The sequence below is a fragment of the Camellia sinensis genome, chromosome 14 (genome assembly GCF_055761805.1).
Source record: "Camellia sinensis isolate YWXY chromosome 14, ASM5576180v1, whole genome shotgun sequence".
In the NCBI taxonomy this organism is placed as follows: domain Eukaryota; kingdom Viridiplantae; phylum Streptophyta; class Magnoliopsida; order Ericales; family Theaceae; genus Camellia; species Camellia sinensis.
The window spans coordinates 50943950-51016038 of NC_138974.1; the positions used below are offsets into that span (position 1 = coordinate 50943950).

Consider the following 72089-nt stretch of genomic DNA (forward strand, 5'->3'; position numbering starts at 1 on the left):
AAGGTTTCTTTGGAGTAAAGCATTTATCAGGGCCTGGTTTTGTTCGGCCATGCGGTTAATGCTGTTGGTAAGCTCAATGATATACTGTGGTGGGTTGTTTGGATTGGGAGGGTCGGTTTGATGGTCGGCAGCATTATGGTGAGAAGCCATGGATCTAGTCGTGACCATACACTTGGATGGGTAGGAGGAAAAGGTTGTTAGGACAGGGTCTCCGGCGACAATGAGCACAACTGGTGTCCGGATAAGAACCACTTCCCACAAACGGCGCCAACTGATGATACAGTTTGTTCCAGTGAATGGATCAGACTGGTCCAAGCTCCTCAAGCCCGGGTCCAAATGATCAAGCCCACCGAATAACCTGCAAACAAGTTCAACAGGGAACGGGGTAGTCCCCCAATGAACCCTCCAATGAGCAAGTCAAGAAGAGAAGGAGAGTGTAGAGGGAGAGATTAGAGATAGAAAAGCTTAACCTTCTTTTTGTCTTCAACGTTTGCTTATATCCTTTGGTAATCATTTCGCTGTCCCTTCCGACCTGACTTTCTCGCCGAAAGTCTATGCTGTGGCTTACCTTGTTCAGGGTAAGGGGGTCCTGTTCCGACGGAGATGTGTTGTCGTAATAAATGCTGTGATGGGCTGCATTAATGGTGATGTGCAGTAGCAATAACTTTGCAGATCTTTGTCTGCTGATGTGGCTCGTCCTTCACCTGCCATGTGTCTGAATGTCATTGGCTTTTTCTGCCATGTTGGATTCCAACTGTCATGGACCGCACCAGTTGGGTTATGTATTGGGCTCCAAGTGATGGGCTTGGGTTGTTCATAGTGATTCATGGCCTTTATGGGCTTATACACATCACCACCATAGATAAAATTATGTTAAATTGATAAATCTTTTAGATATTTATTTATTTTATTAAATTAATTTTTATTATATGTTTGGATGATGATCCTGCAATGTGTAGTTGTTAAGCTTTTAATGTGTAATCAATATATTTAATACATGAAATATTTTTAGTTTTGGATTTTTTGATTTAATGGATTAGTTTAATAATGATATCAAAGTTGTCGCCATATTTGAATTTTGAAAAAAATAGAAACTAATTTAATGAAAAATAACCACCCATTACATGATTATTATCCAAACACATAATAAAAATTACTTTAGTAAAAAAAATAAATGTCTAACAGATTTATCAATTTTACATAATTTTATCTTTAGTGGGTATAAATAATTTTTAAAAATTTAAAAATATTTTTTTGACATTTATTTTTTATCAAATTAGTTTATACTTTATCAAATTGACGATTTTGCCCTTGAAAAATCCAATGGTATCTTCAATTATCCTTATTTGAAACAAGATTCAAAATTTAGGGTCAAATGTGTCATAATTAAAAAGTTAAGAATTAAAATGACGCAAGTGCTAAACTATAGAAATCGTTAATATAATTCACCCTATTTTTTATTGTGAAACAAAGTGTGGGTAAAACAACCTTTCAATACATTTTTTTTTTTACTTCAATAAGATAGTATGTTTCTTGAGAAAAAAACTAATGGGAATCGCTTTTGTTTAGTTCTTAATCGGATTGGACCGTACTGTTAGACTCGTGGAGGCCCACCACAGGTCCTGTTTTGATAATCTGAACCGTTAATATGTAAAACTCGTCGAGTACTATATGCTTGTAAAAAATCACGTTGATTGGATATCGATAACTATGTGATCAAAACAGATTTTTGTCGACCGTTAAATTATTCACCGTCCATTTTTTTTATACAAAACTGATTTGATCACATAGATATCGATATCCAATTAACGTGATTTTTTACAGACATATAATACTCGACGAGTTCTACACATTAGACGGTTCAGATTATCAAAACGGAACCCGTGGTGACCCCTCACAGACCCAACAATACGGTCCAATCCTTAATTGGACTAGACAGAAGCCATGCCCAAAACTAATATATATTGCCTTTTATTTTTCTTTTAAGTAAGTCGTTGTTAAACAAACTTACTGTTTTTTTTAAAAAAAAAAAACAAAAACTTTAAATAAGCTATTAACAATCAAAGTTTTTAAGTTACAAATAGTTCAATGAAAAATACAATTTTGCTATGTACCCCTATAAAACTACAGAATATTTTAAAGTAAAGCTAGAGGCCCTAAATAATCTATTAAATATTTTACTAAATCTCTCATATGGGTATAGAACTTACACACATTATATAGATTTGTGTGGATTCCACACGAGATTTGATAAAATATTTAGTAGATTATTTAGAACCTCTAACATTTTACAATATTTTAAGCACTGGTGTTGACTCCTAGTGTGTAAAATATTAGGTAGTTTCTGTAGGAATAGCTATGTTTTTTTGCCTGAAAAATATGGGCCAAATATTGGGGCTATTAGTTGGGCCGACTTGGTGTAACTCTTTTAGATGAGATGAGTTGGCCCATTTATTTGATTTCCTTGTCCCAGTTCGAGATGACACAAGTCACTCCCAAGCTTAATGATTGTTTAAAATAGGGGTTTAACTTGGGCGGGTTCAACCCAAGCAACTTAAATTTAGTTTGATTTTTTTTAGGGTTTTGACAAGATATTTTCAAATTAGGTACGGGCTTGGGTAAGAATTTAGAAGTCCAAATTAAATTTGGATGGGCTTGGGCAAAGACATCAAATAACCCGAGTAACCCGAAATCCGAATTATACATATATAGATATATAAAAATATTGAATATATATATATATATATAAAAATTATTAGCTATTATATGATATTAAAGTAATTTAGATTATTATATATATTATATATACAAATAACATAAAATCTTACTCTTTTTTTTTATTTTCACTCATAAATTGTAAAGACTATTATAGCGGCATCTCTTTTACATTATATAAATTATTTGTGTTTGATGGTATTAATGATTTTCTATATATATATATATATATATAATATAAATAGAGACAAATTTTAATAATTTAATAATATAGATGAAAAAAAAAATACAATTCGGACAACTCAGATTTAATTCGGGTCGGATTTGGACAAGCAATCTCGGGTTACAAATCGAGCTTGGGCGGGCCTAGGCAGATCTCAGCACAACTTAAGCTGAGTTTAGACAACCTTCTAACCCGACTAAATCCGCCCAAGTTACACCCTTAGTTTAAAATGAAGCTAGCCCAACATTTTGATTGACCTTCAAGAACTGAGCATGTTTGTATTAAGGGCTGGACCTGATAAATGTGATTAATCCAGGCTTGTACCCCTGGTCTATACCCACGGTTGGTTTGTATTGATGAGAAAAATAGTGAGGATCATTAGTGGAGTGATTGGGGAGCATTTTACAAATCCTATTTTGGTAATTCTTTTAGAAAAAAATAATTATTAAATATGTTTGACAAATGTTAAGAAAATAATTTTGTGTTCTTGATAAAAGTTGAGTGAGAGTTATATTTTCATTTTGTAAACTAAAATAAGTTATTACCATGCAGATAAAAAAAAACCCAAATAATAGCTGTTTGAATTTGAATTCCAAAATCCCTTTCTTCTATTCCATGGCCCTCCCTAAAGCCATAAAAAAAAAAAAATAAATAAATACATTGGAAAAAAAATAAAAATAAATTTGGATAATTCCCATAAAGAACTAAACTATTAACAAATTAAAAAGCCTTTTAACTGCATTGCTAAAAAGGAAAAACATCAATCTGAGAGTGATTTCACAATTTTCCTATGACACAATGCCAGCCGTGAGTGACTGAAAATTTTTAACCCATCTATCCCAAAATTTACAAGTTGATCGAGTATTTTGACAATATTAAACCAGTGTCTTAAGTAAGTTAAAAGTATAAAATGAAAAAGAATATTGGTGACATATCATTTTAGATTTTTAATTATTATTTAAATTTTTTTATCTCAACATAAAACTTACAAATTAATCAATTAAACTTATTTAATTACAAGTCCTGACTGATAAATTTATCACTATAAATTTATTTATATAAATAAGAGGAACTGATTAATTTATTACTGAATAAAAATGTGTTTGGTTTCAATTTTCTGAAAATTGAGTTTTTTGTTTTTCGTATTTTTTTGTTTTTAGTAAATATTTTAAAAATTTTAACCAATTTTTTTACTTTTTTGGATGTCATTTATTTAGATGTATCTAGATAGTAAAATATTTGTGAAAAAATATTTTAAAAAATTAATAAATATACAAAAATATGAAAAATATATTGAATTTTCGTATTTTTGGTATTTAATGAATTTTTTAAAGATTTATTTTTACTAATATTATACTTTTTAAGTGTATTTATGTTAGATGCGTTTAAAAATAACTTAAAATATTAAAAAAATTATTGAAAATAAAAAAAAAATCAAAAAATAAAAAAAGTAAAATTTTTTAAAAACTAAAACCAAACAATAGTATTATAATTATTATTTAAAATCAACATATAAAACAATTAAAAAATATATACAATCACAATATGTGGTGCAGAAAAATTATATATATATATATATATATATAAAATTTAGGTGGGCTCAAGTTTGACCAATTTTTTTTTTGGGTGCACTCTGGTGCCAGTATTATGATTACGATCCTTTAGCATATGCTTACCTTGTAAAAGCCCGATTCGGTTCGTTCCTCTTCGAACATTAATCGCGTATCATAAACACAAACACGCAATCATAAACCGCCAACGAACTTCTATCACGCTACTCTCTCTCTCTCTCTCTCTCTCTCTCTCATTCGATCGAATTGGATTTTAGGGTTTCGCACTGAATGTGATGGACGATGGAGTCTCTGCAACAGAGAGTGGAGACATGGATCAAAGACCAAAGCACGAAGATCTTGAAGGTCACTTGGCCTCCTCAATGGCGTATGGTGGTGAAGTGGCCATGGACAAACGGAAGGCAACAGAGGAAGCGAATTCATGAGGAGTATGAGAGAAGGAAGAAGCAGCTTCACGATCTTTGTTGCGCAGTCAAGGCTGAGTCTGTCTCTGATTTGCAAGACATTCTCTGTTGCATGGTGCTCTCTGAATGTGTTTACAAGGTTTGTGCTTTTTCGCAGCCTTTGTGTATTCAATTCTTCACCTGAATTGAAATATTTTTCATTGCATTTTGGTTTACATGATTTGTCTTGATGAAAACAAATTTCTGGAAATTCCACAGCAATGTAATAATGAATATTCGACAGTTTGATTATTTAGTTCAAGTTTGGAACTTTTGAAGTGAGATTGGTGGCAATGGCACTATGGTATGTTTGAGAATATTCTAGGTAAAATGAGGAAATAGGGTCATGGACTTGTGGTGGTGCACTTAATTTGATTAGCTTTTATGTGAAATTTTCATGGGTGATTGATTGAGCTGGCAGCACTGATCAAATAAAGGCTTTGAAGCTAGAGTGTTGCTGTTAGATCAGTAGGAGAATGTGAATCGTTTTTAAACAACAATGATGCAAATCTTTTTTCATCGAGAAGAAGAAAGTTTTCCATTAACAAATTAATACATTGACATCTATATGTACAGATTACACGGAAATTTATTGACCCCTTGATTAAAAAACTACCCAAATAATTGAAGGTATATTTGAAGTTTGTGATTATATTTGTGTACAAGCGTAATGACCATTGAACACCCATTTGAATGGCTCATGGTGACATGCATTACTGATGCATGATCCTCATCTTTCTTTTTTGGGACTTCAGTAACATTATTTAAACTTCGTGGCTGTGGAGAATTACTAGTGTTTTATCAGAACTTCTAAAATCTATATCTTGTGGAATCACTGCTAAATTTTAACAATGTGGCAGAGAAATGACTGACCAAATTACATATAGATAAGTACCCATTAAATATTGAACTCAACAAAGTGTTTGTCTTACTTATGTTGTCTTACTTATGTGGGATCACCTAGTGGAATGTTGTTCTTTATTTGGGCAAAAGAATAATGTCCATGAAAATCGGGCTGCATGTTTTATGTGCTATTAGCTACTTAAGACATAAACTCATGTTGTTATCCTGCTTCATCATGGCTGTGTGAAGATATAATTGTATTTCAATTAACGGAATTTAAATACCTTTTTTTTGGTAAAGAGTGGCAAACTGGTAGAATCACCTTTGTTGAGTAGGATATTGGTTGGTTTCATTATAATAGCAAAACTGTGTGTTAGCCTTGTGATGGTGGTGTTTCTTTAAAATGGCAACTCAAGAAGCTGAAAATGGAATATAACCATGGCTATCTGATATCTTTTCCAGATACATTCTTTCAAGGTAACTGATCTGTTAAATGTTTTAAATTAGTTCCTTGCTATGTATTTTATACTTCTTTTCTGGTCATGATTGCAATGCTGAGTGCCTCTTAAAATGTTAGCAATCGCAAGATTTGGCATTTTGTTACAATATGTGTTATTCCTTGCATGATAGAGACCTGCTGCTGAGATGCTTAGAGCAGTGAACAAATTTAAGGCAGACTTTGGGGGACAAGTTGTTTCTATAGAGCGGGTTCAGCCTTCTTCAGATCATGTTCCTCACAGGTGGATAATTTATGATCTTCAGTATAGTCATTTTTATTTTTTAGTTAAATTTTTTTTAAAACCATTTTACCTCTGATATCTGCCTAATAGTTTGTTTTCTGTTTGTTTCGAATATCAGTTTATCTGAAAATTTTATTGTGGAGTACAAGGGCTTTTTTGTTTCTTTAGGATTTAGGATTGTTTCAGTTCAAAATTTTCAACCCGACTTTATCCCATGGTGGGTTTGTTTTTATGTTTTGGGTAGCTTGACTCAAACTACGAGCTCCATGTATACTTTCTCAGAGATTATTGGTTGGCCATAAGTTGGACAAAATAGATGTGAAGCTCAGTGTCAAACCTGCCTATAAGATACAACTTGACCAAGAATATCTTATCTTATTCATCCAAAAAGGGAAGTCAAAGTGATAGCTGCTTCTTATTGTCGTTTTTTCCCCCTTCTCCATACATAAGACTTGAGTAGATCAAACTAGTAGCACTGCAGCTTATGTCTCATTATGTTGCCTTTCCTTCTTCAGACAAGAGATCAATTTGCCTCCTTTAGTTGAAACTTATTAGACTACAGGGTGCAAAGTTTTTAGCCATTCTAAGATGTGCTGTAATCACATTGCTACACATATGGATGTTTTTTTATTCTTATTGTTTGGTTATGTTTTTTTTTTTGGTCTTCCCCCCCTGTTCTGTTGGTTGTAGTTGATCATTTCAAGGATTTTCTTATTTCTAGTTTCTCCCCAACTGTTAATTTGTCATCATTATATTTAAGAATGTGATTTGTTGGAAAAATTGTGGCAAGCGGAAGACATAGCTTGACACATTTTTTTTTTTATTCTTTAAATAGCATCCTATTCTATCTAGCTTGAATGAGCTGATGCCGCCCATTTTCAATCTGAGCTAAAAAATTGAACAATGAATGAACTTCACACTGGTAGATTTAATTGTAGTTTGGGTTTGGTTTGGTGTTTGCTGTTCTGCACTTCAGGAGGAGCTTGGGTGGGTATTTAATTCATCAAAAATTATCCAAGATGTAGCCTCACAACTCAAGTTGACTTTTGCGGTTTTGCCTGTGCCTGAAACAAAATCACTCCTAACTTGGTTGTCACTGTTCTATGTTGCGTGGATGCTGATAGATTTTGATGTAATATCAAGATGCTGGCATAAGATTTTGGAATTATGGGCTAGCATGCGAGTAATGTTGTACTTTTTGTGAAATTAATAATCGATATTCTTTTCATATTTAGAATTATGTCTTCTTCCTGCAAAAATCTCACATTATCTCACTTCTTGAATTTTCAGAAGTCAGCAATGTTTAGCGCTTTTCTGCTATACTCAGACTATGCCTGGTTAAAAAATATATCTCTTTCAACATTCACTGTGTGCTCAACTGACTTCTGTCACTCATGCAAAATTCTCTTTGCTACTTGGCATTTTTCTGAACTGTTTGTTTTCTTCTCGTTTTCTGCTTTTTCCATCTTGTCAATAATTGGTTCTTCTATCACATCTACCCTAGCTACTCATGTATGCCAATGTTCTATTGCTTTCCCTCGATTGATGCTACCTATATTTTACTAATGGTTACTAAGCCTCACTCATCTATTCAACATCCTTAGTTCAATTTTGCTCATATTATGGATAATAATGCCCAGCAAGGAAGCTCTAAGCATGTGATTTCTTTGAGATTTTGTATTTTAATGCACCTTAACTGCTTTGGTTTCTCATGTACCTTTGTGTTTTACTTTTACGTAGGTATCTATTAGCAGAAGCAGGGGACACATTATTTGCTTCCTTCATTGGGACCAAGCAGTACAAGTAAGCATGATAATAATCCTTTGTTCAGTTGTCTATTCTGTAGTCTTTTTAACATAATAGTTTTTTTTTGCCTATTGTAAAGGGACGTCATGGCTGATGCAAACATACTTCAAGGTGCTATATTTCATGAGGATGCTGTAGAAGATAATTATGAGACTGCAACTACTGAATCTGCTCAAGTCGATAGTCAAAAGATAAATGTAGCAAATCTTTCAAAATCTCTTGAAGCAAAGCCTAAGCAACCAAAACCTACACCTAAACCTGCTGTCCATCGAGTAAGGGAGCAATTCATCAATTTTAGGCTTGGTTTGGGAAGAACTAAAAAAGTCAGAAAGTCATTAAAAAGTAAAAAAATCAAACAACTATACAAAAAAGTCAATGACTCCATTTTTTCTCTACTTTTTGCACTTTTTTTCATAAAAAGCCAAAAAAATCCCAAACTTATGATTTTTTTTACCTCATATTTTGACCAAAAAGCCAAAACGTTACTAAAATAGTCTATTCCTGAACCAATCCTAATTTTCATTTGAACATAGTTCGTTGCGTGTTCAATACCTTTACGATATTCTTTGCTATCTGTTTCTAAAGAATACCCCACCCCCACCCCAAAATGAGAGGGGACATATATTTGTTTTCTTTATTTTAGTAATTTTTTCTTTCAAATTCTTATCTCTAGGGATTCATGGCTCGTGCTAAAGGGATACCAGCATTGGAGTTGTACAGGCTTGCTCAAAAAAAGAAACGGAAACTTGTGCTATGTGGGCATTCACTTGGTGGAGCAGTAAGTTCAATTTATGTATTTTGCTTACATTTCGGACAGTGATTTGTTCAGTCTATAATATCTTTTTTAGTGCTCCCTCTTTCTACTGTCTAGGTAGCAGTCTTGGCTACCCTTGCCATTTTGAGGGTTATTGCTGCTTCCTCGTCATCAAAAGACAATGAAAAAGTTCAAGTCAAGTGTATCACATTCTCTCAGCCTCCAGTTGGGAATGCTGCTTTAAGAGAGTAGGTTTATCGCCATCTTGTATATTCTTATAATAGTAAAAGTATTATATATATATATATATATTAAATTTGACATATTTTTTCTTTCAGTTATGTTAACGGAAAAGGTTGGCATCATTATTTTAAGACTTACTGTATTCCAGAAGATCTAGTGCCTCGTATCCTGTCTCCTGCTTATTTTCATCATTATAATGCCCAAACGCTGCCAATCCCTGTTGATACCAAGACTAGCGATTCGTTGATGTCAAAACGTGAGGAAGGTGTGAAGAAGCAAAAAGCAGAAAAACTAAAAGAGATAGAAGGGGAGCAGCTGGTTCTCGGTTTAGGCCCTGTCCAGACTTCCTTTTGGAGACTTTCAAAGCTTGTCCCTTTAGAGGGTGTCAAAAGACAATTCAACAAATACAAAGGGAAACAAGTTGACCCTGTTGAGACATCTTCTGCTTCTGATTCTGCTGTAACATCTTCATTTGATGACGAAGCAGCTGCACCACTGTCTCTTGAAATTCAGGAAGGTTCTGATGGCATTTCTCTCAAACCATTTCCTGAGACAGAAACCAGGCCCCAAGGTGAAGCAAGAGATGCAAAGTTGTCTGGAAAAATGAACACCAGTGACACGGATAATAATAGGGCATGGCGTAGAGTGCCTTATTTACCTTCTTATGTACCGTTTGGTCAGGTAGTCACTATGAACTGATACTGTTGTTTTCTATGTTGTTTATTTAAACCCATTTGCATATATGACATAAGAAAATTTGTGGCAACCCTGGAAGTTGTGATGTTAATTTTATATTCATCATTAGATATTTATTTTCCATTTTTTAAACCAAGATTTTATGCAACTGCTTAATTTGTTTTAGTTGCTGTCAGCGCCCTCAATTAGGAGGAGGGACCGACCCTGGCTAATGTCCATTCGTTTTGTTAGAAGTTTGGAGGCATCTAACCCAAATCAGTTGTCCTTAGGTGGAGAGGCCTTTATACTATATTAACCAAACTTGAGTCGCTTAGAGAAGCAATGTGGGTTAAGTCTCTATGGCCAATTGGTTTTGCATCTTGGGTGTTTCGTGGACCAAGTTTCTGCCCGGGTCTATCTTTCTCGTTTCTCTATAACCTCCACATGCAACCAGGCCACAACTTAGGGAAGTCTTAGAGAATTGTCTGGCATCACTACTTTAAGCCACCCAAGTTTGGTTAATATATTCTAAGGGCCTGTCCAACCAAGGCCGGCCCTGAGGTAAGGCGGGGAAGGCCGCCGCCTCAGGCCCCCAAATTCTGTCTAAGAAATAGAGCCCTGAAATAATTTCGATCTTATGTTATGTTTGGTTAATTATTTTGGTCTTAAGTTATGTTTGGTTGATTAAAATAAATTTGAATAGATTAATCATTTCATCATAATGGCCATTTTCACATTTGATTTAATAAAATTACAAACAAAATCATCATTTTTCATTGTGAGGAAATAGTAATTTTATAAAGAGACTAAGAAATGGCCATTCCATTCAATTTAATTTCATTTCAGTGAACCAAACACTACATTATAATATTAGTAGTTTAAAAATGAAGATTTAAACAAACAATTTAATTGGTGAATTATTTAAAAATAATGGATGGTTGCTTGCCAATGTATGAATTATTTATAGAATATTGTTTGACTATACAATAATTTTTTTAGATTGAAGTAAATTAAATTTTACAATTTAATTTTTGTCAATAATTATGTGTACCATATGCAACAAATTTATAGAAGGTACAAGCAAAAAATAAAAATAAATTGAAGATTGTTATTATTTTACCAATATATACATACATATATATATATATATATATATTTTTAAATATGTATGAGAGCCGGGGCCCCATCTTCTGAGTTTGCCTTAGGCCCCGAAAAAGTCAGGGCTGACCTTGTCTCCAACGAAGACCAATTGGTTTTGGGTTGGATGGTCCCAAAATTCTAACATGTTTCTCATTGATCAGTCATTGAGCTTAAATGAGGAGTCTTATCCTTGTTTATATTGTTGATGACTACTCTAAACCATCAGTCCTTAAGTAGGTCCTTTGTAACGATTGTGGAAATCTTTATGCTTGTCATCCAACCTTGCTGGACTTAAAAAAAATCATTTCCTATACTTTCTGTTTTAATTTCTTTTTGGGGATTTTTTTTTTCTTTTTGTTTTGTTAATGGGATGGATGAACTAATGATGTGTAAAGGACATTACTTTGTGCTCATTAAAATTCCTTTAGAACATTTTTTTAAATTTCATTTGCGACATCATTATACGTTTTCACTTCTCATAAAGGAACAAGGCATGTGATCCTCTCAGTTCATTTAAGCTTATGTAACTTATGTCTCTATTATTTTAAGTTCTTCATGTAGCCAACCTGATTGATTGGGTTACAAGGCTTGGTTTGATTTGGTTTTTGGCAGTGAGTTCAACATTTTATATTTCATATGTAACAGCTCTATCTTTTGGGGAATTCATCGGTGGAGTCACTATCGGGTGCAGAGTACTCAAAGTTGACATCGGTATAAGTTTTGTTTACTTTTTGACCCTCAAATAATGGTTCAATATTCTGTTACTGTTAGGAATAAGCATTCTACCCTGGATGAACTGTATATTTTATTTACATATATTTATATGTAATATATTGCGGTAGTTAAAGGTTGCAAAATAGCCAATAACTTTGCACATAGTTTATGTTTACATACCAGCTTCTAGCACCTCTCATGTTGTTGCTTTCATTTGGCAAAGGCATTTTCAGGTCAGATCCGTGATTGCTGAAGTAAGGGAACGATTTCAGTCACACTCAATGAAGTCATACAGGTTTAGATTTCAAAGGTAATATCTATTCTTTTGAAAGCTGTCTTTCTTTTGTGGTCATTTGACTGTCAGTAGAACTTTTGTTGTTGTGTCCGAAGAGCAAGATCTATTCATAGATCTTGTTTTTCTGGAATTTTTTGGGGGTATATTTCACCCATCATTATAGTATATATGGTTATTTGTATTCTACATGTGTGCACACATTTAAGTTGTGTTAATTTTTTGAAGGAGAATATGTACATGGGGCTGCTTTTAACCCTTTTGGCATTGAATACATCTGCATATTAGTGTTGATTGTGTTTTTTTTTTTTTTTTTTTTTTTCTTTTTTTAATAGTAAGTTCCTTTTAGCATTATTGGTTTTGGATTCCAGGCATCTTGGGTTACCAGGACTAGTATGTCTTCTTTTCCTTGCAGAATATATGAGCTGTGCATGACTGACGATGCTTCATTCTTGGGAGTCGAGCAACTGCAGCAATTTCCTCATTTACAAAAGTGGCTAGGCCTTTCGGTCGCTGGTACTGTTGATTTTGGGCATATAGTAGAGTCTCCAGTTATTCGTGCAGCCACTTCTGTTGTTCCTCTGGGATGGAGTGGTATTCCTGGTGAGAAGAATGAGGAACCTCTGAAAGTAGATATTACTGGTTTTGGATTACATCTTTGTACGCTGGTTCAGGCTCGTGTTAATGGTAGCTGGTATTGTTTTTTATCCTATCAGTTATTCATCTTTTTGTTAATTTAAGGTTTGGTTGTAAAGAGCCATTTGAGCATCTATACAATTTTTTAGTTTCGAATCACTTGCATAAGCATATTTGGGGGTGTTTGGGCTAAAATAGCCTCAAACACTACAAAAAGCCAAAAAGTCTCAAAAATTCTAAATCAATGATTTATATATTTTTTTTTTTAAAAAAAAAAGGAAGCAAAGCCGGCAGCAGTGGGCAGCCCTACACTGTCATGACAGTGTGTAGGCACAAAATTGTGACAGCCTAGTCTTTGAGGCTGAAATGACGATTTTGCCCCTGTAGATTAATTTTGAAAAATGTGAGGTTAGGGACAAAGTTGTCATTTTAACTTCAAACATCATTTCAACACATTTTTCAATACAACAATTCAAATAAAAATCCATCCCATCTTCCCAAACACAAAAACTAAAATAGCCTATTAAAATAGCTAAAAAGCCAAGAAGTCTCTAAAATAGCCACTTCCCAAACACCCACTTTACTAGGAGATGATAAATCTATTTTATTGTATAAAGACAATAAATGACAAGTGTCTGACAGGCAATTCTGGTGTGGGAGCAGTTACAGCCTCTCAAGGAAAGAAAACACAATGCCACTTGGCACAATTGTAGGAGAATTAAATAACTAATTGATAAATTTAGAAAATACCAAGATTAGGGAATGATTAGGATATCATTCCCTATTTATATTAATGAAGATCAATAATTATAAGGAAGCCCTAAGGTATAGAATAATTATTAAATAATAACCTAAATAATAATATATTATTCTAACACTCCCCCTCAAGCTGGTGCAAAGATATTTCTCATGCCCAGCTTGCTTAAGATGCCATGAAAGGGCTTACTCCCAACTCCCTTGGTGAGGATGTCAGTAAGTTGTTCATCAGACTGCACAAAGAGAGCACATATTGTGCCACTAGTGAGTTTCTTCTTAATGAAGTGGCGATCAATCTCAACATGCTTTGTCCTGTCATGTTAAACCGGATTGTGAGCAATGTTGATAGCGGCCTTATTATCACAATATAACCGCATGGAGTCCGTTTGATTAATACCTAGATCACTCAACAATAACTTGATCAATAAGAGCTCACACACCCCTTGTGCCATAGCTCTAAACTCAGCTTCTGCACTTGACTTCGCAACCACATTCTGTTTCTTACTCCTCCAAGTAACTAGGTTGCCTCCAACAAGGTGCAATACCCTGAAATCGATCTCCTATTAGTTACTGATTCAGCCCAGTCAGCATCTGTATAGGCTTCCACACGAAGATGATCATACTTTGAAAAATAAAGACCCTTACCAGGAGCAGACTTTAAGTACCTCAAATTTTTCATGACAGCCTCGAAGTGAATCTGATGAGCAGCATGCATAAAACCACACTGACAGTAACAGCAATATCAGGACGGGAGTAAGATAGGTAAATGAGCTTACCCACTAATCACTAATAGCTCCCCTTATCAACAGCTGCCCCTCCTTTATCATCCCCTAGTTTCTGATTGGATTCCAGTGGAGTGTCACAAGCCTTGCAGCCAAGCATCCCAGTTTCCTTCAACAGGTCAAGCACGTACTTCCTCTGCGAGATAAATATCCCATCCTTGAAGCGAGCAACTTCATTTTTCAAAATTCAAGCTCATTGGCTAAATATTTCTTCAACAGAAGCGTTTTCTCACTATCATCGCCTGTAAGAACTATGTCATCTATATAAACAATGAGTGTTGTAGTCTTGCCACGTTAAGAATGTTTCACAAATAAGGTGTGATCTGCCTAACTCTGTTTGAAGCCATATTTAAGCATAGCCTGAGTAAATCTCTCAAACCAAGCCCTTGGAGACTGTTTGAGACCATATAATGACTTTCGAAGCCTGCATACTTTGCCTTCTGTCCGATGATTCTCAAAATCAGGAGGAATGTCCATATATACCTCTTCTTCGAGGTCACCATGAAGAAATGCATTCTTTACATCAAACTGATAAAGTGGCCAGTCTAGATTAGCTGCTAGAGAGAGAAGTACGCAGACCGAATTTATCTGAGCCACTGGTGCAAAGGTCTCCTAATAGTCACCGCCATATGTCTGAGTGAACTTTTTTGCCACAAGTCTAGCCTTATAACGCTCAATAGACCCATCCGCTTTGTGTTTCACAGTATATACCCATTTGCATCCCACAGGTCATTTGCCCTTAGGTAACTTAGTCAATTCCCAAGTGTCATTCTTCCTAAGTGCTTTCATTTCCTCAATCATGGCAAGTTTTCACTCAGAGATGGCAAGAGCATCCTGAAAATGGTTAAGAATGCTAACAGAGGAAATATTTGACACAAATGCTCTATATGAGGACGAGAAATGAGATTAGGACACAAAATTTGAGATAAGATGTTGAGTACAACATCTCATACCCTTTCTCTTAGCAATAGGAACATCAAGATCAATGGACTGGAGATTCAAAGTTACTTGGACTCTCATCAGAAGCAGGAGATGGCAGTGAAAGAGCAGAAGTGGTCTCTTGTATCCAGTTAACTTTTTGTTTTTCTTTGTCCCTGACATAAACTTGCCCTTCCCTATGTTTGGTAACATTGGGTTCTGTAGTCCTAGTAGGAGGTGGTGGTGCAAGAACAACTGGTTCCACTATAGAAATCATAGGAATCACTTCACACCAAGGCTCCCCCTAAAGGGAGGACTATGACACCGGAGAGGACAAGAAATAGGATTGGGACTCAAAGAATGTGACATCCATGGACACAAACCACTTATGAGAAGGAGGGTGATAACACTTACACCCTTTTTGAGTAGGAGAGTATCCAAGGAAAACACATTTTAGGGAGCGAGGGTCCAACTTACCACGAGTAGGAGAGTGATTGTGGATAAAACAGGCACATCCAAATATTTTTGGAGAAATAGAAAACAAGGACTCAGACCCTAGGAGGTCTTGAAGGGGAACTTGTTTGTGCAAGACCTGAGTAAGAAGACAATTAATGAGATGGGCAGCGGTGAGAACAGCGTTGTCCCAGTAGGACCAAGGCACACTCATAGAAAAACACATGCACTGAGCCATGTCAAGAAGATGACGATTCTTGCGTTCGGCCATCCCATTTTGTTGAGGGGTATTGGTGCAAGAGATCTGATGGATAATGCCATGAGCAGAAAAATATTGCTCTAATCCAGAATCTATGTATTCTCCCTCATTATCAGAACGGAAGATTTTGACAGTGGCCCCAAACTGAGTACAAATCATCTTATGGAAAATGCGGAACACTGGGAAAACGTCACTCTTGTCTTTCATGAGATACATCCAAGTAGTACGAGAAAAATCATCAATAAATGTAACAAACCATCGATGACCTTTCATAGACATAACACGAAATGGACCCCAAACATCAAAATGTATTAATGAAAAATGAACTAAACTTTTATTAAAACTGGGGGCAAAAGAAACTCTGTGTTGTTTTCCAAGTTGACAAGACTCACAAAGAAACTCAGACACATTATTGTTTGCAAAATCAGATGGAAATAAATGCTTAAGTAAATAAAAAGAAGGATGCCTAAGACGTCAATGCCACAGCCATAAATCATCTTGGGTAGTAGGACTCATGGTGGAAGAATAAGCAAGCTTGTCCGATTGATCCAAGAAGTAGAGACAATTTTCTGCACTACCACTACCAATCGTCATTCTCGTGACAAGGTCCTGAAAAAGACAATGATCAAGAAACGACGTCACACTACAATTCAAATTTTATGTAATACGACTCAAGGATAATAGGTTAACAGAAAAATTGAGAACATGAAGAACAGAAGATAGAGGTGTGGTAGGAGTGACATGGGCTAAATCTTTCCTAGAAATGGAAGAAATAGTACCATCTACAATTCTAACTTTGTCCTGACCTAAAAAGGGCTTATAGGCAGAGAAAAGGTCAGAGGAGCCAGACATGTGATCTGAGACACTAGAATCAATAATTCAGGGTAAAAACTTATGAGACTAGAAAACACAAGGAGAAGAGGCTAAGTTACCTGAGCGGGCAAACGACGAGGAAGATGTACTAAGAATAGTAGAAGACCGACGGTCCAGCAAGTGATGCAGAACATCCTCAAGCTCAGGAGTAGTCATGCCAGAGAGACCATCAGAAGGCTGGTTAAAGGACGCGGAAGTAGAATCAAGTGTATCAACGGTACTAAATTGATGAGCCCGTGGATGAGAATCCTATCCTCTAGACTGGCCTGACCGACCTCCTCTAAGACTAAACCGATCACCTCGACTCCCGGATGGAGTCCCATGAAGCTTCCAACATGTCTCACAAGTATGCCGCGGTTTTTTTACAGTAATCACGTAATATAGATTCCTTGGCGGCAGATGGAGGGATGAGAGTCAGGCTAAGGCCATCTCTAGGAGTAGACAGTAATGCGAAGCGGTCAGTAGAGACAGGGGACATCATAGCAGACCGGCGACTCTCCTCATTCTGTACATAGGCAAATGTCTCATAAAGTGAAGGAAGAGTGTCCATATTCAAAACCCGAGCCCTGCTAGAAACTTGAAGACCTTTTTCTGTGCAATGAACTTCCTGTACCCGAATGAAGCAGCAATGCAAACAGGCTTATAGTCCTGTAGGTGATCAAGACGTTTCCAGTCGTTGGTGAGGAAGGTGAAGTACTGGAGAACTGTCTACTCCCTCTGAACAGAGCTCTCAATAGAGCAGCGTAACTCAAATGCCTAGGAGAAATTCCCTTTGCGGAAATAGGTAACAGCCACTGCATCCCAAACATCTTGGGCAGTCTCCATAGACAAGTAGCCCTCACTGATGTTTGGTACCATCGAATGAATAAGCTAACCCATAATCAAAGAGTTGATAATCTCCCATTAGTCATAACCTGGGTCAGTGGCGCTGGGTGCCTGTGTACTGCCATCAACATACCCCATCTTCCCTCTGCTCTTCAAAAACATAGTCAAACTCTGCAACCACATTAGATAGTTTTGACCATTAAATAGAGAGGTGGTGATTTTAAGATTAGGGTTGGGGTTATCAGTCATAGTAATAGGTAGAATGGAACTCTCACTCTTAGGTGTCTGAGAAGTAGTGGAGACATTGGAGGAATCTGCCATGGAAACTATACGACTGAACCCTCAATAAAACTAGTACCAATCACAAACCCGGAAGGTGGTGGTGGAAGGCTAAGAAGCACGGATACGGATACGAGATACGGATACGATACGATACGGCGATACGACAAAATTTGAAAAACTAGGATACGGGTACGGCGGGGATACGTTCATAAAAAATATTATTTTAACAATTTTTAGTAATGCAGTATGCATAAAAATAAAACCTAAAGCAAAAGATAACTTGATAAAGAAGAAAAGTTCCTATAAAACTAAGAGTCTTCAAAGTCAATAGCTTGAACTTGTTCCCCTTCATCAGTGAATATCACAGACCTTAGCTAAAGCCAAAAAACTATTCTTAAATAAAAATTTCAGCAAATATACTTTTTTAAGTCATCAATGATAGCCTAGGAAGCACGGATACGGATATGGTGATATGGGGATGTGGATATGGCGATGTGTCAAAATTTGAAAAAGTATGATACAGGTACAGCGGGATACATTCGTAAAAAAAAGAAAATTATAATTTTAATAATGTAATATGCATGAAAATAAAACTTAAAGTGAATTAATAAATAAAAAGAGGGATTCCTATTAACCTAAAAGTGCTCAAACATTCATAAAACATCCAAAACTAAAAGCAAAAGCAAAAGCAAAAGCAAAAGCAAATGTAAATTAAACATCATCCTTACATGCCAACACCAAAAAAAGAATGAGAGCAGAGAAAAGAAACGTGAGAGAGTGAGAAATTGAGAGAGAAGTGAGAGAGACAACAAGGATACATCAATTTGACAAATTCTATTACTTTAACTCTTACTATATTCCTCTTATCAAAGAACTAAACAAAATATTATAAGTAATATGTAACTTCGAGTATCCGATACTTTAAAATTAAGTATCCGATACTTCAAAATTAATAAAAAATTAATTAAGAAGTATCTGATACTTTTAAGAAGTATCCGATACGTATCCGCGAGTATCCGAGGAGTATCGGTATCTGATAAGTATCCGATACGGATACGTCACCCTTTTTGAAGTATCCGTGCTTCATAGGTGGAAGGAAAGACACAACTACCCACTATGACAGCATAAAACAAATCAAGAACTCATAGAGTTTTTTTTTTTTTTTTGTATGTATGTATGTATGTAAAAAGAAAACTAGGGTACCAGTATTATTAGGTTACAAGTCTACAAAGGAGCAGAGGACTTGGTCAAACAGATTGTCGAAGAATACAAGAGGCCAGGGTACCAGTGTGGTTGAAGAACATTGACTGGTAAAAGAGAGGCTGTCGCAAGAGACAAGAGTGTCGCATGAGGCCAACGACGACATGGGGTTGTCGGTTGGACCAAAAAAGCTATCCGTGGCAGTCAGCAAGGCAAGGCAAGGCAAGACAAGACAAGGCCACGAGGCATGTCGGCAAAGACCAACAAGGGATGTCGATGCTTGCGGTGAAGATGTTGAGCAACCCAGGTAAGGTTCAAACCCTAGACAGACATCAACCCAAACCCGAAACCACCTGGGTCTTTCTCAGTGTAAGCCGAAACCCCTCGGGGTGGAGTCGGCTGCTGAAGGGTAGTCATTGGTGGCGTAGGATGTCTCCGGCTGATGGCTTGTGGCTCCGGTGAGTAACAAGAACTGTATGGATAGATGGGTTTAGGTTTTAAGGTTAGGCTCTAATACCATGATAAATTTAAAAATTACCGAGATGAGGGAATGATTAGGATATCATCGCCTATTTATATCAATGAAGATCAATAATTACAAGGGAGCCCTAAAGTATAGAATAATTACAAAATAATAACTCAAATAATAATATATTATTCTAACACTAACTACTACCACTTTTGCACACTTTGAAACTTTAAACATAGCTGTAAATATTAGTATGGAAAAAATTCTATAAGGTAAGGCCCATGTGCATAGCGCATGGCACCCTTCTTGTATGCCGTAATTTGGTTGCCATTACAATGATTCCGGTCTTATGCTAATCATCCTGAGAGCATGCGTTCAAATTTTTCAATTCGTTTTTCCATGTTAGTATTCTTTCATTGTAATTTATCCAAAAAAAAAAAAAAAAGAAGAAGGTATTCTTTCATTGTACATGTTATGTCTTTCCCCCCAAATGCTTTTTGGAAAACCTGATTAAATCTATTCTGTTGTGTTGCATCCATGAATTTTCTTCATGATGGTTCCATCCTAGTTTGAAGCAATAGATTATGCGCTGGATTGGAGGGGAAATCTGTGAAAGTGCAATTTTCTTTCAAGATGATGTGATGCACTTCATTGCACTAAAGATGAGGCCAAGAGACTTAATTTCCCTAATTTGGTATTCACATTACATAATCATGAAAAATGAAATCTTGGTACTTGGATGACCAATGTTCTAATCTTTGGAGTCCTTAATTTATTTATCTGACTAGATTAGAAGTTTTGGATGCAATCCCAAGCAGATTTCTTGGCTAAGACAAAATGAAAAAATTTGTTGTAACTATGGTTCTTTAATTTAAAGAACCATCCACTAATCCCTGTATTAAACTCCACAGTTTGTCTAGTAGACTACTATTTGTTTGCGGCATTCACAGGAAAATATTCCTTCAGCCAGTAAGGTTAGAAATGCAGTTTTGCAGTGAATAGAACAAAATAGTAAGTCCTTTTTACATATGAGAGTAAGAAAGGTTAAAAAAATGAGCTGAATTAAACTGGAATGAATCGTGCCTGACATATTAACTGCAATTGAGCATTGAAGTGACTACAGTGAGGGTAATTAGGAAAATATTTGGGAAATGGAACTTGAATACATATATGAATATAATGAGCGCCCCTAGATAATGTGATCCTAAACTCAAAGGCCATCAATCAATTTATATATTCAGAAATGGTTATCTCGAGTTTTCTTCATCTTATATCTATTTGGTTGAGGCTACCTAAGTAGATATGAAGTTTTATACGTCTTTTCTTTAAGATATGATAAAAGTTTTATATATCATCATAAACAATTTTCTTTACTTTTTAATCTGTTTAGTAGATACAACTTTATGATTCGCTGTCTTCATGGGGTAGTCATTTGCTATTATTTCTTTCATTCAGGTGCTCAACCACAGTTGAGTCCTTTCCTTCATCACCATCACACTCTTCGGATGGTGGAGTACAGCCAGATATACAAAATATCCGAGTGTTGGTTGGACCTCCGCTGAGACGGCAACCAAAACATCAGATGGCAGATTCGTTACTTCCTCTATTTTCTTCTATTGATTCGAAGTCTGTTGATCTGAAAGTGGAACGCAATGTCTGTGCATTTCATGAGGGAAAATTTATCCGTCCTGAAGGTTTGAGTGATTTTGTTGTATTTTGTACAAGCGATTTCTCTACAGTTTCCAAGGAGGTTCATGTCAGGACCCGTAGGGTGCGATTGGTTGGCCTAGAGGTATTCACATTAGACTCCCAATACATAAAATATGTACACCTTTACTTCATTACCAAGTGCTGAAAGATGACTTGTGGTTTTTCTAGGGTGCTGGTAAAACGTCTCTTCTTAAGGCAATCTTGGATCAAAGCAGACATGCTAATATTGAAAATTTGCATATGGATATTGATGTTCAAGAAGGTATTGCTGGTGGTTTGTGCTACTCAGATTCAACGGGAGTAAATTTGCAGGTCCGTGTTATTTAATAAGGCCTCCTGTTCTTAATCTTTTGATGAAGGTCTCCTGTTTGTACTCTGTATCTTTCTTTCTTTATTCTTTTTTTTTTTTTTTGGTCACTCACAGTGCTGGCATGCTGATTTGCTGACAATATTTCTGTTTCATGTGCTCCACCAACATTATTTCAAGCACTTCATAAACTGAGTTGTTGGCAGTTTCTCTTTTTCCCTTTTCTTCATGTCAACAGCTGTATCAGAGTTTGTCACATTTTTAAAGATAACTTTTTCTTTCATTTCAGGGTAACTCTACATTTCTTTATTTGACTAGACATTTTGTCATTTTAATGTTGTGATTTGAGTTTTAAATGAGAGTTTGGTTTAATATTGTGGAGGATGATATTCAACTTTAGATACTATGTCATAAATTTCAATGTTGAAATCTCACAAATTATCATTTATCGTATATCACATACCTTTCTTTGATGCCTGTTGATGTTATAATAAACCATTTCAAAAGCATAAGAACTTGACAACCTGTTTGCTATTGTAGATTAACAGGTAAATGTTTTCTTCATTACAGTTGTAAGCTGAAACATGCTGTATATTTCTAATAGGGTGTAGTCTATTTAAGATTATAAAAATGTTTGTTATCCTATCTTTCCAGCTAGCTTGTTTTCTGATCTATAACTTATGAACTTGGAAATCTCTGGGGTGGTACTTTTAGTTTCATGATTATTATGGGTAGTATATATAACACCACATAACAGTCAACACCACTGGTGACACTTTTCAGCATTCCTGTTTTTTCTAGCACCTTCAATTGCCTTTATATGATGCGTGGTGCCTGTCCTGCTTTTCCATCCTTGAATTCTATTCTTCAATGGTGCAATTGGTACTTTTTATGGTGATACATACTGGCATAGGCATTAAAAATGAAGGTTACATAGAGCTTTTGCTTTTCTTTGTCTGCTCTCGTTTGGATGGAAAAAAGAGTTACTTTTGGGTATTTGAGTTGCTTCTTTTGTCCTTTGTGTGGTGTCATTGAGTTCTGGTTTTTAGCATTTCATTTTACGCAATCTATTTTTACATTGCAGGACCTGAATATGGAGGCCTCTCGTTTCAGGGATGAACTTTGGAAGGGAATCTGTGATCTTAGTAGGAAAACAGACTTGATTGTTCTTGTGCATAATCTGTCCCACATAATACCTCGATACAATCAGTCAAATGCTTCTCAGCAGCAGCCAGCCCTCTCACTTTTGCTGGATGAAGCTAAGGCCCTTGGAATCCCTTGGGTCCTTGCAATAACAAACAAATTCTCAGTCAGTGCCCACCAGCAAAAGGCAGTGATAGATGCTGTTCTGCAGGCATATCAAGCATCTCCAAGCACAACTGGGGTCGTCAATTCCTGTCCATATGTCATGCCCAGTGCTGCAAGTGCTCCTCAGTCTTGGGGTGCAGGAGATAGAAATTCTGGTAGGATGGGTCCTCAACAGCTTATTCTTGTTCCTATTAATCTTGTCTGGAGGCCTTTCCAGAAGAAAGCTGTCGTTCTCCCTGTAGAGGGTGTAACTGCTTTGTGCCAGCTTGTCCACCGTGTGCTTCATAGCCATGAGGAGGCTGCTTTACAGGTACTGGATACCTTTTTCTTTTTCTTGTTTAATTCCCTTGATAAGTAGGTAGAAACATTTCATAAATATGTTGCATCATGAAAATGAGAAAAAGAGAAAGAAAAGTATCTAATCAAGTGTGAGTGAGGTTTAACATAGTAATAGGATGTATGGGCTATAGTAGGCCTGTCAGCGGGTCGGATCCGGGTCGGATCCGCCAGAATCCGATCCGATCCGATTAACTTTTAATCTGAATCCGAATCCAAATCCGATTATTGAAAATCCGATTATACGCGATCCGATCCAATCCGTTTTACACGGATATCCGATCCGAATAATCCGATCCGATCCGTTTTTTTTTTAGCCAGCCATAAAGTCAAGAAAATACCAATTATAAAAAAAACATAGTAGCTTTTTATAATGAAAAGTTCATCTTGATGTTCTGACTTTCCTAAGGCAAAACATTTAGGCAAATCATCACCAATGCAAAACATAACATCATTTCAAAACATCTTTTCAAAACAAAACATCACAATTTCTCCCCTTGTGATACAATCAAAAATACAACAAAGAAAAACTTTTTAAAAAAAATATTCAATTCCAGCAGACTAAAAGTGAAATTGAAAGATATCTAGCATGTTTGACTAGCAACATCAAAATTGGAAACAAGTCTATTTCATTACACATGCTAAACATATGTTCTCGGATTTTGAACGTACAAATCAAATCAAACAATACTAAGCTGAGCAGTCTAATTCAAAGCTTACAAGCCTAACCCAGCTCAATAACTCAACCTGATCATATCCCAGATAGAGTACAAAAGTCACTGTTGCATTCATGGTGTAAAAACAACTCAAAAGATGTCACCAGGTTTTGAGAGACAATGGAGCATCATTACAAAGCAACAAACCAATCACTTGGTTGCAAATTAAACGGTGATGTGATTCAGTTTCACTATCACCAATCATGTCCAACTCAAAAAGAATAATTCCATCATTGATAATGGGTCTATACAGAAAAAATTTCATCATCATCATGATCACCAACGAGATCCTCTGCCCATTCTCCAATCAAGTGAGTAGATTTTGTAACACTCTCAGCCATAAAATTGAGATCTCAGAACTCTACCATGTAATGTAACACTCATAGCAGTCAGATAGATACCAACCCTAATGAATCAGTCCCTACAGAAGCTTCAGTCCACCTGTTACATCATCAACCATTTCAGCAGGTCCTGCACATGCATGAGCATGAGAATTAGTCCAATGCTAATCAGAAGAGTGACATAATTTTCAAATCAATGACACATTACCCTGTTTGGATGTTATTATTATTTTTTTTAATGCCTTTCTTTTCATATCAACCTTTAATTGCTTAATTTGCAAATAAAGCACATCAGTAATGAAGAGAATTCCAACTTCTCAAGTCAATGCATTTAACTCCATGTACAAAACCATATAATATCAAAGAAAGGTCGGTGGATAATATGCTAGAAATAAATGTAAGTGTTGTTGCAACTTGCAAGTATTGAATGAAAAAGACTTGGCAGACAATGTGAGGGTATAACAGAACATAGTTGACACAAAATTGAGAAAAAAAAATTGCACATTGCTTGAAAGCTAATCCAAATTTATAGACTTGTTTTCAACATAAAAACTTTTCAATGTAAATCTTGATAACAATAATTAATCCTACAAATTTCTAGGCCTCTAAAATTCTCAATCAATTTGCCACTCATCCAATACTTATTCACAGCTCAATCCAAGAATATCAAGCTCCAAGAAGAAAAGTTATGTAACCACATTTCACCACAAGCAGTTCTAGTAAGAGATAATTAAAGCTATATACTCACGATTCTTCCAAGTCAATAACTTTAATAGCAACCACTTTGTTAAGCTCATTATCAAACCTGCAAATCAAGAAAGCTATTACCTTAATATGCAAACAGATTATCAAATTATGTCGGATACGAATTTCATAGATCACTATAAAGGCATGGGACAAGCCCCATAATCTGAACCATATTTACCCATCTACTTCAAGTGATTCGATTCAATTCAATCCATCTACTCATGTCAGCATTCTTCTACATCTGCAATTTGAAAATAATGTGACATTAAGATATTCATAGAACTAAACTAAATAACATCTAATTATTTAAAAATTTCAATATTTCACTTCTATTTTTGGTTGATTCAATCCAATCATTGCAAGTGATCAAGACCTCCACAATATCTGGAAGTAATGAAGCACGTGTCTCATCAATCACCCTACCTCCTACACTAAACTCCGCCTCTGATGCAACCGTAGTAGCAGGAACACTTAAAACATCACGAGCTATCCTTGCCAAAGTAGGAAATTTTGCTTTATTCACTTTCCACCAATGTAGAATATTGAAGCTCTCATTACTTGGAAACACCAACTCCTCCAAGTATTGCTCCACCTCTGATTTTTGACAGGCATGAATGTTAGAAGCATGTTCTTGGGCATACCACGTATGAAAAGCGGCCAAACTTTCTTGTTTCGAAGAACCGACAAGCAACTGACTACCACTTGAGCTACTATTTTCAGAAACAAGTGCAATGCTACTCATAGAATCAGAAGAATCACTCCTATACTCATAAAAAAGATCAACAAAACCATTACGGACCCTCTGAATATGCTTATTAGCATCAGCACCATAAATAAGCCCATAGTAGTATTCCACCAAGTCCATTTTAAATCTCGGATTAAGAACCACTGCAATTGCTAACACCAAAGAACATTCTTCCCAATATTTTTGAAATTTCATTCTCATTGGACCAGCCATCAATTGAATGCAATCATACTCACTTTGCTCCCATTTTTTCATTTCAAGTTGAATAAGACAAATATCGGGAAAAAACACATTTGAAGTAGGAAAAGTGGTACCACTAAAGTGAGATGTAGCATCAAAAAAAATCTTCAAACACCCACAAATCACATTTGCTACATTCCACTCATCCTCAGAAGGATTGTGCTTATATTGTTTGTCAATTTGGCCTAAGCGGTGGAATGCAGTTTTCAAATCTAATGCAGCTTCAAGCATTGAATAAGTGGAGTTCCATCTGGTAGGAATATTCATGGGGACTTTCTTTTTATGATGTAACTTAACATGATTCACTGCAACATCAAATTTTTGTTTTCCATAAGGAGACCTCCCCAAATATCTCACACTTTCTCGGATTTTTGAAATAAGACTCCCAATCACCTTCAAACCATCCTGAACAACTAAATTCAATATGTGCGCGCTACAATGCACATGAAACAATTGTCCACCCAAATGTAGTAATCCTTGGTCATGTAGCCATCGCTTTAAGAGTCTCACCATGACATCATTACTCGTCGCATTATCAACTACCATTGAAAACAACTTCTTATCTATGTTCCACTCTAAAATTAGATCTTTGATAAAGCTAAACAAATGGTCTCCATCATGCAGGTAATCAATGCGTCTATAAGCAAGGATTTTCTTCTTTAACTCCCAATCATTAGTCACATAATGGGCAGTCAAACATGTATAGGCAAAATTCTGGAGGTCTGAAGTCCATATATCAGTTGTTAAGGTGATCTTAGAAGAGAGTTCATCCAAAAATTGATATAACTTGGCCTTTTCTATTTCATAAACATCAAGGGCATCCGCTCTAACAGTGTTACGAGACACAAGTTTGAACATTGGTTGAAGATTATTGCAAAATATTTCAAAAAACTCATGCTCAGCCATGTTAAAAGGATAATTATGCTTGATTATCATCCTAGAAAAATCCATACGACTTCTCTCTTGATCGAATTTAAAAGTTGCAGCCTTAAGAGTAGATTCAGAAGCAGCCTTACTTGCATTCCTAGGGACATTTGGCCCTTTAAGTACTGGACATTTCTTTGACAAATGATTTTTTAAATGACTAGTCCCTTTCCTACTCTCTCCAACAAATTCCCTATTGCAATGCTTACATCTAGCTATGTCATTTCCACTAGGTCCTTTAAATTTGACAAAGTCATCCCATACCTTCGAAGTTAGTTTTCGAATCCTCTTTGTGGATCCTTGAGATACATCGTCATCCAACTCGGCATCATCAGGAATAATAGGTTCACTATAATCCGAAGACATCTCCAATAGCAACTGCAGACAAGCACAAAACAGTGTGCACCAAACACTTCAATTTGGAAATTATATAGATTTGTGTGCATGTGATCAATCTACTGAAGGGGAGAGGGGGGGGGGGGGGGAAATGAAGTTCAAGCTAATTCACAACCCACACCCCATTTCGTCTCTATAAATCCAACACCAAACATAGCATAACTGAAATAAATTAATTTGGAAATTACTATCCAAAAGTCAACAGAAAAATTTACTCTTAGATTCATAATGGAATAAGACTTCAAAGCAATTGAGCCATTGATGTTATATATATTGAGTAACTCAAAAATCTTACCTTTTGATAAAATTCAATGTATAAAGAGAAATAGAGAAATTGATGTATTATTGATTGATGATATTGTTATCTATTACAAATGGTGAGGGGCTCCTTATATAGGAGATGTAGTGGAGTAGGTGGTAGTAGGTGGTAGTGGTAGGTGTGTAGTAGGTGGTGGTAGGTGGTGGTAGGTGTAGTAGGTGATGGTAGGTTTTAACAGCCCCCCGCAAACTCAAGGGGGATAGGAACTAACCAACTTGAGTTTGGAGAGAGTAACAAAAAAAGAAAATAATCTGAAAAATAAAAAATGGATAGGAGACACTGTATGGTCGTGTCAGACCGTTGTAGAAGACTGTATGGTTATGGCAGACCGATGTAGAAGACACTGGCTCGTGTTGGACCGATGTAGAAGACAGTTTATGGGGTCATGTCGGACCGTTGTAACAGACAATGTTGTGACAGTTGTTGTGACAGTTTACGGAGTCTTGCTGGACCCTTGTAGAAACTAACCGGAATCAATGTCGGGACAGTTTACAGAGTCTTGTCGGACCCATGAAGGAGCTAACCGGAATCAGTGTCGGGACAGTTTACAAAGTCTTGTCGGACCCCTAAAAAGTCGCACCCTCAAAAGGTGTGCCCAATCTATCAAAAGGCGTGCCATCAAAAGGCGTGCCCAATCTATAAAAAGGCGTGCCATCAAAAGGAGCGCCCATGTTGTCGTCGAGCGCCGAGCGACGCATGATGCGCGTGTCTGCCTTGGCTATTTAACCAAGGTTGAGGCGGAGGCTGTGCAAACCAGTCTGAAACTGCCGAACATTTGCATTCTGAAATACTCTGTAAACACTCTGTAACAAATCCTTCTCTGAAAGTACCAGTCGGAAATCGCTGCTTCGCTGAAACACTCAGCAACCCAAAAACATGGCTTCTTCTTCCCGTCCAGCTACCCAGAACATGGCCTCCTCTTCCCGTGGTCTGCTCACGCTCTTTCCAGACCTGAACGAATCCACAAGAGAAATAACTGGTGCGGTGGCCAGTGAACCTCAACCAAACACCTCTGGTTTTGCTCCGTTGAACTTTTCGATGCGGTCTGTGGAGCAAAAAATGGCGGTGCAAACTGATATTGAGGCCAATCAGTATACTTTGAAGTCATGTGTGGAGACCATGACGGCGGTCACAAACTTGTCGCACCGGCTTCAGAGTAGGACAAATGAGTTGCAACAGTTAAACGCCCAACTGGCTCTGCTCCAACGCATGTATAAGGATGCGCGAGCAGAGATAAGTGTGCTAAAGGCGGAAAATAAGGAGCTGAAGCGGAAGGCCACCGTGATGTTCCGATTTGGAGGACCGCCATATGCTGCAGTGGAGGAGCAGGGAGTAGTGATCGTGCCCAGTGGAGTAGGAAACACGGAGGCAACACCGTCAAGGGCCGCCCAGGACGGAGGCAAGAAGAAGAGACCGGCGGCAGAGTAGAGAAGAAAATAAATAAAAAGAAGTGATTTTGAAATCAAACGGAGGAGAGAGAGGGGACAAGCCCATGTGATAAAGTGGAGAGAGAGGGTGTTATAGTATAATAAAAAAAAAAGATATATATATATATATATAATAAAGAAAGTTGGAGAGAGTGGGAAGCATAATAATGAGTCATGAGTCTGAGTTCAACAAGGGGCAGTGCTTTATAATAAGAAAAATAAAGGTGAGGTAGTGGATGTGTTTGGGAACTGCGTGTGAAAGAGTGTTCAGTCTGGGGCAGTCAATGGTCAAAACCCAGAATGTGTGTGCACGGTGTTGTGTGTAGGTAGTATCCATGCATGCTGGGTCTGTGTATGATCAGAGAGAGAGTGCCGTGGGTGTGTGTAGCTCCAAGCATTTTTGCTTTCTGCAGTTTATCGTCTTGTACATCAACAGCTATGATCTCAGAGGCACCAAATGCCCGTGCTATCTGCAAACAACTAGAACCAACACCCCCAATGCCAATCACAGCAACGGTATCCCCAGGACGAACCTCAGCTGCATGAGCCATAGCACCATATGCGGTAAAAACTGCACATCCCAAAATAGCAGATTCTGTATACGGCAATGTGTCGGGTAGAATGCACAAACCATGTGCTGGCACGACACAAAAATCAGCAAGGCCACCCATGCACACAACACACCCAGCACAAACACACATAGACACACGGGTTAGGGGGAAGAAGACACACACCCTCATAACAAATACACACACCCTCATAACAAATACAGCAACAACAGCAGCAATTACTCGGACTCGGAACGCAATCTGGTATGCTACAACAATCTAAGGTTCCGATGCAGCAACAAACCCAGCAGAGTTCTGCAATTTTATTGCCAACCCGAGGTCAATAGTCACAACTAGAACAACCAGCAGCAGCAGCATAAATAGGTGGTGTCGGACATCTCTGATGAAATGTTGCCGCCGTTGATGGCGAAGAACTCGAAGCTATGTGTAGAAAATTCCAGCGGGCAGCGAAGGCAAAGTTGCCGGCCGGCTGCCCGCCGGTGAGAAAACAAATACAGGCCTAAATCTTATAGCTCTGATACCATGATAAAATTCAATGTATAAAGAGAAATAGAGAAATTGATGTATTATTGATTGATGATATTGTTATCTATTACAAATGGTGAGGGGCTCCTTATATAGGAGATGTAGTGGAGTAGGTGGTAGTAGGTGATAGTGGTAGGTGTGTAGTAGGTGGTAGTAGGTGGTGGTAGGTGTAGTAGGTGGAGTAGGTGATGGTAGGTTTTAACACCTTTCTTTGGTTTTAAGAACATTTCACTACTCAAACAAAAAAGACATTTCCACTGATTGAATTTGTCAGAATATTCCTTCTAAGAAGAACATCTCCAATAGCAATTTTGTTCAAAAAAATCCAGTAAGTTTTCTCAATTAAGAATTACATATGTTTTCACCCTCAAAGTTAGAATTCTGGATCGGTCATTGTGTGGGTAGATATAAAAAAATCAAAACAATGAAGACCCAATTGAAGAGCAAAAGAGAAAGGAACCGGGTTGGACATAGAAAACCATGAATCACTCTAACAAGTATATATGATATTACATTCAAACAAACAACCCAAAGTACCCATCAAATAACAAATATATAGAGTCTCAAAAACATCCAAGAAAATGTTTCAGAATTGATTTTCCATTAAAACAAACAAACCAGACCTCTTATATAAAGGAGAAACACAAGGCAGTACAGAGTAGAAGAATACCTAGATCAGAGAAGTCGGAGAAGAAGACGAAGAATAAGTATTAAGGGTAAGAGATCAACTCCTTCCCAGTATTAAAGGCTAAGATATCAAACACAAACGGATCAGAGAGCTCAACGAAGAATACCTAGATCATAGAAGTCGGTGAAGAAGACGATGACAAATAGATTTGATACTGACCAGAGAGCTCACCAAAGAATACCTAGATCAGAAACAGCATAGGGCTCGATTTGGCTAAGTTCATCGGCATCAATCGCAGCAGGAAGAGACTATGAGAGAGAGAGAGAGAGAGAGATTTGATTATGAGAGAGATCTAGGTTTTGTTTGATGAGAAATGATGAAGAGACGATGAGATGAGAGATCTGATTTGGTTTTTGAGAATTCACTGTAATCGGATTGGGCAAACAAATGGACCGGATCGGATTTATCCGAATCCGATCCGTTTTTAAATCGAGCTATGCGGATACGGACTAAATAGATATTCGGATTCGGATATGTTTAAACGGGTCGGGTAAATCGGGTCGGATTCGGATCAGATTCGGGTTATACCCAATCCGTTGACAGGCCTAGGCTATAGCAGATAAATTGTGGATGGAAGCACGGGTGAAGCAAGGATTTGATTTTAAGGTTTCATACAAAAGCATAAATAGTAAACGAAATAAACTATATCCAGTAAAGCATGAATGATGAAATGTAATTGGTTATAATGTAGGAGACCTTCATATTAAACTAGTTATAATGTTTTTGCACTATACCATATAAAAGCCTTTCTAAAATCAAAGGGGGCCAAGGAAAATATCCGTTGAATGTAATGTTAGAAAGTAGGTCCTATATATATATACAGGAGTTTTAAAATCACCCCTATCTTCACCCTTGGATGGAAGGGTATGGGAAAAAAATTGGTGGTTAAACCTTTCCTTCCCTTCCCCTTGAACATGTTTATTTGTAGGAATGGGGCAGGGGTGGGGTTTGTGGTATCACATTCTCACCCCATTCCTTGATAGAGTAGGTGTGGGAAAAGTGGGGGCGATGATAGGAGCACAAGGAGGTGACAAGGTAATTTGCCACCTGTAGGAGGGGTGGTACTAATGAGAGATGATATGATATATGAGGGAGAATGATTATGAGTGATGAGAGGTAAAAAAAATTGAAGATGAGAGAGAAAGAGATGAAAAATGAGAGATATGTTTATGTTTTGGTGTTTTAATTTCATTATATTTAACAAATTAAATTATGTATAAATGTATACACATAAAAAGGTATTTTCTTGTCGAGGTGGGGTGGGAATCTTGTAGGTGGGTAAAGAGGTATTTTCTTAAAAATATATTTATTGTTACTCTCTTTGAATACTAGAAGATTCCCGAAGTTCTAATAACGCATCATTACCCACCTATTTTCTTAATAAAATATTTAATGCTACATTATTAGATGAAAATAGGTGGGTAATGATACAATACTAGAAAAGTTCTTGAATCTTGTAGTATTCAAAGGATAGTACCTTGATTGTGTTAATTCTCGAGTTCCTCATGTGAATAGAACAAGGATTAAGCTACTGGGTACTTTTGAATTGTGACTGCTGCAGTTGTAAACTATTCTCTTATTCATTTTCCAAGTTTGTTGACAATTCCAAAGTTTTTTTTTTCTTTTTTTTGATTTCATCTTGGCCTCTCCCTATTGTTTTAAAGGAACTTGCACAAGATACACTTATGTTGGAATTGGCACGAGATCGTGCAGTGGCTGCAACTCAAGATTCTCAGGCCAAGGCATCCTCTTTGACTAATGCAGCTGTGGGTGCTTCTCTTGGAGCCGGTCTTGGTATCATCCTAGCTGTTGTCATGGGCGCAGCATCTGCCCTAAGGAAACCATGATATCCAAAACAGTTTTGGTCCTTTGTCGTCCAATGGCATATCCGCCAGATGTATAATGAGTCAGCTAAAAAGGTTTTATATCTGTGTTCTGTTGGTGTATGTGATTTTAATCTTACTAGATTATAATTATTTTTATCTGTAGCAGATGACCTACCTTCCATTTATTCATTTTGTTAATAGACCAAACGTTGACCTACTTTTATAAGATTTTTTCTTAATGTCTATTGTAGGTTCAGTTCTCTGCTAGCATGGAGAATTTAATTATGAAGTTAAAGCCACACCTAGAGTAGGTGAGTTTCAGAAAACATCAAATGTAATTATTATTCGTGGCTAAAATTTATATTTCTTTATTGCATGAAAAATTATTAAATATTCTCGAAATAGCTCAGGCTAATCATGTGCATTGTTTACATTGTTACTTCTGCCTAATTAGAAATCACAGTTACAAATCACAATAAGTGAATTAGTATTAGTTGTCTCAAAGTACTTAACAAAGGTGAGTCCTGTAAACTTTTTCGTTATGTGATTGATTTGGAACAAAAACTGAAAAATAGACTTGCCTCTCGGTCCAGTGGCCTTGAGGCCTGTTGACCCGTGAAAGAAATATGATTTTGACACTGAAGTTTCATTGTTAACTATATATTTTAGTTAAAAAATTATTATAAGTTGTTATATTACTCTTTTTATTTTTTTTAATAAAAAATTAAAAAATTATTAAAATAATCTATTTTCAAACGAGGTCTTAAAAAACATATAATCACAATGCTAAAACCTCTATCTGTGACCGTTTGTTTGTGTTTGTGTTTTGTTTTGTTTTTTTTGTTTTTGTTTTTTTTTTATTTTTTATAATAATTTTTTGCTCAAAGTTGTATATGAGAATTTGATGATTTTCAAATGGAAAATTACTCATAAATTTTATATGGAGAAATATTGATCCATTTAATCCTAAGAATTTTTATTTATTTATGAATTAATTAGTTCTTTTTGTTTTGGAACGTTATAATTATTTGATTTTGTGTATTTGGGTTTAAGTAAATATCCTTTTTGTGGTTCATTTTTTTAATTTTTTGATTTGTTTTTTGGATGTGAATGAAAATGTGAGGTGTCAGAAGATTTTTTTTGGGGGGGATTGATGTTGAAGTGTTGGTTGTTGAGCGTGGAACTCTACATTTTTTTTAGTGTTGATTTTCTAGTGTTATGTTTGAAACAAGTATATTAAAAAGTTTTTGTGTTACATTAATTGAGATGTTATGTTTGGAAAAAAATACATTAAGAAATTTTTTTTACAATATTATGTTGTTACATTTGAGAAAAAATACGCTAATAATTTTTTTTAGAATGTTACGTTTGATAAAAATATATTAAAGAGTTTTTAATGTTTGGATAAATTACAAATACACCCTTTAAAGTTTGTTTAAAATATGAATTGCTCCCTGTAGTTTGAAAAATTACAAATATCTTTTTGTCAGAATTTTTTATTTAACAGAATTATTTGAAAAAGTGAAATTTCTAACTGGTCACCTATATAATAATAAAATTATTTGAATTATTAATTGAAATAAAATTTTAACATTATTAAAAATTATTAATTAACTTGATGATTTATGAATAAAAATGACCTATTTGTTATAAAATTAAAAACCTTAGGGGGCATAATGTAGTTTCTAAAATCACAGGGTAATTTGTAATTTAAATAAACATCAGGGAGTGTGTTTGTAATTTACCCTTAATGTTTTATATTGAGGTGTTACTTTTAAAAAAAATACACTAATAAATTTTTTTTAAATGTTATGTTAATACATTTGAGGAAAGTACAATTTTTTTAGAATGCTTCATTATTACACTAAAGAATTTTAGTATATTACATTCGAGTATAAAGCTTTTGAAATGTTATGTTTGAAAAAAATACACTGTGAATTTTTTTGAAAATATTATGTTTAGTAATTTTAATATTATAAAAAAATTCACATTTGTTTCCATACACAAACAAATAAACGTTTATACTTGGTCTTTTATATTATTCACACTAAAATAGGACGTTTAGATTCATAAAAAAATAAAATGAAATAAGAAAACCAAACAATTCATAAAAATCACTATATAAAATTTATTATTTTTTCACCTATCAAATCCATATGATATTGGACAAATCACTATGAAGTACAATAAAATATATGAAATTTTGGGTGATTGCATGATCCAGTAACAATATATAGTGCCTGTTTGACAGAAATTATAATCAGCTTATTTCAGTTTTCAACTTAATTTAAATTATTTTGATGTATTTGGTTTAGCTTATAGCTTTTAGCTTTTTGAAAGTCAAAAATCAACTTATTCTTTGAGTGGGGCAGGAGATGCTTTAAGAATAAGTCAGAAATCAGCTTATGTTCATAGTTATAAGCTATAAGCTGTTTAGGCATAACCTATAAGCACTTTCCCACAGTTCTACCAAACAGGGCTATAATCATAAAACCCAAAAAATTACATATACTTCCCATCACAGTTTAATCCCCCAATGCTAAAATTCACATCAGGGAAAAGCAACATGATCAACCAATCAACAGGCCACATAAAGATAAAAGTACTAAGCTTGTAAATTACCTTCAAAATGGAAGGAACTAACAAAAACAAGAAACTAATGTGTAGAAAAGCTAAATTAGAGAAATCATCCGGAACAACAAGATAAAGCTCCCTTATTTTGCTTGCCGGACCCATCAACGAGGGTAACACGATTGACAGATAATTCGGCCTTGTAGGAATCAGAGTTCAAGACTCTCCTGCTGACGTTGCTGTAGATTTCACGGATAACGATCTCAAATGCTGCCGTAACATTAGTGGAATCCAGTGCAGATGTCTCGATGAAGAACAATCCTTCTTCCACTGCAAGGTTTTTGCCTTCTTCTATGCTCACTTCTCTGATATTCTCCAAATCACACTTGTTTCCGACCAGCATTCTTGCTACTGTTGTATCACAATGAACTGCATGGTTATTCCATTCAGAGTTAGTCTCACTGATTGCCAAGCACAAAAATGTATAATGACAGATTTCAGATATGAAATGTCGAAGACAGACAGAAAATGAGAGGGAAAGGAAGCTAAACATTTACGATGCTTATGATAAAATAACTTTTAGTTTCATGATCTGCAGAAGAGGTCCGTTTGAAATATCATTGTCAAAAACTCTAGATCATCTACTTATATTGCACAACTTTCTCACACAATCTTTTGAAAGTACTTTTCTGCTAAAAAATTCAAAAACAATCAAGTCTGGGATGGCTTAACCATAAAAGAACAACTTTTTTAGCGAAATGGTGAAAAGACAACTTTACCCTCACTACTTTCAAAAATCCCAGTGTCTCCACAATAATATGGTAATTTCTTAGGAAAAACAAGTTTGAAAAAACCTCGAAAAGCTAGCATCAGTTTTTTCAGATTCTAAAAAAGAAAAAGCCCTAAACTAAATAAAGGAATTTCTTTCTCTAGAACCTTCAACCTCTTGGCTCTATTAAGCCCCCTACACAGCAACTACTAGTCGCCTCAAATTGGTACACCTTTTTGAATCTCCATCCACCCAATGCATATCCTGTTTTCACCTTGTTTGTGCTCTGAATAGATTAATGCAAAGGACAATCCTTCACCCAATTTTTTGCCCTAGTTACCAATGTGATCAGCTGTTTTCAGTCAGATATGCCTTATCAAAATTTTCCCCTTGTCATTGATGTAAAAAAACAGGAAGGTAGGGGACCATGTTCCCTGTCTGTATGTAGCATCCTATTATTGCATACACCCATGAATAAGTGTATGGCTACTTTTATTTAATAGTTGAAAAATGTTGTTCAAGTAAAGAATCATCCTATATATAGTCTGTATCAGAACAAAACAAACAAACAAACAAACAAGTCATTATGTTACGTTCTGTTGTTATGCAAACAAGCAAGACAAGCCAGAGTCATGTTAACATACACCGTTGGTATGTCTCTCTAGTCTCCAGGACTTTTCTATACTACCAAAAACAAAAAGGTTTTTCGAAACCATGCCCAACAATTATCTCTTATCTTTGTATTTGAATTCTAAAAAATTTCAGCCATTGATTAGTAATATCAAAACCAGGATAAAAAAAACAAACGAGATTTCCAAAAAATCAAGTGGTTTTCATTGTTTTACTCACCAATGGAATTTGGAACTGACTTTAATTTAATACACATTATGACCCTAATACACTATTGATACCTTACCTTCTTTTTTTTTTTTTGGTATGGAACCCAAAATTTCCACTTTTGTACCATAGTTGGATCCAACGTCCAGTTTTGTATGATCTAGGATAATGTGGCGGCTGACCGATCAATATGACTTACATTTTGTATAAAAATTCCGGTAATATTTCATTTTTTTTCTAACAAAAGCTGATATTTTTGCCAATCAAGAATGCATTAGACAACCATGCCAATCCCAATTTGTAATTCAGAGCATCCAATCACGGCCTAATAATTTCCAGCACAAAACAAAGCAAAATCAAGCAATACTAATCTTTAGAATTGACCAAAATCCAGAAAAATGCACTACTTGGGGTTTCAATTTCAAAATCATTAAAACACCCAAAATGGTTATTCAAACACAAATTCAGATTCACAGCAACAATTTCAATAACAAGCAATCAAACCCACAAAACAGAACAACTAATAAATAGATCGATTAAAATAAAATCGACTTACTCTTGAGTTCATCGAGCCACCGCTTGATGCTATCGAAAGTAGTCCGGCGAGTGATATCGTAGACGACGAGAGCACCAACAGCGCCTCTGTAGTAGGCGGAGGTGACGGCGCGGAAGCGCTCTTGGCCGGCGGTGTCCCAGACCTGGGCTTTGATCTCCTTGCCATCAAGCTCCATCACCTGGGTCTGAAACTCTACTCCCACTGTGGCTTTTGAGTGCAAATCGAACTCGTCTCTCGCAAATCGCGAGAGCAAGTTCGATTTTCCCACCGCTGAGTCCCCAATCACCACTATCTTGAACAAGTACTCTTCTCCTTCTTCTGATTTCTCCATTTTTTTTTTTGGTTTGTTCGGGTTAGAGAGAGAGAGAGAGAGAGATTAAATGGAGGGAGGAAAGAGTGTTGATAATGGCGGAAAGTGGTGATGAGTTTGGAAAGGAGTGAAGTTAGCAGAGACTAACTCCGTAATTGACGCACGTCTTGATAAAAATGTTCCAAGTGTTATTCACTCGCATTTCATTTTTTTTTTTTAAATTTTTTGGAATAGAATTATTAAAAAGCTTTATATTTTTGAAAAATAATGAAAAAATATTTTTTAGTGAAAAAATTGACTGGGACCCTTACTTTTTTTTATAGTCAAAAATAAAAATATAAAAGCTTCATTTTTATGACTTAAAAAGTCGAATAAAAAATTGAAACCAATTAAAATCTAAATGCATAGTGCGAATACATACGCTTACTTAGAGAACAAGGTGAAGCAATTATTTTAAAGTATAATCTTATGAATTATTTAATATTTTTTTGAAAAAATTAGTCTAAGATCACTCTTCTACTTTTAATAATAGAAGAGATCCACAATTTTATTTTATGATGTCTAAGGTCTTTCAACCCCATACTCATATATCACAGAGAAATTTAAGAATAATTTTATCATATATCACAGAAAATATCCAAATCCTCCTCCTCGTCATCATCATCATCAACAACAACAACAACAACACTAGAACAATCAACAACAATTACAAAGGGCATCGTCGGTGTAGAAATGGATCTGACACACAAGAGACATTAAATTTGAGATTTGGCAAATCAACAATCAAAATTGAGAGAAATTTTGGATCTGTAAGAGCGTACCATGCGATTCAACAATGGAGTACTGTCGATGAGTCTGCACAAGTCCAACTCGTTCCCGCACTGGTTCAGTAACAACGCTTTGAAGTCGAAGTTAGACCTAGGGTGGAATCTAGTGGGGTAAGTTACACTAACATCGTAATAGTCCCTCGAAGCTCATTGAATCATGAAGCAGTTGGCTGGTCAATTTTTGTTTATGACTGGGATTATTGTCAGGTTAGATTCAAAAGCAAGATAAAAGTTAGCAACAGTTCACTCCATTGAGTAAATAAGCAACAATAGCAACCTATATATATATATATATATATATAAATAAATATGTGTTTTTGTGCAAAGAGAAATCAATTAATGAATAACATAAACCATGAGCACAGAATCCTTGCCTGAGAATGCTAATACTGATCAGATCTATGTTGTTTGTCAGGACGATGTGCTCACTGAATTTCTCTGGAGAGAAATTCCGAAGTGCAGAGAAATTCCGAAGTCCAGAGAAATTTGGTTAAAACACAGAGAATCCAGAATTGGAGAGAAATTTCTCTAGTGGGTGGAACGTAGAGAACCTTGCAGCTTTGATTTTTCTCAAGGGACGGTGGGTTAGCAAAGCATCGATGATCCAATTTTACTTACCATTTGTCATCATATTTGGTCTGGGAATCACCTTCGGAGAATGAACTTTCATAACGTTCTTGGCCTTATTCACCTTCCTTCTAGTAGGTTGGTTTCTTCTTGGTACTTACTTTTTCAGGAATTTGATCAAGTTGTAGCCTTATGGTGTGTACCAACTTTAGTTTAACAATTGCATGTGGATTTCATGTATGATGTACCTAAAATCACCAAAAAATACTCTGATTTGCACCATTTTGGGAATTGGATAAGACATTTTCATAGCATAGAAAATCAAAAAAAAATTGAACAAACCAGAGAAACTGGTTTGAAATTTCTCTGGATAGAAATTTCTCTGCATCGATTTGAGGGATCTTAGACATTATGAAAATATTGAATGTCCTTTATGCTATAAAATCTTAATATCAGGGACCCTAAAAAAAAATCCCCTATTTTTTTTTTTACCTTATGAATTTAAAAGTTCTATTAAAATAAAAATTATATAAAAGGTAATTACTAAATTTTTTAGAGATAAAAATTGGTTTATTTAATTATGAAATTATATATTTAAACAATCCACACTATAGAGGTTTTCGATTTTTCCTTATTTTGAAACAAACCTCACATTATGAACAAGTATGTAATACTCCAATGTAATATGTAAAAAAATTTCTTAGTGTACTTTTTCCAAACATAATACTCTAATGTAACACATAAAAAAATTCCTTAGTATATTTTTCCTAAACGTAACACTCCAATGTAACAAATAAAAAAAAAATCATTAGTATACAAAAACACTAAAATTATGCATAACACTCCAATGTAATATATACAAAAACACTAAAAAATTTATGAATGTATTTTTTTTCCCCCTAAACGTAACACTTACAGTTTGAAATTATACATTACCTAAAGCTTACTATTGAATTTTTGTACTCCTTTTGGAATGGTTTGAAGAATCCCACATTCTTTTGAAATTGTTTGAAAAATCTCACATTTTTTTTAGTTTTACATTGAAATGTTATGTTTAAAAAAAGTACACTAATGTTTCGTTTGGCAAAGCAAGTTCGGATTAAAAAGTACAAAAAAATAAAAATAAAATAGGTTAAATAAGCTAATAAAACTAAATGTCACGTTCAAATTATAATCATTTCACTTTTTTCTCACAAATGTCAAAAAAACTTTAAAAAAAAAAAGTTGCCAAAATACTTTTTAGTCCCAAACTAAAAAAGTTCAACTCCAAAAAATTAACTAAATTTTTTTTTGCCAAACGACAACCAAGGATTTTTTTATGTGTTAAATTGAAGTGTTACACTTAGGAGTTTTTTTGGAGTGTTATATTGAAATATTACGTTTGGAAAAGTATACTAATAAATTTTTTTAGACTATTACAGTTTGAAATTATACATTTGCTCAAAGTTTGCTAAGGAATTTTTGCACTATTTTAAAATGTTTTAAGAATCCCACATCCTTTTATAATATTTGAAGAATCTCATATTTCAAAGAAAAATATTTCAGACCACTAATTCCACACCACTAATAGACCACTAATGACGTATCGAACGTAGACCCCACCATTGATGTGATAATTGAGCAATGCTATATACCACTAATTTGCCATTACTAATCCCACTACTAGTGAGGTGGCAATTGAAAAAAAAAAAAAAAAACAAGGCACAAAACACATGTGGCAGTGGGTGCCACCACTAATTAGTGGTCTAAAGCATTTTTGATGATAATTTGGCCCCTTTTTTTTTTCTTTTTTTTTCTCTTGCATTGCTAGCTCATTAGATCTGGCATTAGTGCTCCAAAATTAGAGCACTGAATCAGTGTTGTTTTTCAAATCATTTTTATATTCCTTTTGAAATGTTTGAAAAATCTCACATTTCAAGTCATTTCAAATAAAAAAAAATTTCCATATAAAAATTCATTTCAAATTTGATTCCCATAGGTCATCTATTTTACCTTTCTAGCACAAAAGAAAAAAGAAGAAGAAAGAAACGTAATAGAAATAAGTGAATAACTGTAAATTTAATTTTCAAATAATATATTAAATCTACATTTTCAAAATCAATGGGATTAATTGGTTTATAAAAAAATCTTTGAGACTAAACGGATCGCATTTTCTCAATGTAGGATTCATAAATAAATTTTCCTAGATAATATATGGGGAAATAAAAAATAAAAAGTGGAGCCCACTCTTATTTATTTTGTGTTTAATTTTATGATCGTATTTTGTGTCTGATTTTGTTTTATTACCCCCTCCCTCCCAAAAAACAAGAAAGATGTTAATTTTTTTTACAGAACTACTACGTAGCTCGAATAACGTTCGGCCCGAAATGGCTCGAATCCAAAACGACATCGTTTTTGGATTTTTTTTTTCTTTCTTTTCTCTGTTCTGAAATCGAGAGGATAAAGATGATGATGAAGAAAAAGAAGAAGAGAGAAGATAGAGCTGGGGACTAACAACACATCATGAACATCAACAACCAGCAATCATAAACAAAAAAAAATTGTATATACAGATCATCAAATTTTATACACAGATCATAAAAATAAAAAAATAAAAAAAAAACCGAGAGAACATCATCATCAATACGTCATCATCAACACCAGAGAGCATCATCATTATCAACACCAGATTTCATCATCATCAACACCAGATCATCTTCTTCATCTTCTCTCCTTCTTCATCTATACACACACATAATATATATGAGAGAGAGAGAGAGAGAGCACCAGATCTGCGTGATGATGCTCAAATATCTATATATATATATATACACACACATACACATCTCTATATATATATATGAGAGATAGAGAGAGGGCTGCCCACCGATAGAGAGAGAGAGAGCCACCAATCGGCCAATCGGCGCTACCATCATCGCCATCACCGTCTTCTTTTTCTCTTCCTCCCCCTTCTCTCCATATTTTCTCCTCTTCTCTCTTTCTCGCATCTTCTCTCTTTCTTCTCTGTTTCAGAGAGGGAAGGGAAAGAAAGAAGAAGAAAAAGAAAAAAAGGAATACCCAACACGACGTTGTTTTGGGTATTTGAGCCAATTCCAACCAATGGTTTTCGAGCTACCAAGTATTATCTATATATTAAATCAAAATAAAACAAAATTCTTTCATTTTATAACATTTGGTACGCATTTTATAATTTTATATACTAAATATAATATTAAAAAAAGGGAACAGCTCGGACTGGACGGTGCTGTTCGGCCTGTGGGGGCCCACTACGGGTTTCGTTTTGATAATCTGAATCGTTCAATGTATAAAAATCGTCAGTACTATATGTCATAAAAAATTACGTTGATCGGATATCGATAGCAAAGTGATCAAATTAGTTTTATATTAAAAAAATGAACGGTGAACAAATTAACGGTTGACAAAAAATTGATCCAATGCGATAGTTATTGATATCCAATTAACTTGATTTTTTAGAAGCACATAGTACTCGACGAGTTCTACACATTGAACGGTTTGAATTATTAAAACAGAATCCATAATAAACCTCCACAAACTGAACAATACCGTCCAATCTGATTTTGAACAGGAGACAAGCTACGCCCTAAAAAAAAAAAAAAAGCGTGGGTTTGTGCAAAAAAAAAGTTTGGGAGGATGCTTTTTTTTAAGGTTATACTCTTGAAAAAAGTGCAAGCAAAGCTTTGGATCTGATAAATTTGGTCAAGGTTTTGTGCTTTTGAGATTTGTTTATTTTAAAGTAGTTGTTTTTTAAGTTTATTTATTTATTTTTGATATTGACAGGTAATAATGTTCTACGCGGACTCTTAGGTCAATGGCCGATGGTTATTATGGCTGTCAAAGTTATTTCTCAAAATTGTCATTTCAATAATATGTCAAAATTCTAAAGCTTTGTTTGGTAATGGCCGTGCTTCATACCCCCAATGGGGTCGACCCTCAGCGATGTGACGTCGTTTTATTCACTGAAATAAAAAATAATAATAATAATTTTTTTTTTGGACCAATCATCTTTTTTTTTTAATTTGATTAGATTTTTTTTATATATAGAAATTGGAAACAAACACTTATTTGGTATATTATTTTTATTTTAAAAAATACTGAAATTGATTGAAATTTTTTCAAAATTAAAAAAATAATAGTTTCACTATTTTTCAAATCAGTTTTCATTCTCTCTTCTTTTTCACATCACTTCCAAACCTTCGGCCCTGCAAGCCTCTGACAACCTTCAACTACCTTTTGGCGGCCATCTATGAACTTTAGCCACCCCTTCACACTATAGCAACCACCTCCAGCTATCCCTATCATTAGCCACAATATTTGTCTACTCTTTAGTGCCAATTACCACCTCAAGTAGCTTATGTCATCTCCAACAGTACATCAAACCCTGCATTAGATTTGAAATTTGATGAAAAAGTCACTGTTTGTGTCTCCAATGGTTTCACCAAATTGATATCAAAATGAGAACAGAACAAAATTTTTATCAAATTGAGAACAAGCTCGCGATTTTAGTATTTCACTATGCTATAACGTTGGGGTGGGCCAACCGATCAACCAGCCGGATGTTCGGCCGGTTGACCCACCGATTGACCGGTTCCCTCAATTCTGCACACTGTTCATTTTTTTGGAACAGGTTCACACAGGTGCGAACTGGTTTATTTTGAGGAACAGGTTCAAATAGGTGTTACTGTTGCTTCTGTTAAGAATTTCCAGCTTGTGGCTGCTGTTGATCCGTCTCACAACATGCCAACTGCAGAGCAAGAAAAGGTAATTTACAGTTTGGAAAGATTGGAAAGACATCTTCACCATGGATTATTGATATCCATTCTCCGCCTTCCAAGCTTTTGCAATCTGCTTGAGCAGCTTCAACACAAAATCAACCTGTGAATAATGCTATTATCCATATGGAACATATCTGTTGTTGAGCATGATCATAATTTTATGCCTTTTAACTGTTATCTTAATTTTGGCATTATGGGTATTTAATGTACCAAGATCAATGATTTATATGCTTTTAGCTGCATTGGTTTGTTGTGATTTGTCTTGAAATTGGTTTTTACTCACATCATGTCAGGTATTCTTTTTCACTGTACTTGTATATTTTGAAAGCTCTGTAATGATTCATCAAAGAAATAGTAAAAAGAATTGCGAACAAAAAGGGAGGGACACAAAAAAAAATTTCGTAGCCTTACCGGTCGACCCACCAGACGACCTTTCCCTTTTGATGCACACCGTTGGAGCAAGCCATATCAGATTGAGAAAATAAGCTATTTTTTACTTAGATTTGGTAAAAAAAAGTAAGGCACCGTTGGAGATGCTCTTACCAAACTTTTTTAAAAATATATATTTTGTATATCAAATAGGCTTTTGTTTTTGTCTTTTACAAAACAAACAAACAAACAAACAAAAAAATAAAAACTTATTCCTTGTTTTTTTGTAAACATGAAACAAAAATAGGAAATAAAAAATTATTTAGCATTATCAATACTTAAATTATAACATTCTCAAATTTTATGTCGTGGGCCAAATTTTTTCATTGCCCATCAAAAGGAAATGGGCCGAATTTAGCGACACGTTTTTCCCCTCTCTAATTGGCTCACAAATTATTTTCAAGTTTGACATTTTATGAAAAAAAAAATGAAGGGCAAATTACCACAAGTCCTCTTTGGAAAGTATGCATATTATTTAATTTCAAAACTTTTTAGATAGACTCAAAAGTCCTATATTTATTTATTTTCTCCTCTTTTCTCTATACCTTACTTTTTCTCTTTATCTTTCTCTAATAACAGTGGCGATAACGACCATGACCACGACTACGCCCACGCCTTCATTCTTTTCTTTCTCTTTCTAATCTACAATCATCGGCGACCACCATTGATTGGGGTTTACGGGCAACCACCGAGTACTAACTCCTTGCTTCGTGCTTGTCGACGACAAAAGAGATGAGTTTCGAGAAAGAAGATGAGTAGATCTACTCAAATTTGAGTAGATCTATGTTAGATTCAGTTATATCTAAACCAAAAAATAATTGTTGGAATACAAGTATTTCTCTATATTTGTCTCTTTTCTTCGATCTCTCAGTTTTAATACTTTGTCTATACTACATATTTTTATTTTTTTGTTATAATGGAGAAAATTTCAAATTCTGAACAAGTTATTTTCGAGTTTTAGTTATAGGCGGTGAAAATTATAAAATTTTACAGTTTCAAATTTTTTTTTTTTTTTGTTGAAATGAATCATTCTTTAGAATTGTAAAATTTTACAGTTTCATAACATGTGTTTTTAGTTTGATTAATAACAATAAATACTTAACAGAATCATACTTTGAAACTGTAACATTTTACAATTTCAAAACTTACTTTTCAGTTTGATCAATATTGAAAATTATTTGCTTAAACCCTACAAAAATTGAAAATAATATTTTTTTTTTCTTTTATTGTTGCTGATTGTTGTTCTTAGGTTTTTTTTTCTTCTTTCAGTTTATCAATATTTAGCACATTTTGCTATGTTTTTTCATTTCAATTTATCAGTTTATTTTTTTATTTTTTGAAAATATTCTAGACATTCTGGTGAGTCTTTGACGTTATTATTGATGTTCAACGAACATTTTAGACATTCTGACAACTTCCGGTGACGTTCAAAACATTCCTACAATACTCCAGCAAATTTCTGGTGATATTCTAGTGACTTTCCGGGGGACGTTGAACATTCCGGCGAGTCTTCGATGTCCGTCTGACAGAAATCTGGTGTTAATGGGATGTAGTAGCATCTTTTAAAAAAAAAAAAGAAAAGCTAACAATTAAAAATATATAGGACTAATTGGTGCAAATATTTTGTTTTGGGACTAAATGAATTTTGAACTTTGTGTATGAGACTTATAAGTAAGTTCCCCAAAAAATAAATAATATTTGCATAATGGAAGATGTTATATCATATCAAAATGTAGTTTTTAGTATTTAGGGTAAATTACAAACACATCCTATGAGATTTATTTAAATTATAAATTACCCATTGTGGTTTTAGAAATTACATTATGTCCTCTAAGGTTTTTAATTTCATATCAAATAGTTCTTTTTATTAATAAATTATCAAATAATTAATAATTTTTAATAATGTTAAAATTTTATTTCAATTAATAATTCAAATAATTTTATTATTGTATAGGTGAACAGTTATAAATTTTAGTTTTTACTTTTTCAATTAATTTTGTTAAATAAAAAATTCTGACAAAAAAATATTTATAATTTTCTTAATTATATAGAACAATTCATATTTTAAACAAATTTTAAAAAATGTATTTGTCATTTACTCTAATATTTATTACTTGGACTCTTGAAAGAACCTTGATAATGCCATCTTTTTGTTCGGTTTGGTTTGCATAAATGTCCAACTTTGCTTCGATATGCTTACTTATTAACGTGGAGTTTAAATTTTATTACTACAACATTCATTACCATAATTGTATTAGTTTATGATATTTATTTACAAAAACAAAAAAAAATGAATGATAAATACTATTTGAAAACTAAATTATTCATATATTTCAGGAGACAAATGTAATAAATTATCGGGAAATGCATGAGACCCCCAGTGAGGGTGCTGGGGTCTCTTCCTATCGGCCAAAAAAATTATTATTTTTTTTTTTGATTTTCAGTCAATGGCAGCGTGTCACGTCACTGGGGTGCCATTGGGGGTCAGAAGCATCACCGTAAATTATTGTAGTTATAATTATCGAATCGACTTGATTTTTTACATGTATAATTTATATATTATGATTTAAAAAATAAATTAATCAACTTAATTTTTTATATATATATAACTTAAAAAATAAATTATTTAAATTATGAATTTAAACGCATGATAGATCTCCCAAGACCAAACAACACGTCTAATTTGTAAAGTGGAGAGAATCTAGTTGCTCTACGAATAGGAGTTGCATAAAAGATGGAAAAAATGGAATATTCCTTATCCATTCAATGTTCATAAGATGATATGCGCATAAGGATCGCTGAGTGCAAAATTGCTAATCAAACATCTATGATGGGATTTCCTATTTATTAAGAACAATATTCCGGTCATTGAGGAATTTGGAAAATTTAATCAAAATCCTTCAATTGGATTATTATTTAGTAAAAAAGATAGTTCAATAAATGGAAAATTTGGTTATAAACCCCCTTTACCTTCCTTTCATTGTTAAAAGGACTAAGAAAAAAATTATACTTTCTAAATCCCTTCATAATTATAAAATCTTACATAAAAGACAAAATTTATTATATAAATATTTTATTAGACTATTATACCCTCAATTAAATTTTCCCACATTCTCTACCCACTCTCTCCCCACCTTTTCTGTCTCTCTCCTCCCTCTCTCCCTTCTCTAACTCCTTCAAGCTTCAGATCTAGAAGCTCACACCGCCTCTGGAACTCCTGCGTCGACCTCGCCCACGCCGCCGACGTCAGATCCTCTTCCGCCGCTCCCTCCGTCGCTCCCTCCGTCGCCGACCTCAGTAGTTTTATATATATATAATTTGCGAAGATCTCGCCGACCTCCGTCGCCGTGGTACAGCTGCTTGAATCAACCTTACCGATGTTATGTCATGTGGTATCTATCTATCTCTCTCTCATTCATTACATGAGAATGAGATTATGTATGAAGGGACTTGATATATATATGTATATAGATAGATCGTTGTAATAAACAGTTTGCGGACTGCCTTACCATAGGTGGTGGTGAGGATGGTCATGTGTTGGCTGCTTTGTAAGAGTGTAGGCTTCGCCAAGTGTGCTGTGTTTATAGCTCTATGGATTTGTGCTCCAAAATATGTGTACACTGTTATGTATTTCTCCAAATATATGTATATATATATTATGTTATGTGTAAGTGTTCATCTATTTTGTCATTGTATATTTTTTCTTTTTTCTTTTTTAGCTAATTATATTAATAATTCCTACATTTTGTCACTAATTTCATTTTAATTCCTACACTTTGAACTAGTTCAATTTTAATGTTTAATTTTAAATATTGTGTCAATTTAGTCAAATTAATATTGCTGCTTAAGGTTTTGACGGAAAATGGTTATTAAGTTAGCTAAGGCTGAATCACTGATTTAAAAAAATTTATAATTTTACTTCTAAAAATATGACACACGATTGTTTACGTACATATTTTTCATAAAAACCACTAGCGAGAGAAATTATTTAAACTAAATTGATAGAAAATTATAAATTTATAATCAAAATCGAATCAATTAAAATTAGACAAGGATGAACGACAATATTATCAAATAATTTCAAATAATGCGTATCTCACACACACACACACACACACACACACATATATATATATATATATACATTTGTGTGTATGAGTGTTATTGAATACATGTATTCTTTGAAATCAAAAGATAGAGAGATATTTGGATGTGTTCTCTGAAATGGCCACCTCAATTAGATTATGATTATATTAATATTTGGATGTTTTTGTTTAGTTTTTGATCTGTGTGTTTTGTGGTTATATATCCTTGTAATATAGATTTGTGTTTTTACTAGTTTTTGAATTGATCTGTTCGTACTCATCTTGTTCAATGGATGATCGATCTATTAAAATGGATGATCTATTCAATTTCTCTCTCTTTTCTCTCTCTCTAATAAGAATCTCTCTAATAAGAATTTCACACAAAAATTTTACTAATCAGAGTAAAATTTACTATGATTCAAAGTATAATTGAGTAAAATTTTACTTTGATTCAGAGTAAAATTTTACTTTGAATCAGAGTAAAGTTTACTATGATTTAAAGTAAAACTTTACTCTGAATTTTTACTTTGGTTAAAAAACATGTTGATTTTCTCAGCAACCAAACTATATTTGGTTTTCTTGTTATGTTTCTGTAATTTTCTCAGCAACCAAACACACAAGGTTATTAATACATGACACTTAGTGTGATTCAAAGTGGATACTCTTCCTAAATCATAGTAAAATTGTACTTTCAGAGTAAAATTTTACTTTTATACAAAGTAAAATTTTACTTTTAGCTTCAGAGTGTAACATTTTACTCTTATTCAGAGTAAAATTTTACTTTTATACAGATTAAAATTTTACTTTTAGTTTCAGAATGTAAAATTTTACTTTTATACAGAATAAAATTTTACTTTCATACAGAGTAAAATTTTACTTTCAGTTTTAGAATGTAAAATTTTACTTTTATACATAGTAAAATTTTACTTTCATACAGAGTAAAAATTTACTTTTAGTTTTAGAATGTAAAATTTTACTTTTATACAGAGTAAAATTTTACTTTCATACAGAGTAAAATTTTACTCTGAAATATATAATGAAGATGACTTAATAGGAGAACTGATAGATATGAGGGTAATATAATAAAAGAAACAAGTTTTAAAATATTAGGGGGTTTTGAAAGTACTTATATAATTCTTGTCCTTTTGAAAGACAAATTAAATAGTGAGGGGGCTATCACCAAATCCTCCTATTTTATTTCATAAACTCCTTTAAAGAGGAAACACATAATTGAGCAAGGATAAATTGAAATATCTTTTTTTTTTCTTGGACAATATTGCCAAAATAACAAGTTATTGTTTACATCATTTTTCAACAGTAATAATTTTTTTTTTATTCTTTTAAAGAATTTTATAATTAATATGAATCTTATTTGATAGATCTTGATGAGAGAATTTTAAAAATATTAATTTTATTAAAAATCAACATCTACATCAAAAGGTTATATTATTTTAAAGTTTAATGTTTTGATAATTGTGGTATTTATTGAATTTTTCAAAAAAAAACTTTTTGTACTTATCATTAATGCATTAAAATTTTATTACCAGAGGGTTTTGACCAAATCCCCTTATAAAATTTGAATACTAAATGGTACATTCATCTACTCAATGTAATAAAAATCTCGAGATATAATTTTGTGATTAAAAATACATATTAAATTATAAAAATAAAAATTTTGAGTACAAATCGAGACAAACAAGAGAAATTGTGGGGGATAATAAGAGTCAAATATCTCACACCTAATACCATATACAGCTGCATGATGGTGCTACACAGCACAAGCAAGAGTAGTGAGATACAGGAGACAAAGCACCATGTTGAAAGTCAATTGGTCTCAAAAGATTTTTTAGAATGTGGAATTTTAGACATTGATGGTGCCCTACTCCATTCCATCTTGATTTGTTCTCTTTCAAATGTCTCCTAAATTTGGATATTAACATAGTTTTCAAATAAAGCTGATTGTTGAGTAATAATTTTAATGTTTTCAGTTTTATTTTTTTATGAAGATACCCAATATATATATATATATATCTTAAACTTTGTTTTTTAACAGATTTACTACACATGAGATGCTAGTTAGATTATTAGTTTTTTTGCTAAAGAAAAAGGTAAGAGGAGATGACTAATGCAGTACAGTTCTCTTTGGACATGACATATTAACATAGTTTTCAAATAAAGCTGATAATTGAGTAATAATTTTAATGCTTTCAGTTTCGTTTTCTTATGAAGATACCCAAAATATATACTTGTATCTTAAAATTTGTTTCTTAACAAATCTACTTCACATGGGGGAAGCTAGTTAGATTATTAGTTTTTTGCTACAGAAAAAGGTAAGAGGAGGCGACCAATGCGTTACAATTTCCTTTGGACATGATCATAGAAGTTTCTATTCAGTGAGGAATCTAACAGTATGAACTTAGACGAGCAAGACTCTTGCTTACTAATTCTGAGTAACTAATTCTTTATCATTATACTCCTAATAAAAATAGAATTAAATTATGACTCAAGTTCATCTGGAGAGTGCAACTACGAATTTGCAATATCTGTGAGAAGGCACTCCCCCATTAGATAGATAGCTAATGATGTTTGTCAAGCCTAGAATAAGGATTGGAAACAAAGTGGAGTAAAGCTATAATTTAAATGTGTAAGCTGTTGATGTGATTTTGAACAATAATTGCACCAATCCTACTGAGGAAATTGATATTCTTCCAGAAGCACTTGAATTTTCCTCCGCTCATAGTGGCAAGAATGTCACAAAGTCAATTATGTCTGCTTTGTCATATCCCCCACTTCATTTCCCACCCCCAATCCCAAGCTTAATAAGAAGGAACCCATGTAAGAGAGCTTCAAATTCAACATAGAATCAAAAAACCAAAAAACAAAAACATGGGTTGCTTGTTATGCCATCTTTTTCTTCTCTTAGTCTTACTCTTCCTCTGTACTTCCCCTGCAGAATCCACTGATCCCTCAGGCCAGTTTTGCAATACAAACACCAACATAAGCAATAATCAAATATCAGCAAACATTGATTACTTGTTGCCTCAATTGGTCAAGGGTACAATCCTAAATGGCTATATTAACACTTCCTATGGCAAAGCCAAAAACCAAGTCTATGGCTTATCACAATGCAGAGCCGATGTGAGCAACGAAGACTGCTCAAGCTGCATTCAAGACGCTGCCACAGAAATCCGCACACGCTGCCCAAACCAAGCCGATGCCAGGATTTGGTACGAATATTGCTTCCTAAGGTATGACATCAACAATTTTTTTGGACATGTAGACACAGCTTTTGGCATTTACATTTACAATGTGGAGGATGCGAATGACCCGGATACTTTCAACAAAGAACTCGGAGCTCTGTTGGATCAGATTACTACGCAGGCTGTTGTGCCTGGTAACAGAGGGAATGGGAGAGCGAAAAATAAGTATACACCATTTTTGACAATTTACGCGTTGGTGCAATGCACTAGGGACCTGTCACCGCTATCTTGCTCTCAGTGCCTCTCCATAGCGGTTGGTAACATCCCAAACTACTGCAACAACAAAAAGGGCTGTCGGGTTTTGTATAGTAGTTGTTATCTCCGATATGAACTGTATCCTTTTTACTTCCCTCTTGATTCGCAAGAAGGCTCGGCCAATGCTTCAATGGCCTATTATGTGTCTGTGGTTTCCAAACCTTAAGTCTCTTAGTCTGGCATGTCAGATGTGTTTAAGATGTCAAAAAGAATGCACATCTTCTGAATAATTTCATTTCAATTAGAACTTTTCGCCTTTGAAATATTTATAATATGTACAAGTGAATCAAATTTACATTCAGAGACACTGTGTTTGTGTCTCTGCACACACAAGATAATTAGTAGATGTGTCTGCTACGCAGCTTTTCAATCTCTACACAGAGCTTGGCGTAGCTCTCTCCAACATGGAAGTGACATTTTCGCAAGTTGAATTAGTTGTTAGCTTTGCCATGACTTCTGGGGAAAGGGATCACATCCCTGACATCGATGAGGCCGGTGGCATAGGCAACCAGAAGGTCGAACGCAAGACTGAAGCCAGAGTGTATGACGGTCCCGTGCATGCGAAGATCTAAATACCATTCATATTGTTCCTTTGGTAGGCCCAATTCCATGATCCTGCAATCATGAATAGCAGCAAATCAGTATAAAAAAAAAAAAACAATTAAAAGAAATCTCTTAAATTTTTTGAGCCTTTTTTTTAATTATTATTATTTTTTTTGAAGATATAAGCAAATTCAAAATCAGAAAATAGAACTTGGTAGCGGCAATGAACATAAAATCTGGACTTCTGCTTTCGTAAAGCTATGCTCTTACCTTGTAGTTAGCATACTCAAGCGTTCCTCATTTTGGCTAGCTCTGATCAGTTTTCCAACCTGCGAACAAATGTTCTCCAACTTAGTGACTAACAATATTGCAGTCTAGCTACATTAAAGTGAAAATCTATAGAACAAAGAATTAAAGATGAAATGATCAATTGTTGCTTAATCTCTTGCAGAAAAGAATTTCATCCTACCTTTGGTACAATCATGTCAAATGCTGCAACTGTCTTTCCATCATCGTTCAGGCGCACATAGAATGGCTTAAGTTCTTTAGGGTAACTGTCTATAATGACCGGCATTTTGTAGATTTCGTCAGCCAGATAACTGCAATCAACAAAGGGGTTAAAAGTTTACCTCTCTCTCCTCAAACAACAACACAAATACTGCTACCATGTGCACACCTTTCATGTTCTTCAGTTAAAGGTGCACCCAACTCGATTGTTGCTTCAAATTTCTTATCTTTGACCTGTCCGAAAAGCACCAAGAAGATAAATGAGATAATATTGGCAAAGATAAAATACATTTAGAACTATGTATCAATATGACATAGCAAAATATTACCTGTTTTAAAACCTCCACTGCTGCTTCATAGGAGATCCTTCGGAATGAACTTGATGTCATCTTTTCAAGGCGATCCTCAATAGTTTGGTCAACTCGTTTTGAAAGAAATTTCAGATCTTCTGAACAATTATCCAGAGCCCATTGGCTGACAGACTTCAAAAGGTCTTGTGCACAGTTTATGGCGTCCTGGAGCACCAAAAATAAGAAGAATATTAGGAAAATAACTTCACATTTCTAATTGGTACCAAGAATTTACATCAGAAATAAAGATGGAATGATATGAACAAGAGCAATATTAAAAAACCATTAATACTGAAACAAACATAAAGCTTATACCTCTAACTGTGAGAAAGCCATTTCTACTTCAACCATCCACATCTCTGCCACATTCCTTTTGGACTCTGATTTTTGTGCTTGAAATCTAGGCCCGAATGAGTATACATTTCCAAGAGCGCGTGCATAGCTCTCCAGATGAAGGCGGCCAGAAACCGTTAGATAAGTCCGGCGAGAGAAGAAATCTTCAGAGAAGTCCACAAGTACAGGTTTAACTGAAGCCCTGGACTCAAATTTTTGTTTTGCTGCTTCTTTTGCTTCCATCAGTGCTACTAGTTCACTTGTTATTTGGAGATCCTGAAGTGCAGCAGCCAGTGCTTCCTTGTTGCTATCGCTTCTTTGGAGTACTTCAATTTGTTTATTTTTTTCCTTAATAGAAGCCTTGACAGTTTCAGAGCTAATCCCTGCAGTATCATCCGTGGTAATTACCTCCTGTTTTATTTTTTCCCCAAGAAGAGTCGAAACATGGAACTTCTCACTAAATCCTTCACAATCTGCTGTTGTGATAATGGGCACTTGAACATAAAGGAATCCATTGATCATGAAGAAGGTGTGAGTGGCTTGAGTCAGGCCATTACGAATTCTTGCAACAGATGCCACCTGCAATATGGAAGAAAACTCAACAGAAGTGTTGAAAAGCTCCCAAATTTTCACAACACAATAATGAAATAAAGGACAAATTGCAATGGCATTATGAAATTACTGTAGTTGTCCGGGGTCGAAAATGTGAAAAATCCCTTAGCATATCGAGGGGTAATCGCTTCTTTGATAAGGGGTACTTGTCTTGATCTACTGTCCCAACATGAAGAAGTTTCGCTACTTTGAGTTCAACAGCATGTTTTCCAGGTTCTTCAGGCTGCTGCAAAAATCCTTCTGCTAATATACAAGTTCCAGTTTGCATGACTTGGCTTGGACGCTCAATTGATGAGTCCACTAGAACCTGAGAAATTTAAAACCAATCACCAAAATAGCTTACACATACAAGTAAATCTTTATATAGCATAATAACATTTTGTGTAGAATAAACCTCGCCTCGTAACTCAAGTGGTTGTACTTGAGGTTGGGGATTTGAGCTTATAGAGAAGCATTGATTGCTGATTGTATTAACTTACTAATCTACTGACATCCTACAAGATTTATAAAAAAAAAAAAAAGAAAAACACGGCACCAAGATTCTCAGACTTACCCAAAAAAATAAATAACTAAAATTTAAAAAAAAAAAAAAAAAAACTTATTTCCTCAATTAATTGAGACCCTAACATCAACTATAACAATAGTTGATAGCAATAATTGAAACCTCAAAAAATAAAGGAAGCTTCAATGCAAAATAGTAAATTAGCAGAATTTTTTGAAAACAAAAAATAAGAAGGAAAATATATCAACTTGAGAGAAGCTCAACACCCCCCCCCCCCCCCCCCCCCCCCCCCAAAAAAAAAAAAAGGAAAAAGATGAGAGATTTGTTGTGTATATTACTCCAATTCAACCAGAATGATGCTTATTACAAGCTGCCGACCCAAGAAACTTGATTAATCTGGTAGGTCTAACTTGGTAATTCTATTTGGGTCAGTTTTGACCCAGTTTACTACTTTGGATTTATTGTATGGGTGATTCTACCTACACTACTCATCTCCAACGGTAGTAGGCATTTTACCTATCTGAATATTACTATAAAGTATATATTTTATTTTACCTATCAACTGTTTCATGTTTCTACTCCAACCATGCTCTTTATTTTAGCTATTTATCCAAATACTATTAATTTTATAGAATGCCACGTCAACAACAAAGATGGAGGGAAATGATCCTAATGATTGAATACATTTTGCCTAGCGTTTAAGGCTAGCTACATGTAGCTAGTGAATATGAGTTGAGGCAAAATGCCTAGTCATATGCCTAGTGCATTGGAATTGAAAAAAGTGAATCACACTAGGCATTTTAACTAACAAGTATTATATGCCTAGTGCATTGAGCATCTCCAACGGTAATAGGCATTTTACCTATCTAAATATTACTATAAAGTATATATTTTATTTTGCCTATCAACTATTTCATGTTTCTACTCCAACCATGCTCTTTATTTTAGCTATTCATCTAAATACTATTAATTTTATAAAATGCCACATCAGCAACAAAGATGGAGGGAAATGATCCTAATGATTAAATATATTTTGCCTAGTCTTGAAGGCTAGCTACATGTAGCTAGTGAATGTGAGTTGAGCTAAAATGCCTAACCATATGCCTAGTGCATTGGAGTTGAAAAAAATGAGTTATACTAGGCATTTTGACTAACAAGCATGATATGCCTAGTGGGTTGGAGATGCTCTCACCTTGTTTTTTTCTTTCAAATTTATCCATGTGTGAAATTACTTAAAACGACAAAACACTAAAATTAAATATATTTGATTATCTCCTTACACCCCTTGATCTTCAATCCTTATTTTTTCTTTCTCAACTTTTCTTTTCTCTTACACATCTCTTTTGAAAAAGTGATAATCATAGTGTCTTGATCATCAAAAAAAGCAATGGATGAAGAAACGGTGGTGAAAAACCATCAAAAAAAGTGAAACGGTGAGTTTTTTTATTAGTTTGGTAGGTTTTTGTTTCAATTTTCTGGGTTGGTCTGCGACTTTTGTTCGGTGTTTCGAAATCGAACAAAATAACATAGTTCGGCATCACAGTGCCGAACAAAAAAATATAAGTCTGGTATCAAATTGCCGAATAAAAGATACATTTTCGGTAAATTACATAACAAAAAATATAAGTCTAGTAACAAATTGCTGAACAAAAAATATAAGTGTGGTATCAAATTACCGAACAAGCCCAAATTATCATTTGGAACAAAGTGGCTCTGTAAATATATAGCAACAAAACGCTAGACAAATCTATTTTTTCCAGCAACATAACATTAGAGTAATTAAAATTCACTAGCATTTTATTATCGAACAGGCCCATCACAAATTATTACTACATTATTTGAGAGGAAGTGGCTCTGTAAATGTATAGCAACAAAAGGCTGGAACAAACAATTTATTCCAGCATTATAGCACCGAATTTTTGTAAATTGTTTCGTATTGTGTGACCAAACAGGCACTTCAATGTGGGCTCTACTGATTTTGTTGGGAAGTGAACTGAAATTATCCAATTGAATGGTAACATAATACTGGGAAACAAAATTTTATCCGGTAACATGGAACTAGAGTAATTCAAATTATTTAGCATTGTATTACCGAACAGGCCCAACACAAAGTATGGGTGTAAAGAGATGAGTTTTGAAGAGTTTTTTATCATAGGGTTTGTTTTGGTAATATATTAGGTGTAATGAGAATTTAATTTTTTTTTAAATGGTGTAATGAGATAGAGAGTGTAAAGAGGGAAAAGAGTGGTGTAAGTAGAATCACCTTTATTGTATATATTGGGTTATTTTATAATTCTTAGGTTTATGATAATCTACTGAGTTTCAGAAGAGGGTTGACACACACACACACACACACACACACACACACACACACACACACACAGAGCTAGCTTATTGTAATATCTACATTCATAGTAAACTACTTCAACATTCATCTTCTCTAGTGAATGTAGACATATGTGCTTGTGTGTTTGTTGTATTTTAACCTTTTTTCATCTTCACTTTTGCCATAACAAACATATATAAAACTTTGATTGTGCAAATTGTGCCCATTCTAACTCAGACAACGAAACAGAGAATTCAAATAGAAGAAACAGAGCCCAAAACCAAATTGTATACCTGGAGATTTGCAGCGCAAGAACCATCACTAACTTGCAATACTGCAAACAAGGACGACTGTTGCAGCGGCGGCGGAGGTGGCGGCAGCTTTTGAACAACCGAATCCAACTTTTCACGAACCGGTTCATGACTTCCCACAAAAACCTTCATGATTGATCGAAAGAATGGCAATCGAGTCGGAATAGTTTCCACACACGTAACATCTTTAGAACCCACCTTATCACCTTCCACAACCGGCGGCGGCACAGGTTTTTTCGTCACCTCTTTGGAGGTCTTAACCCACCCTCCAATCACTACTCTGTCACCAACCAATCCAACTCCGCCATCGCCGCTACCCAATATGGTTTTCAATATCACCCTTTTCGAGTACTTGGAAAAGGTCACCACCGGGGCGGTGGCGGTGGCGGTGGCAGTGGCAGTGGGGGTGGGGGGTTGTTTGGTGGACATTGTTGGTTGAAAAGAGAAGAAACAGAAGTAGAGATTGAAAAACAGAGAATGGTGAAGAGAAGTTTTGTGGGAATGTAGAGAGGGAGAGGGGGGGGGGGGGGGTTTGGTGGGTTTTATTATGGGAGGTAGAGAGCAGAGGAAGGATGCTTTGCTTGGGGGAGTGAGAGGAGGAAGATGAGAGAAATGGGTGTTGGGAAGTTTGGGGATGAAGGAAGGAAAGGGATTGTTTTTGTTTGACCCTTTGCAGCCGTCTGCAAGTTAGAGAGACACAGAGATGGGGGCTGTTAAGGTTTGGCATTCTTCAAGGTTGGGTATTCGCGGGAATACCATGCTATTAAAGAATTTGAGTTTAAATTTAATTAGATTATCTGCAAATGTTTGAGACCCATTAATCTCTCGTAATTTAACTTATAATAATGTAATAAGTATCAATTTTTAATTAAGTACAGGCTTAATAATGTGAGGTCTATCACTCTTGCTATATCATTTATAAATGTAAAACATCAATCTGTTGCATTATTGTTAGATTACATGTTAAACCCAAATAAATTAGCTTTACTGTTGACGGAATCAAGTAAATATATTCTAAACTTTTGATAAACTTCTCACTAGGATTATTTTTAGAATTGCATAACCAAACTAAAGTCTAATTTTAAACTGTTAATTCTATTTTGTTAATTTCCCCTCCCTCCACTTCCACAATCTCTCTCTCTCTCTCTCTCCACCATAGGACCGTTTATTTCCAAAAGTAGAATGCAAAGAATTGATAATGAGGAGAATTAATAGTGAAGGAATTGTTAAGAAGAGTTTGATAGTGAAGGGATTAGTAAAATTATGTTTATTTTAATGATAGTTTTTATTGTAGGCATTATTAAATTATTTTTATATAAAATAATAAAACAAATAAAATTATGATTTTTACTTAACAAAAAATACAAAAACATTAAATATTAATGTTAAAAAAAAAGAAGCCCAACGAGTATAAAAAATAAAATAAAAAAATTACACTTAGGCTTGGTTTGTGAAGTGGGTTGGCTTTTTGGCTTTTTTGGCTATTTTAGCCTGGACTTAAAAGCTTGGTTTGGGAAGGGCTTTTTGGTTTTTTTGAGTTTTTTTGTGAGAGAAGAATGTAATGATTATGGGTTGGATGTGATGTTTTGTTTGTTATGGCTAAAATAGCCTATTTTGTTTTTTGTGGCTAAAATAGCCAAAAAAGCCTCCAACCTCACTTGCCAAACAGAGGCTTAGTTGGTTGATCGCCTGAATGTCCTGCTAGACGTTCGGTAACATCCTAAGTTGAACAGGCTATTTTTTAAGACTATCTCTCTGCCCAGACTTACTAATACCCTTGCCCAAATTAATCTGGAGCACCATAAACCAAACAAACATAATTTATGTCTATTGTTTATCACTATGAGTTTGGAGTGACTCTTGTAACAGAAAACAAACGTAATTTAGAATTAATTTAGGAAGTGGCTACAAGAAGGAAAAAATTAAAGTGTTTGGTAATAATTTTTTATGAACAAAAATATATAAAAAGTAGAAAAAAATGAGAATAAATTTTAATTTTTTATTTAATTTGACATTTTTAATGGCATTTTTAAGTGTTTTAGCCTCATTCTAAATGAATCATTGGTGTAGTCAAACTAAAAGTTAGATTGAAAATCAAGGACGAGCGTATCTCGTGCTATATAAATTTTTTATTTTGTTATATAGATCAAATTTTTTTTTTTTCTCTTTTATAATCTTTTCAAAATTTAAACTTGTCCAATTATCATAATTGTTTAATTTTCAGTGTTTGTTAACAAATTCAAAAATCTTTTATTAAATTGCAAGCCAGAATTATTTTGGAAAAATTGCAATTATATAATTTCAAAAAAAATATTAAATCAATGATATAAAATTTTCTACAAATTTATAAATATTTTTGTGAAAGTGATTTGTAATTTTTTTTCAATTATTTTTCAGCTAAGAGGAACCGTATATGAAAAATTAGGGCCCAGATTATTAAAAACCCAAAGTAGAATTAGAAATTTTGAAAATGGGCCTAACATGGTATTCAGGCCCAACCTAACTTCGATTAACAATTCTGGATCAATTTTAAATTATATAAAATGTATAATGGTTGGGTGTAAATTGAAAAAAAAAAAATCAATTACAAATACACTTTATATTTAAAATACGAAATGTAACAATAATTTGAAAAATCATAATTTTTTTTTTATAAATTTTTTTATCAAACATAATTAATTTAAAAAGTAATTTTTTTAATTATTTCTTATATAATAATAAAATTATTTAAATTATTAATAAAAATATATTTTTGACGTTAATAAAAATTATTAATTGATTTGATAGTTAATTAATAAAAATTTATTATCAAATTAGAAACTTCAATGTAATTTCTTGAATCAGGAAATATTTAATTCGCATTTTAAGTAAATTATTTATTTCCAGCAGCGGCGACCAATAACTGTTCCCCAGTTCTTCTTCTTCTTCTTCTTCTTCAATCCCATAAGCGTCCGAGTCCGTTGAGCATCACCGAGTAGCAGCGATCCCAACCAGGTATTCGAGTCCGGTGGGTCCTATCTCTCTATTCTTTGGGATGAATAATAAAAGTTGAATGTTTTAGGTTCAACCTTTCTTTGGTGTTATGCCCGATCTGGCATTGTGCCTGGTTTTAATAGATATACATAATTTAATAATGAATAATGCTTGGGACCCCCTTTTGGGGGTCACCCTCACCCCTCTTTGCCACGTGGCAGGTGGTGATTAGAGGAACAAGGGAAAAAAAGAAAAAGAAAAGAAAAATGTAACCAATGAGAGAGAGAGAGAGGGGGTCAAAGGGGGTGGGGGGAAAAGGGGATGAATCATTGTTGTTTAATAATTTAGGAGTGACTGGGGGTAATTGGGATTTACTTTCCAGCAAGCTGACCCCAAAACAAATTGTATTCTTAAAAGATAAACAAAATCCTGAAACTCATTTGTGAAGCCTGATTATATATATATTCCCAAATTGGTTTGTTTGCTGATTGTATATTCATAATTTGACCTTTAATTATACATTGAAGGTCTATTGATCACTATATTATGCATGATTCTGTGAGTATGTTACATGGTTTCCATATTCTTCTAGGAATTTTCAAAGAATACTCTAGGCATCTCCTAAGCCTGGAAGATGTAGATGCTGTTTGTTGGTGGGTGTGACAAATCTCTAGGAGCAATGAAATGATTGTCCAAATAGAATCCCTACAATAACCCTTCCAAAAAACTCAAAATAATCAATGTTGATTTGTAAATACACACAAAGGGCAGTGGGTACTTTTGTAATTCAAGTACACAATCCAGTAGCCCCCATGAGTTGGACCAAATATGATTTTTGTCAGTTGGGGACCTCTTTTGGGTTGTTATCAGCACTGTCTGTTTTGCCATTATTTGACCACTAGCCTTCTCTCTCTCTCTCTCTCTCTCTCTCTCTAATATATTGACTTGCAATTTATATCTGCTTCAAACTTCCCCAACACCAAGGCAGTAATGGCCAACACTAGACTCCTAAACAACTTACTCTTGCTGTTCTTCACCATAATTTGTGCTGCACATGTTATACAAGGTCAGGTTACAGTTGGTTGTTTCTTCCTAAATTTTATTCTTGTTTAATGTTCTGTTTCTTCTGGGCTTTTTGCAAAACCCTTTTTAGTAAGAACTCTGTTACCTTTTACAGTGTACATCAATTTGTTCTCTTAGTTTGCATGGTCTATCTATAGAAATTACAGGTTCATTTTCACTTGGTTCTTTGTTGCACCAACTATGCTAGTCATGGACCTAGTACTTCTCTTCGGCTGCTGATAACCAAAATGGAAAACAGCCCAATTTGGACTTCATACAGGTCTAAATGGGATAAGTTTGCATATATGTTGGCCTCCCCAGGTTCTGTTTTAACACAAGTCTCCTACATTGAGTCACTTTTTTTTTTTTTTTTAATATTTTTTTTATAGATATTTACAAATCCAAATTGTGTTTGTAACGTTCCAAAATTTGCTTATTTTCCTCCATCTTCTAGACCACCAATGAAGCTTTCATTTGGTTTTCTCAATCTTAGCTTCTATTGGATATTTACCAATCTCATAGGGCTTGAATCTCATTAAAGAAAGCAAGATTTTTGTGCATTAATGTGATTTGTTAAACACTAAAAATTCATATTCTGGCAATTTCGTTATAATTTTCACCAACAGCTTCGATACAGTCTTCATGCCACAATTGGTTTGACAAATATCCCACATTTGGATGAGTGCAGGATCTAGAACTCAAGTTTTATTTTCCTATATTCGTAGGGCACATCAATCATCTACCTCAGAAAGAGAATTTCTCATGCAGGTCAGAAAGACCAACTTTTCCTTAAAATTCCTTTGTTTTTTTCAAATTAAAACATTCACTTTTCTTTTTTAATTTCATGTTTGTTTGTAACCTCGTTGGAGTCTATAGGATAGCATTAAACAATGGATGAACAGGAATTCAAGAAGAGCGATGATTGGATCGACTGCACCGACCTGCACTTATAACGAATGCAGAGGGTGTAAGTACAAGTGCAGTGCAGAGCAAGTTCCGGTGGAGGGAAACGATCCGATCAACAGCGCATACCACTACAAATGTGTTTGCCATAGGTGAATGAATGTCCACAATTTTTGGCAAATAAATGGAGTCTCGGTAACTTCTATTTTACTACACCATTTTGTTAGAGTACAACTAGTAGTTAAAAATCAGTGACCAATTAGCTGTTATAGTGTCCTTACTGTTTCAGAATGTTGGACTGTATAAATTTTTGTATTACTCTCATTTTTAACTTTTCCTTAGAAAAATATGTTCTTGTAGATTCCCCCCCCCCCCTCTTCCAATTTTGTTTGTATTGCATCTGCTGTGTTCCATATAAATAATGAATAGAATAATAGTTTGAATAATGTTTGCCATGTTCCTAGTCATTTTAATTTCTGCCAAAATCTTGAGTGAATGGCCTTTCTAAGAACATTTGTTATTTGATGCAATGCAACTTCATGATTGCTAACACAATAAACGGAATGACGGACTGTTGAGAGGAATAACTAAAGCATTTTTATTTTATGTTTTTTGGTTGGTCTCTAGAAATGTGTAGTTTGGATTTTTGGCAGTTTGGAGAGGCACCGCACTGCAGGGGCACATGGAAGTGGTCCCAACATTATATACATAAGCCATGGGAAATTCATTATTTCAGTATACATACTTAATGAAATTCACTAGCATCTATAATATTATATGAAAATATTTTCTGTACACATCTTTTAAAAATAAAAAAAATCTCAATATATGCTTTTTGGGTAAAAAAAACTAAATTTTAATTTTTTCGTTATTATTACTTTACTTGCTACACATTATATACTCCTCTGTTGTTTGTAAAACAATACTCTTATAACAACTCTCATATTACTTTAATTTCTAGATTTATACTCTATTAGTAATAAAAAAATGTTAGTTTTTTCGAGCAGATTTTTTTTTCCTTTTGCTATTTTCAGTCGGACAACCAGTGTCGAATTATTTCATTATATTCAGACATCAACTACCGAATTATTTCATTATATTTGGACATCAACTGTCGAATTATTTCATTATATTCGGATATCAACTGCCGAAAGTTTTTTTTTTAATTTTTTTTCGTAATAAATTTGTCGAACTAATTACTTTTATTCGGAAGTTAAGTTTCGAATTAAATGTATAATTTTGGAAATCTAGTGCTGAAATTCCCACACCTAAAAACATTAATATATATATATATATACATATATATAAAACGAGGGTTTTATGGCAATAGAGTGCACAGAGATCTGAAAATGATAAATATAATAACAAAATGAAAAGATATCTCATTTTTAACAATATTTTGGAAGATTTTCAATGATATTTTTAATAGAGGTTCAATAGAATCTTCAATAGGGGTCTTCAATAAAAGACTTTGCCTTTATTTCACTTCACACTGTGATCTTGAATGGTTTTTACGCGAGTCTATAATGAGTCTACAAATCTGAAAGTAAGGTCACTCTGTTAACATATAATATACATTTGTACTATACATTTGTATCTGTAAAGAAGAAAGCTCACCTTTGTAGCTGTATACATTTGTAGCTGAAAGCTCACCTTTGTAGCTGTAAAGAGAGCTCACCCACTATACATTTATATTGTTTAATGTATTGTCATAATGCTTGTCTCCTTCTCCTCTCTATAAAGAGAGAGAGCTTATTCTCTTGTACATACACAAAAACATAATAACAGATAGTGAAGAGACAATCTTCATTCTAGTCTCTCTCTTTTTTCTCTCTCTCTCTCCTTAGCAATCTTTCATGGTATCAGAGCCCAGTAATACAATTCTGGCATTCTTCAATTTTGGTGCTTAGTCCCGTACACAGTGGAACTACACCAAACAGCTCGGAATCTCCTTACGATTCCAACGGCACCAATCCCGTCACCGGAAATGCTGTCACACGCTCTCACGCGCCGCCTCTTTGCTCGACGCGTCTCTGCTTCTGTTGCCACGCTCACACGCGCCTTCACGCGCCTTCCACTCTGCCCTTTCGTGCGCCGCGCCTGCTATCGTGCACCCGCGTGCGCCATTTGTCTACCGTGAGCCGCGCGTGCGCCGTTCCGCTATTGTGCACCCGCGTGCGCCGTTCTACTACCGTACGCCGCACGCCGTCTCTGCTACCGTGCGCCGCACGCTCTCTCTGCTAACGTGCGCCGCTGACATCATTTTCTATCCTGCTGACATCATCTCTACACAGCCCACCTTTCCTAGCTATTTTCGGCCTTCCAGACTCACTGGTACGCTCTATTTTACCTAATTTTGCTCCTACAGGTCTATTCCTATCAATTTAGCCCTACTCAACTATTATTATGGATCGTCATGATGCCTCCCATCCCATTTCTGTTATTTTGAGTGGTTCCAACTATGTTCTATGGGCCCAAGCCATGTCTTCCTTCCTCAAAGGAAAGAAGCTCTGGCGAATTATCACCGGGGACATGACCCAACCGATGAAAGACACTGCTGAAACCACTGTTTCTCCTGCTACTCCTACATATGAAGATCGTCTTGAGGAATGGGACAGTAAGAATTACCAAATCATTACCTGGTTTCGAAATACTTCTGTTACGTCTATCAGTCTTCAGTTTGGTCGCTTTCAGCTTGACTCTGTCACTACTCCTGCAAAAGACATCTGGGATTTTTTAAAAGAACGATACCAGACCACTGGTCTTGCTCATCAATATCAACTTCAGAGCCAACTTCATCGGATGCGCCAAGAATCTAGTCAGTCCATCAATGACTTCCTTTCTCAAATGTACTCCGTTTGGGACCAGCTTGCTTTTTTCGAACCGACTTGGTTTCACCGAGAAGATGCTGTTTTATTTACTGCTTATCGTAATCAGCAAAGGTTGGTGCACTTTCTCATGGCTCTCACTTCATCTTTTGAGCCCGTACGTGCCTCTCTTCTTCATCGCCATCCCTTGCCCACTCTGGAACAAACTATTTCTAAGTTGCTATCAGAGGAGACTCGTCTTGGTACTCTCCAATCTCATCATGTGGACTCTGTTCTTGCCACTCCTCCGTACCGGCCATCATTCACCCAGCGGACCACTGCCTGCCTCTACTGTCAGAATCGGGGCCTTCTTTCCACATATCTCCTAGTCAATTGCCCCGTCAGAACCTGCCGATACTGTAACAAACTTAGTCCTGGTCATCTGCAACAGGATTGTTTTCGCAATCCATCCCGCTCATCCTCCAACAGCCACTCTTCTCGCGGTGGTTCTCCTCGGGGGAGCTTTCATCGTTCCCGGAATCAGTCTCATTCTGGGAATCAGTCTCATCACACTGCTGCTGCTGCCGCTGAGGGTTTATCCGAGTCTCCTGCTCCGTCTACCCCTCTCGTTTCTCCAACGGATGTCGAGGCCATATTCAAACACCTTCTACCCCCAACTGGTACACCTCCTCATCCTGCTTTGTCTGTAATTCCAGGTAACTTTTCTTGGTATTTTGACTTTGCTTGTTGTAATCATATGACCTCCTGTTCAACTATATTTTCTTCCATCTCTTCATCTCCTCATATTCCCTCAATTCAAACTGCTGATGGTTCTCTCATGACTGTCCGTCATATTGGTACTGTTTCCACATCTTCTTTATCTTTACCTCAAGTTTATTATATCCCTGCTCTCACTTTAAACCTTATCTCCATTGGTCAATTATGTGACCTTGGTCTAACTGTCACTTTTTCTGCTACTCATTGTTTGGTACAGGACCCTCAGACGAGGCAGACTATTGGGATCGGTTGTAAGCACGGATGTCTCTATGAGCTCATTCACCTTCATGTTCCTGACTCTCCTCAGATCGCTGCTCCTGCATCTGCTTCCTCATTATCTCCTTTTCATCTTTGGCATTGTCGCTTAGGGCATATTTCTATTAATCGCTTAAAGTCTTTGGTTTCTAGTGGCCAATTGGGTCATGTAATTCCAGACTCTTTCGATTGTATACCCTGTCAACTTGCCAAACAACCTGCTTTATCCTTCAATAAAAGTACTTCTGTTTCCTGTGCACCTTTTGATCTTATACATTCGGATATTTGGGGCCCCTCCCCTACTACTACTATGGGGGGATCTCGTTATTTTGTTGTTTTTATTGATGATTTTTCACGGTTTACTTGGATTTTTCTCATGAAAACTCGGTCTAAACTCAAAACCCTTTATTATCGATTTGCCCAAATGATCCACACCCAATTTTCCAAAACCATCAAACTTTTTCGCTCTGACAATGCTATGGAATATCGGGATTCCGATTTTCTTTCTTTTCTTCAGCGTCATGGTACACTGCCTCATCGTTCCTGTGCTGGCACGCCCCAACAAAATGGCCGTGCTGAACGGAAACATAGGCATATTCTTGACACTACTCGCGCTCTCCTTCTCTCTTCTTCCTGCCCTGAAAGCTTTTGGGGGGAAGCTGTCCTCACTGCTGTCTACACTATCAATTGTGCTCCTACCCCTGTCATCCATAATCAAACTCCCTTTGAACGTCTGCATGACACTCCCCCTTCCTATACTAATCTTCGGGTTTTTGGCTTTGCCTGCTTTGTTCTCCTTCAAACTCATGAACGCACCAAGCTTGAACCTCGTTCTCGTCTTTGTTGCTTTCTTGGGTATGGAATTGAACATAAAGGTTTTCGCTGTTGGGACCCTCTCTCTAAACATCTTCGTATCTCCCGCCATGTCGTTTTTTGAGAGCACCAAATGTTTTCCTCACTATCTTCCTTTCACTTACCTGCACTTTCCACTAATGTACTGTTTACTAATCCTTCCATAGATCTCTTCTCTGATGATTTTGATACAGGTTCCTCCTTCATTGAGACACCCTTGCTCACTCCTGCTCCTGACCAGACTGCTCTCCCTGAAGGTCCACCTCTCCCTGCACCACCTTCTTCTCCACCGGTTCTTCCTCCCACCGATCCTCCTACGGGTCGACCACACCGGGTAACTCAACCTCCTATCCACCTTCGTGATTATATTGTTGGGTCTGCTGCCTTTTCTACTTATGAACCTACCTCCTATCGTGAGGCTTATACTAATCCTCTTTGGCAGCAAGCTATGACTGATGAACTTCAAGCTTTGGACAAAACTCATACTTGGGATCTTGTTGATCTTCCTCCTGGCAAAACTGCGATTGGCTGCAAATAGGTTTACAAAATCAAGACTCATTCTGATGGCTCTATTGAACGCTACAAAGCTCGTCTTGTTGCCAAGGGTTTTAACCAGGAATATGGGATTAATTATGAGGAAACCTTCTCCCCCGTTGCTAGGCTTACCTCTGTTCGCAGTTTACTGGCTGTTGCTACTGCTCGCCACTGGGAGCTCTTTCAAATGGATGTCAAAAATGCTTTCCTCAATGGTAATCTTCTTGAGGAGGTCTACATGCAACCTCCACCTGGGTCTACTTTTCCCCCTCATAAGGTTTGCAAACTCCAGTGTGCCCTCTATGGCCTCAAGCAAACACCCCGCGCTTGGTTTGCTAAGTTCAGTTCTACCATTCATGACTTCGGGTTCACCTCTAGCTCCTATAACTCTGCTCTTTTTATACGGACTACTCCTCGTGGTACCACTCTTCTCCTTCTGTATGTGGATGATATGATTATCATTGGTAATGATGCAGCTGGTATTATCCACCTTTAACGTTTTCTCCACCGTCAGTTTGAGATGAAAGACCTTGGTACTCTTAACTATTTTTTAGGCCTTGAAGTCTCTCATGATTCTACTGGCTCTTATTTATCTCAGGCCAAATATGTATCCGATCTTCTGGCTCGTGCTGGTCTTACCGATTGCAAAACTACATCTACTCCAGTTGATCCTCAGATTCGTCTCACTCCTCTCGATGGGGCTCTCCTCCATGATGCTACTCTTTATCGCCAGCTCGTCGGTAGTCTTGTCTATCTCACAGTGACTCGTCCTGACATTGCCTATGCTGTTCACATTGTTAGTCAGTACATGTCGGCTCCTCGCACTCCCCACTATACTGCTCTACTCTACATCCTTCGATACCTCAAAGGTACTCTGTTACATGGCCTTCACTACTCTGTTTCCTCCTCTCTTGAATTGCGTGCCTTTTCTGATGCTGATTGGGCTGGAGATCCTACGGATCGACGCTCCACCATGGGATTCTGTTTCTTCTTAGGGGATTCTCTTCTTACTTGGCGTAGCAAGAAACAATCCCTCACTGCCCGTTCTAGCACCGAAGCTGAATACCGGGCTCTTGCTGATACTACTCAGGAACTTCTCTGGCTTCGCTGGCTCCTCACTGATATGGGTGTTTCCTCTTCTGGCGCTACCTCTCTTTATTGTGACAATCAGAGTGCCATTCAGATTGCTCACAATGATATTTTTCATGATCGTACCAAGCATATTGAAATTGATTGTCATTTCATTTGACAGCATGTTACACGTGGTACTGTTCATCTTCTCCCTATTGCTTTTGCTGATCAACCTGCTGATATTTTCACCAAGGCGCATCCTCCTGACCGATTCCGTGATCTTGTTTTCAAACTCAACTTGGTCGATGCCTACCCTCCTTGAGTTTGCGGGGGGCTGTTAACATATAATATACATTTGTACTATACATTTGTATCTGTAAAGAAGAAAGCTCACCTTTGTAGCTGTATACATTTGTAGCTGAAAGCTCACCTTTGTAGCTGTAAAGAGAGCTCACCCACTATACATTTATATTGTTTAATGTATTGTCATAATGTTTGTCTCCTTCTCCTCTCTATAAAGAGAGAGAGCTTATTCTCTTGTACATACACAAAAACATAATAACAGATAGTGAAGAGACAATCTTCATTCCAGTCTCTCTCTCTTTTCTCTCTCTCTCTCTCCTTAGCAATCTTTCACACTCAACAAGTGTCTGGAAATGAGGGTTGAGTGATGTGTGTACAAGTGAATGATATAATTGTAACTTTTAGTGTATAGATTGAGAAAATTAATTAATAAGTGTGTATATTGAGAAAAATATGCACTAAAATAATAAAGTGCGTGAAAATAGAATTTCCCATAAGCCGTGGCTCACATGGGGAAGGAAAATTTTTGTTTATTTTCCTCTTGATTATATCTGTATATACACACCGTTTGTAACAAAGTGAAAAAATTAATGTAATTATTTTAAATTTATAGACCATATGATGTTTTTATTAGGGTAAATTATCAACAGGTCATGATAGTTAGATTTAATTTTTATCCAGTCTTATTAAAAATAAGTCATAATAAAATCATAACTAAAAATATTTTTTGTGAGGATTTTTTGTATGTGTTGCTAAAAATTAACAATTTGTAACTTTTTATTTTTTATTTTTTTATCTTGGTTTTTATAAGTTATCGCCAAAATTTAAATTTAGTGACATTTTTCTGTGATGAATTTTTTAAATTGTTGCTAAAAGTTAAAAATTAACGACTTTTTTTGTGACATTTTTTTAAATTGTTGGTAAAATTTATAATTAGTGATATTTTTTATGATAATTTTTAAACTGTTATTAAAAATTAATAATTAATAACTTTTTTTAATAGTGTTTGATGGAAAAATATTATTTGATATCAATAGGCACCCAGGAGGGTCCAACCTAGGAGGGCCCAACCCACGGATCAGGGCCCAGTCCACATTCTTGCGATCAAAGCCCAATAACATCAATATTAGGCCAAGACCAACAACATTCGAACACTTGCGAAACAGGGCCTAGATACATAAGCAAATAAAGATCTTGCAAAGTTATTACACCATACATCAGCCATTAATGAAACTCTCACAGCATTTAATGCAACAACCTCCTCACGTCGGAATATACAAACTCACCATGGACAACGCAAGCTAGAACATAGGTTTTCGGCCAACACGACGGGATGGAATAAACAAGGAAATGATGAGCAAAGGATATAAGGAAATTTTCAAGACACATCAAAAGTTAAGTTCTTCATTTTCCTCCTCTTCTCTCTCTCTCTACACCATCAATCTCTATTATTCTAACTTGATCGTCGGAGGGTTCGCCAGGGACTACTTCCCCCATTGGACCTTTTTACAGGAATGCTCCACGGACTTCCGGGCTAGTAGATTTGTTGGAAGCTTAGACTAGCCTAATCCATCTCTCGTTGGGAAAAATACATCATCATTATAAATTATTATAAAACATATTAGATAATAAATTTATTTATTAAGACTTACACATAGATCTCCCTTTTTTATTAACCCTCAAGTTGATAGTATAATTTACCTAAAATATATACTCCCAAGATGAAAGAGTGATGCTAAACAAATACAAAAATCTTGAATGACATTTACACGTACAAACTATTAATCCCCGCAAGATGTCTGGACTTTGGGAATATTATATTTTAATTTAAAAGTTAAAAAATTGTTTAAAAGGTTAAGAGGTCAAAAATTTTATTTTTTCTCTATTTTTTATACTTTTTTGGGTAAAAAATCAAAAATTATTTCGAACGTACTAATTTTTTTGTTTCATATTTTAATTAAAAGATTTTAAAAATTACTAAAATAATTTATTTCCAAATGAGGATAATTAATGGAAAACCAATCCATTCACTTGCATAAAAAATGGTAGAAGGAACTGAGTTCCTTTAGATTAGAAGAAACTTAGAAGTAGGGAGATTTTTTTTTTTTCATAATACTACACGTATCACATTTTTATATATATATTGTTAAAACTACTCCACTCCACCTACTCCACCTACTCAACTACACCTACTCTCCACCCACATCTCCTATATAAAGGAGACCAACCATGTACATAAAATATAACAATCATCACATACAACTTATTCTCTCTCTATTTCTCTTTATACATTAAATTTAATCTGGTATCAGAGTAAGGTTAAGAACCTAGTCTTTTCGCTTCACCGGCGGGCGGCAGCCTCGCCTTGGCCGCCCGCCGGACCTCTCATCTTCCAACTATTTCTGCATGACTTCCATCACAGTGAAGGCACAAGCCCTGTTCAGATTAACCTTGCCAGTTTCAATTATGTACTTCAGCCTCTTTGTGCTTCCATACATGCCGGAGATCTCTCAACAATGGCAACAACCCTCACTTTTTCTCTCTCCTCCAAGCCCAAGACCCAAAATTGGATCTGACCAAGACCTCTTTCTTGGACCAGTCCTCCTTCAAGAGCTCACAACCTTCCACACAGATAGACAACACAGACCAAACCCATCTCTCTCTGGTTTTGGAGCACTGTTGATCATCATTTGCAACAAAAAAAAGACAGACACGGGAGTGGGGTGGCTGTTTAGAGCTGCCTCTTCTCCCTCTCGGCACCGCTCTCTCTCTCCTATCACACACAGATACATGCATGCATGAGCTCTCTCTCTAGCCAGGCCAACGGTGCCGCTGCTCTTTCTCTCTCTATACATAATTCTATCAACTCAGGGACAAAGTTTTCACTTTTTGAATAAAGCCACAACATTACACAAAACCAATTTTTTTTTATTCGTTTTATTATTATCATCATCATCATCATCATGTACCCCACTCTCTCTCTCTCTCTCTCTCTCTCTCTCATTTTTTCACTTTCCAACCCACCAGGGCACATGCTTTCGCCATTAATATATTATTATTATTATTATTATTA

At 35.2% G+C, this 72089-nt stretch overlaps 5 protein-coding genes and 1 long non-coding RNA gene across 8 annotated transcripts; 4 read left to right on the top strand and 2 right to left on the bottom strand.

Moving 5' to 3' along the window:
* The first annotated feature begins 4545 nt into the window (after positions 1–4545).
* Positions 4546–39514, top strand: LOC114317939 (lipase class 3 family protein). 3 transcript variants are annotated; one of them, XR_014350553.1, is made up of 16 exons: positions 4547–5052; positions 6426–6535; positions 8276–8338; positions 8421–8613; positions 9015–9119; positions 9213–9343; positions 9434–10019; positions 11799–11864; positions 12101–12177; positions 12575–12853; positions 21068–21404; positions 21491–21634; positions 22714–23247; positions 32575–32829; positions 32988–33047; positions 39022–39514. XR_014350553.1 is itself a non-coding variant. In XM_028264741.2 (14 exons), exons 1-14 carry the CDS (start codon positions 4792–4794, stop codon positions 32755–32757), a joined length of 3069 nt encoding a protein of 1022 aa, XP_028120542.2. In that variant the 5' UTR covers positions 4547–4791; the 3' UTR covers positions 32758–33119. The 3 variants fall into 3 exon arrangements, 1 of the variants encoding a protein (XP_028120542.2); XR_003648819.2 differs by lacking the exon at positions 39022–39514 and having other exon boundaries at positions 4546–5052; positions 32988–33119; XM_028264741.2 differs by lacking the exon at positions 39022–39514 and having other exon boundaries at positions 32575–33119.
* On the top strand, positions 23267–31690 carry LOC145807446 (uncharacterized). Its single transcript, XR_014350554.1, has 2 exons — positions 23267–23400; positions 31460–31690. It is a non-coding gene; the product is annotated as an uncharacterized LOC145807446 (long non-coding RNA).
* LOC114317951 (ras-related protein RABA5e) lies at positions 35219–37951 on the bottom strand. Its single transcript, XM_028264756.2, has 2 exons — positions 37470–37951; positions 35219–35736 (listed from the first exon to the last, which is right to left on the bottom strand). The coding sequence occupies exons 1-2, from the start codon at positions 37798–37800 to the stop codon at positions 35423–35425; spliced, it is 645 nt and encodes a 214-aa protein (XP_028120557.2). The 5' UTR covers positions 37801–37951; the 3' UTR covers positions 35219–35422.
* An 11804-nt stretch (positions 39515–51318) lies between the features above and the next one.
* Positions 51319–52325, top strand: LOC114317938 (receptor-like protein kinase-related family protein). The gene has a single exon (XM_028264740.2). It carries the CDS (start codon positions 51367–51369, stop codon positions 52159–52161), a length of 795 nt encoding a protein of 264 aa, XP_028120541.1. The 5' UTR covers positions 51319–51366; the 3' UTR covers positions 52162–52325.
* On the bottom strand, positions 52214–57991 carry NS2 (asparaginyl-tRNA synthetase 2). Its single transcript, XM_028264755.2, has 8 exons — positions 57462–57991; positions 54411–54647; positions 53711–54307; positions 53375–53560; positions 53215–53279; positions 53008–53137; positions 52809–52867; positions 52214–52610 (listed from the first exon to the last, which is right to left on the bottom strand). Exons 1-8 carry the CDS (start codon positions 57906–57908, stop codon positions 52427–52429), a joined length of 1905 nt encoding a protein of 634 aa, XP_028120556.2. The 5' UTR covers positions 57909–57991; the 3' UTR covers positions 52214–52426.
* A 3369-nt stretch (positions 57992–61360) lies between these two features.
* On the top strand, positions 61361–62872 carry LOC114317931 (uncharacterized). Its single transcript, XM_028264732.2, has 3 exons — positions 61361–61518; positions 62203–62282; positions 62391–62872. Exons 1-3 carry the CDS (start codon positions 61443–61445, stop codon positions 62571–62573), a joined length of 339 nt encoding a protein of 112 aa, XP_028120533.1. The 5' UTR covers positions 61361–61442; the 3' UTR covers positions 62574–62872.
* The last annotated feature ends 9217 nt before the right edge of the window (positions 62873–72089 follow it).

Coding starts and splice junctions, on each gene's coding strand:
- NS2 (XM_028264755.2), bottom strand. CDS start 57,908: ATGTCCACCAAACAACCCCCCACCCCCACTGCCACTGCCACCGCCACC. Junction 54,308..54,410: donor TTCGACCCCGGACAACTACA/GTAATTTCATAA, acceptor TCCATATTGCAG/GTGGCATCTGTTGCAAGAAT. Junction 52,611..52,808: donor TTGAGTATGCTAACTACAAG/GTAAGAGCATAG, acceptor TCATGATTGCAG/GATCATGGAATTGGGCCTAC.
- LOC114317931 (XM_028264732.2), top strand. CDS start 61,443: ATGGCCAACACTAGACTCCTAAACAACTTACTCTTGCTGTTCTTCACC. Junction 61,519..62,202: donor TGCTGCACATGTTATACAAG/GTCAGGTTACAG, acceptor GGATGAGTGCAG/GATCTAGAACTCAAGTTTTA. Junction 62,283..62,390: donor AAAGAGAATTTCTCATGCAG/GTCAGAAAGACC, acceptor TGGAGTCTATAG/GATAGCATTAAACAATGGAT.
- LOC114317951 (XM_028264756.2), bottom strand. CDS start 37,800: ATGGAGAAATCAGAAGAAGGAGAAGAGTACTTGTTCAAGATAGTGGTG. Junction 35,737..37,469: donor GTGGCTCGATGAACTCAAGA/GTAAGTCGATTT, acceptor ATAACCATGCAG/TTCATTGTGATACAACAGTA.
- LOC114317939 (XM_028264741.2), top strand. CDS start 4,792: ATGGAGTCTCTGCAACAGAGAGTGGAGACATGGATCAAAGACCAAAGC. Junction 8,614..9,014: donor CTAAACCTGCTGTCCATCGA/GTAAGGGAGCAA, acceptor TCTTATCTCTAG/GGATTCATGGCTCGTGCTAA. Junction 9,120..9,212: donor GGCATTCACTTGGTGGAGCA/GTAAGTTCAATT, acceptor TCTACTGTCTAG/GTAGCAGTCTTGGCTACCCT.
- LOC114317938 (XM_028264740.2), top strand. CDS start 51,367: ATGGGTTGCTTGTTATGCCATCTTTTTCTTCTCTTAGTCTTACTCTTC.